Here is a 72,089-nt window from a genome sequence, read left to right as displayed (position 1 = left end):
GAGAAAGGAAATAAGGAAGGGCTCCAGTCTCCATAACTCCGCCCATGAGATCTTGCGCTTGAGCAGATCACATTTTGTCCAGGCACCCTGGGACCCTTGTTCCACTGCCTTTGACATCTGCTTCTCTTCCTCACGGATCCGTACTTCTGCCTGTACCATGTCTCGCCTGTTCCTTATGCTTGCATTTCCCCACTGCTGGAAGTGAACTGAGCCGAGGCCTTGCCGCCCGACGCAGGGGTTGCCGATGATATCTTGCAGCTTCGAAGAACACACTGCCTCCTCCACAGCTGTGTTGGCTGCCCACTTGCGCCCAGATCTGGTTGTGACGCCTGCTTAGAATGTGATTAGGAGTGACTGTGAATGGGACTCGAGATCTCGTTTGCAATCGAGAATTAGGATCAGAAGTCTGAGCGGGATTCAGGACTGGGAGCATGATGGGGAGATATGATTGTGACCTGGAGTTGGGATGGTGATCAGAAATATAATTGGGGATTAGGATCGAGAGCTTGGGCTAATAGTGTGAATGATGGATAGTCGAGATATGTGTATTGCCAGCTACTTATATTTGCTTTTGAATACAAATCCCAAAGACATTATCAGAATCCTTGGAGTGCTGGGACAAGGTCTATGCAACAGAAACAAGATTTGATACTCTAAATCAGGATCCCTCCCAGCAAAGCAACAATAAAGCATTGATGTTTTTGGAGTGACAACTAACTGTGAATTATTGCTGAAATCTATTTTATCACTTAGCTATCAAAAAGCAAATGTTACTTCCAAAATGGCATCAGCATATATCCTGGCTTGGATAAAACACAACCATCAATACTCAGTGAAATGCAAGCACAGCATTAAACAGGACAACAAATATTGCAGCTGCTAGTTTATCTGTTACTGTCCAACCTTGTTTCTGGTTGTGCTGCAGAAATCAGTCTGTTGGGATCCCGCTCCTAGGCCTGTTTCTCTGATAGATTATGGAATTATGTATTTGCAGTGGGACTCAGATTCCATACCTGAACACGCGCATATGAGTAACACGTTAACCAAGCTACAGGTACTAACACAGGGTCTCTGTCATTGACACAATGTTTCCATTCCTCTTTCACACTCGTCAATGATGGGGAGCAAAGAGCTCTGAAGGTCTGGCCTGTGACTAAAAGAATCAATAGAATAAGAAGACAGCTGCATCACTCAGCACAGTGCTCCATTCACTGAGGCTGCAGCTCAAATGCTCTTGTTACACGCAAAGCCAGAATCGGATCATACAATTCCAGAAAGCCCTGTCATTTCCCACATGTAGAACACTGCTTTTATTTCAACTATTATGAAATATTATCTTTGGAGTCAAGGCAAATAGCTGCAAAATATAAGATGTAATATGGTTTTTCCTGGGTTGTGACAATAAATGTTCCATTTTTACGCATTCAAGGAATGTTAAGATCACATTTCCTTTTGTGTGGGGGGCTTTAAATGGTTCAATGGCTTGCACATCACATGGGGAAGTACAGGGACATGAACACCATACACTGCTTTATCTGGATTTACAATCCACTATTCTGACAATTGTTAATACACAGCTTTATTTTGCAACTGTAGAATTCCTTACCACTCTTCTCTTTCTATGACATAAATGTTGTAGTCTCTGCCATTCTTTATGATAACCAACTGGACTGTGTCTGGGCCACTTTGTGGCTTAAATCTTTAAGCAATAGAGCTGTGATAGAATCAGAATCGAGTTTATTATCACTGGTATATGTCGTGAAATTTGTTAACTTAGCAGCAGCAGTTCAATGCGAAACATAATATAGAAGGAAAAAGAAGTAAATCAATTACAGTATATGTATATTGAATAGATTAAAAATCATGCAAAAACTGGAAATTATATATATTAAAAAGTGAGTTCGTGTTCATGGGTTCAATGTCCATTTAGGAATCAGATGGCGGAGGAGAAGAAGCTGTTCCTGAATTGCTGAGTGTGTGCCTTCAGGCTTCTGTACCTCCTACCTGATGGTAACAGTGAGAAAAGGGCATGCCCTGGGTGCTGGATGTCCTTCATAATGGACACTGCCTTTCTGAGACACTGCTCCCTGAAGATATCCTGGGTACTTTGTCGGCTAGTACCCAAGATGGAGCTGACTAAATTTACAACCTTCTGCAGCTTCTTTCGGTCCTGTGCAGTAGCCCTTCCCCCACCCAACCCCTCCATACCAGACAGTGATGCAGCCTGTCAGAATTCTTTCCATGGTACAACTATAGAATTTTTTGAGTGTATTTGTTGACATACCAAATATATTCAGACTCCTAATGAAGTATAGCCACTGTCTTGCCTTCTTTATAACTGCATCAATATATTGGGACCAGGTTAGATCCTCAGAGATCTTGACACCCAGGAAATGAAACTGCTCACTCTCTCCACTTCTGATCCCTCTATGAAGATTGGTATGTGTTCCTTCATCTTACCCTTCCTGAAGTCCACAATCAGCTCTTTTGTTTTACTGACATTGAGTGCCAGGCTGTTGCTGCGACACCACTCCACTAGTTGGCATATCTCACTCCTGTACGCTCTCTCATCACCTTTTGAGATTCTACCAACAATGGATGTATCACCAGCAAATTTATAGATAGTGTTTGAGCTATGCCATCTATAAATTTGCTGAAGATAAAACCAGAATATTTAATCGTATCCATTGAGAGTTCTGTTGTTACACGAGTTGTCCCTGGACGGCCCGAATATGTTTTATTTCTACATTTTATGAAATATTACCTTCTTACATCAGTGTCTGGTATGGGGGTGCTGCTGCACAGTACTGAAAAAAACTACAGAAAGTTGTAAAATTAGTCAGCTCCATCTTGGGTTATAGCTCCCGTAGTATTCAACACATCTTCAAGTAGCAGTGCTTCAGGAAAGCAGCGTCCATTATTAATGACCCCCATCACCCAGGACATACCCTCTTCTTATTTTTAAAGTCAGGAAGGAGGTACAGAAGCCTAAGGTATAGAAGGAGCTACAGAATCACTGAATCACAGGCGCACGTTCAGTGATTCAGGAACAGCTTCTTCCTCTCTGCCATCCAATTCCTAAATGGACATTGAACCCATGAATACTACCTCACTTTTTTAATATTATCTCTGTTTTGCACTATTTTAATCTAACTATTTAATCTATTTATATATACTTACTTATATTTTTTCTTTCTATATTATCATATATTGCATTGAACTGCTGCTGCTAAGTTAACAAATTCACGACACATGCCGATGAAAATAAACTGATTCTGTTTCGGATTCTGAAATACTCAGAGGATAATCTTGAAGCAATTGTACCTATTTTTCATTTACCAGCATAAAGCTTTCATAGAGCCATTACAACACAGGAATAGGCCTTTCAGCCCATCTATCTGCACTGACCTGCACCAGGAACAGAGCCCTCCATGCCCTCCATACCCCTCTCATCGATGTATCTATCTAAATTTGTCTTAAGCATTGAAATCAACACCGCATCCACCACTTGTGCTGGCAGTTCATTCCATGCTCTTGCCATCCTCTTAGTGAAGAAGTTCCCCCTCATGTTTCCCTTAAACATTTCAACTTCCACCTTTAACCCATGACCTCTGGTTCTAATCTCACTCAACCTTAGTGGAAAAAGCCTGTTGTATTTATCCTATCAATACCCCTCATAATTTTATATACCTCTATCAAATCTTCCCTCAATCTTTGGCATTCTAGAGAATAAAATCCTAACCTACTCAACCTTTCCCTATAACTAATGTCCTCAAGTCCCAGAAACATACTTGTAAATTTTCTCTGCACTCCTTAGACTCCTCCAGTGTCTCATTTGTTCCTGCCTGTCTATACCTGCTATACACCTCTTTCTTGTTCTTAACAAGGCATCAGTATCTCTTGAAAACAAAGGTTCCCTAAACTTGTTATCATTACCTTTTATTCTGACAGGAACATACAAACTCTGTACTCTCAACATTTCACTTTTGAAGGTCTCCCACGTACCAAGTACCTTTGCCAGAGAACAACCTGTCCGAATTCACACTTGTCAGATCCTTTTTGATGACATCAAAATTAGCCTTTCCCCAATTTAGAAACACAACCCGAAGAACGGACCTATCCTTTTCCATAATTGCCTTGAAACTAATGGCATTAAAATTGCTAGATGCAAAATGTTCCCCACAAACTTCTGTCATCTGCTCTGTCTCATTCCGTAAGAGGAGATCTAATATTGCAGTCTCTCTAGTTGGGACTTGTATGCATTGATTAAGGAAACTTTTCTGAACACATATGACTAATCTTTCCTATGTAGTCTTCTTATAGTATGGGAATCCCAGTCAATATGTGGAAAGTTAAAATCACCTGCTATCACAACCTTATGTTTCTCGCAACAGTCTGCAATCTCTCTACAAATTTGTTCCTCTAAATCCTTTTGGGTTGTCTATAATATAATATCATTAACATCGCCATACCTTTCTTATTCTTCTTTTCTGCCATAAAGCTTCACTAGATGGGCTTTCCAGTCTGTCCTGATTGAGCAATGCCCCAAAGTAATGCCACCTTCCTCCTTTAATCCCGCCTGCTGTATCACGTCTAAAACGATGGAACGCTGGAACTTTGAGATGCCAGTCTTGCCCCTCGTGCATTCAAGTCTCACTAATGGGTACAATGTCATAATTTCATGTGCAGATCCATGCCTGAATCTCATCTGTCTTTGCTACAATACTCTTCGCATTGAAATATATGCAGCTCAGGACATTACTCCGACTATGCTCAATTTTTTGATTCATCTTCATCTTCCATCATTTTATATGCTCTGTAATATATGTATATGCTCTGTATATATATATATATATGTATATGCATTTTCAGATGTGGATTTTATTTTCACCTTCCAACACAGAGATTTTCACTTTCTTGTCTTGCTCCTTTTTCTACTTGGTTTTGTAATCTTTCAATCATTCATTGTCAGTATCTCTTAAGGAATCCAAAATTTTGATCCCTTTTTCTGTATAAATCGTTATTTCCACAAATATTTCTTGACCTCTTTGCACATCCATCCTTTGTTGCTTCTATTCCAGATTTTCAATATCTGTAGTATTTTGCTTTGGTTCAATTGAACACATTTCAGCCTCAGAATTTATCGTAGAGACATTGTGCAAACGTTTATACAAAAAGACTTCACACTGGAGCATTTCAATTTAACATTGTACATGCATAATTCTAAAATGATAGAATTTAAATTTTATTGAAATTTATAGAACTAGTTTTAAATTCCCATCTGCAATTTGATATTCAAATTCATATCAATGAATCATAGTGTAGGTCGCTGAATGCTCTTCCATTATTGTAACCACTATGAAGAAGGAAGCCCTTAACTCCGAGTGGAGTCATCGGGACGCCGTCATGATGGCGTTTTTTTTTAGCAGGCTTTCTTATTTTTACGAGGCCGAGTTGCCAGCTCGACGCTCAGCCCAGCACGGATGGAAAGCATGCAAGGGAGCCGCTGGATTCGAACTTGGGAGCCTTCGCTCCGAAGTCCGGCACTGAAGCCACTACGCTACCAGTCAGTAATTTTATAACCACTATGCCACCACACAGCTACCAGATTTATCGCCTCTTCTTAAAACAAATGGATATTTCACTCATAAATGAGCTGATGATTACTGCATCAAGTAGTGCAATCCTTTTATCTCCAAAATAATCTGTTTATGCAAAGTTACAGGTACATCCTCTATCAATGCTATATTCTAATTAATTACTCCAAAACAGTCTTTCCCATTCCCATCAATTTATAGATTACATGACAATATAATAAGCCAAATCATACTTATCTTTACCTTAGTGCATTCTTTATGCTAATGCTCCCACATCGTGATGACAAGACACCAAACACTCGAGATGAATCTACCTCCTTTTCCATCTCTGAATCCATTATTGAGCCTTGGGATAATTCCTTTGCAGCCTGAGCTGAGGGGCAGTAGGCACTGCTTAGCTGGTCTCTCAGTTTGTGTACTGACACAGCCTCATTCCTTTGAATGGGATCTTCAATCTTGAGTAAACTGATAACTGGTTAAATATTCCATTTCCATTATTTCTCTTTGTGCTTACATTAGTAAATTTACAATAGTTGAGTGTGCATTTAACTAAATTCACTTTTTCAGTTTTAATTTTAATTTATTTAAATGGGTTTAATTAATGAAGATGTGTTTCAATTGTTTGAAAGGGGCTTTGTCAACCCAAGCTGTGAGGGTTTTCAGGGTGGTCTAGGGGGTGGGCTCTTTGGTGGTGCTACCAGAAGAAGCCTTGTCACTTCTCACAGACTCAGCTGTAGCAGTGAAGCCTTGAGGCCAATGGGAGGCACCGGTGATGTGTGAACATAGGGGCATACTGAAGACATAGGCCACTTGTATACCCTACTGTAGGTAATCACTTTGGATCCATTATTACACAGCTACCAGTTTAACATACGGCTTTCTCCTTTTATTATTTAAAGCTCTCTCCAATATAAATTATTACCATTATACCATTAACTCTAGTCCTTTTGGGGATCCTTCGTAGGTAATCTTCCTAACTGTAATTTCATTAAACTTTGCTTTAGGGAAACACAATCCTGCTTGACTTTTCTTATCAGTCTTGTACACCTTCTGTCCGCAAGCCCTACCATAATGAATGCTATTTTTCCCCTTGTAAAACTGCTTATAGAATTTTATATATGATCGCATAATAAGAAGAGCATTAATTATTATTCTGTTAACTAGGCAATATGATAAAGCGACTTCTACCAAAATAACTGGGTATTGCCTCCACATCTTTATCGCAGTCAGTACCTATTTGAAATGTATTATTAGCAGAAATAGATAGAGAAACAATATGAAACATTTGAAGTCAGTTTTGGGAAATAAGAATTCTGTGCCAGAGATTTAGATTGATTCCCAGTCATAATTCACTTCAAGTTAAGTTCTTAATTTTTAATTTGACTGTATGAGAAAAGTAAGAACATATTCCTAAAGGCTATGTATTTTATAATTAATAATGCCCATTATGAGAGGAAGAAGAACACCTTGGTTTATCTCTTGTACCCAAATATGAATGATTAAGGAACTGAGCTTGTAGCAGCTTGCTCCACACAACCCTCTTCATGGAGACCAGCTTTATAAATCAACCGAGAAAATATCAAAATAAGGACATTGAAATTCTACTGCTGTGCCATTAAACTTCTTCATCAAGAGCTAAGCTTATGCTGTCTCATTGAATCAAGGGTACACAAAGACTGAGATGAGCAAGTAAATATGATCAGGCGTATTAGTGCCCGTGCCCACTAGGTGGAGCAACCTTGCTCAGTGACCCTCTAAATGAATCTGAATCCTGATTGCCAGGCCAGAAAATAGAAAAAAAATTGATAGAAGGCTCTGGGAAATTTTATCCACAACATAGGTGTAAAACTGTTGACTGATTGGAATTGAAGATACAAAACCAATAAAGATTACATGTGAATAAGATTATCATAGTGTCATAAATGCACGCAGTCAAGCAGTCTCTGCAGATAATTCCATTTTTTAAGCAGATAAATCTAAAGCTTAGGAAAAACACCTTTCAACCCATTATGCTATTGGCCGGGTCCTCACTGAAAATTCATCTGATTTGCTTACATCTCTATCCCTTCATGATGCCAAGCCTGACATTTTGAATTAGGTAGGTTTATATTTGAAAAATGACAAAGGGGTCATTCTGTAGTGAGTTATATAATGTGTTCTTGGGTTCTGCAGTACATGGACATGTCTTTATCTATAATTTACCATTTCCTCTAGATAAGATTATTGGATTGTATATGAGATTTAGCCAAGACCATCCTGGAGCATACAGCTTCCACTGAAAATATTCACAGAGTATAAGTTAGTGTGGAAAATATTAATTAGATAATTTATAACATCTGATACATTTCTGTATTTTAAATGCTCAGAATAGTGAGTTATTCCCATCTGTGTGGAGAAAATTGAAATAATGAAAGGATGATCAAATTAATCATTTTGTGAAAAAGAAATCTCAACCTACCTGGATGAGACATTGATATTTTCACCAATAGTGCAACTCTCAGGCAAATGCAGAACTCCACGAAGACTGCCAGTCAATGAGGATGTGGTTTTGCTCCAAAAATTAGTCAAGTAATGCAGTGAGCTCAGAAAAAGGCAATTCAAGATCTTCCAAATCAAGTGTTTAGCACATGATGGGAGCCAGGACAGACAAAATACTCCCTCTGGGATGAATATGAACCACTTTCTTTTTGCAAGGTCAGATGACCTCAGCTCAGCTATTCCCTTCACTAAGGTATAGTCATTGTGGAGAAGCACCTTCAGTAAGAACATAGCTTAATATATCAGAAAGCAGACAAAACCTCAAACACTTTATCACTCTGAGGAAAGATGCCTTCCTGAGGCAAACAGCTGTGTTAAAATAACCTTCTTGAGATGATTCGTTGATGTCTTCCTGTATGTACTGTAGGCCTATGAATAGACAATTTGAATTTTTTGTAAGGAATTTGATTTGAGATTGATAAGTAAGAGATTTTTTCTGATTGCTTTAATAATTTTGAAGTCTTCGAAGCAGAAATAATGATGTTTTTCTCTCTTGGAGACATGCTATCCACAGCAAAGTGGATCATACTATGATTTTGAATGATATTGAAGTTTCAGGTGAGGAAGAACCAGAAATAAGAAAGTAATATTCCTAAAAGCTGGATGAGCAGCTTCAATCCTTGAGTTCATTAAGAAAACAATATAGGTAGGAAAAGGGATGAGGTCCTGAAAGGAGAATATAGGGAGCTAGGAAGGGAGTTGAGAAAAAGGACCGCAAAGGTAGTAATCTCGAGATTACTGCCTGTGCCACGTGACAGTGAGAGTAGGAATGCGATGAGGTGGAGGATAAATGCGTGGCTGAGGGATTGGAGCGGGGGGCAGGGATTCAAGTTTTTGGATCATTGGGACCTCTTTTGGCGCAGGCGTGACCTGTACAAAAAGGACGGGTTACACTTGAATCCTAGGGGGACCAATATCCTGGCAGGGAGATTAGCGGGGGCTACTGAGGTGACTTTAAACTAGAATGATTGGGGGGTGGGAATCAAATTAAAGAGGGTAGGCGTGAGGAGGTTAGTTCACAACAGGGGGGTGGGAACCAGTGCAGAGAGACAGAGGGGTGTAAAGTGAGGGTAGAAGCAAAAAGTACTAAGGAGAAAAGTAAAAGTGGCAGGCCGACAAATCCAGGGCAAGCATTAAAAAGGGCCACTTTTCAACATAATTGTATAAGGGCTAAGAGTGTTGTAAAAGAGCGCCTGAAGGCTTTGTGTGTCAATGCAAGGAGCATTCGTAATAAGGTGGATGAATTGAAAGTGCAGATTGTTATTAATGATTATGATATAGTTGGGATCACAGAGACATGGCTCCAGGGTGACCAGGGATGGGCGCTCAACATTCAGGGATATTCAATATTCAGGAGGGATAGACATGAAGGAAGGGGAGGTGGGGTGGCGTTGCTGGTTAAAAAAGAGATTAACGCAATAGAAAGGAAGGACATAAGCCGGGAAGATGTGGAAACAATATGGGTAGAGCTGCGTAACACTAAGGGGCAGAAGACGCTGGTGGGAGTTGTGTACAGGCCACCTAACAGTAGTAGTGAGGTCGGAGATGGTATTAAACAGGAAATTAGAAATGTATGCAATAAAGGAACAGCAGTTATAATGGGTGACTTCAATCTACATGTAGATTGGGTGAACCAAATTGGTAAAGGTGCTGAGGAAGAGGATTTCTTGGAATGTATGCGGGATAGTTTTTTGAACCAACATGTCGAGGAACCAACTAGAGAGCAGGCTATTCTGGACTGGGTTTTGAGCAATAAGGAAGGGTTAATTAGCGATCTTGTCGTGAGAGGCCTCTTGGGTAAGAGTGACCATAATATGGTGGAATTCTTCATTAAGATGGAGAGTGACGTAGTTAATTCAGAAACAAAGGTTCTGAACTTAAAGAGGGGTAACTTTGAAGGTATGAGACGTGAATTAGCTAAGATAGACTGGCAAATGACACTTAAAGGATTGACGGTGGATATGCAATGGCAAGCATTTAAAGGGTGCATGGATGAACTACAACAATTGTTCATCCCAGTTTGGCAAAAGAATAAATCAAGGAAGGTAGTGCACCCGTGGTTGACAAGAGAAATTAGGGATAGTATCAATTCCAAAGAAGAAGCATACAAATTAGCCAGAGAAAGTGGCTCACCTGAGGACTGGGAGAAATTCAGAGATCAGCAGAGGAGGACAAAGGGCTTAATTAGGAAGGGGAGAAAAGATTATGAGAGAAAACTGGCAGGGAACATAAAAACGGACTGTAAAAGCTTTTATAGATATGTAAAAAGGAAAAGACTGGTAAAGACAAATGTAGGTCCCCTGTAGACAGAAACAGGTGAATTGATTATGGGGAGCAAGGACATGGCAGACCAATTGAATAATTACTTTGGTTCTGTCTTCACTAAGGAGGACATAAATAATCTTCCAGAAATAGTAGGGGACAGAGGGTCCAGTGAGATGGAGGAACTGAGCAAAATACATGTTAGTAGGGAAGTGGTGTTAGGTAAATTGAAGGGATTGAAGACAGATAAATCCCCAGGGCCAGATGGTCTGCATCCTAGAGTGCTTAAGGAAGTAGCCCAAGAAATAGTGGATGCATTAGTGATAATTTTTCAAAACTCGTTAGATTCTGGACCAGTTCCTGAGGATTGGAGGGTGGCTAATGTAACCCCACTTTTTAAAAAAGGAGGGAGAGAGAAACCGGGGAGCTATAGACCGGTTAGCCTAACGTCGGTGGTGGGGAAACTGCTGGAGTCAGTTATCAAGGATGTGATAACAGCACATTTGGAAAGTGGTGAAATCATCGGACAAAGTCAGCATGGATTTGTGAAAGGAAAATCATGTCTGACGAATCTCATAGAATTTTTTGAGGATGTAACTAGTAGAGTGGATAGGGGAGAACCAGTGGATGTGGTATATTTGGATTTTCAAAAGGCTTTTGACAAGGTCCCACAAAGGAGATTAGTGTGCAAACTTAAAGCACATGGTATTGGGGGTAAGGTATTGGTGTGGGTGGAGAATTGGTTAGCAGACAGGAAGCAAAGAGTGGGAATAAACGAGACCTTTTCAGAATGGCAGGTGGTGACTAGTGGGGTACCGCAAGGCTCAGTGCTGGGACCCCAGTTGTTTACAATATATATTAATGACTTGGATGAGGGAATTAAATGCAGCATCTCCAAGTTTGCGGATGACACGAAGCTGGGTGGCAGTGTTAGCTGTGAGGAGGATGCTAAGAGGATGCAGGGTGACTTGGATAGGTTGGGTGAGTGGGCAAATTCATGGCAGATGCAATTTAATGTGGATAAATGTGAAGTTATCCACTTTGGTGGCAAAAATAGGAAAACAGATTATTATCTGAATGGTGGCCGATTAGGAAAAGGGGAGGTGCAATGAGACCTGGGTGTCATTATACACCAGTCATTGAAAGTGGGCATGCAGGTACAGCAGGCGGTGAAAAAGGCGAATGGTATGCTGGCATTTATAGCGAGAGGATTCGAGTACAGGAGCAGGGAGGTACTACTGCAGTTGTACAAGGCCTTGGTGAGACCACACCTGGAGTATTGTGTGCAGTTTTGGTCCCCTAATCTGAGGAAAGACATCCTTGCCATAGAGAGAGTACAAAGAAGGTTCACCAGATTGATTCCTGGGATGGCAGGACTTTCATATGAAGAAAGACTGGATGAACTGGGCTTGTACTCGTTGGAATTTAGAAGATTGAGGGGGGATCTGATTGAAACGTATAAAATCCTAAAGGGATTGGACAGGCTAGATGCAGAAAGATTGTTCCCGATGTTGGGGAAGTCCAGAATGAGGGGCCACAGTTTGAGGATAGAGGGGAAGCCTTTTAGGACCGAGATGAGGAAAAATTTCTTCACACAGAGAGTGGTGAATCTGTGGAATTCTCTGCCACAGGAAACAGTTGAGGCCAGTTCATTGGCTATATTTAAGAGGGAGTTAGATATGGCCCTTGTGGCTACGGGGGTCAGGGGGTATGAGGGAAGACTGGGGCGGGGTTCTGAGTTGGATGATCAGCCATGATCATAATAAATGGCGGTGCAGGCTCAAAGGGCCGAATGGCCTACTCCTGCACCTATTTTCTATGTTTCTATGTTTAATATTAGGATATAAGACTGATAGGATATTTGAAATTAAAAGGGCATACCTCCCTATGGCCTACAACTCCTTCATGGCCTCTCTATCAGGTAACAGAGAAACAAAACCTTGCCATAGATAAATACTTTTGTACAAATCTCTTTAATTCAGTTTTCATTTTTAAAAATCAGTTTCCACATAATCTTAAAGTTCATTATAATAGTCAGCTTATGTTATGTTTGTACAGATAATTAACATGTGCAATAATTATACTAATAAGCTGATTTGTTTGCTAATGCCTGTAGCTAAGGTTGGTTTGGGGGAACTTTGGATTGATCTTTGATTTTGGATTTACAAGTAGGAAAGAGGGAACTGGTCTGGTTGCTCTATTCCAAGGTGCAGGTTATGAACTCATTGACACTCTTTTGCAAGTCTGGGTTTGCTGTTGTATAAAAGAACAGTGCATTTGTGGGGCTACCGTTCTCCTTACAAAATAAAAATGGGCAGACATTTTTTGATTTTATTCTGGGATTTTAAAGGCAATTTTATTTTGAGATGCTGGTGACAGACACACAGGAACACTTCATGTGTGGAGAACAGGGTTTGAGGGTTTGAGGTTTAAACAGTCAAGCAAAACCAGCCACTCCTTCATCTCAGCACTTTCCTGATGGTTGGGTTGTGATAATATTACTCTTGTCAGATCACTTTGTTTTAGCTGATATGGATACAGTTTTATTCATATTAAATGATTGTAGATACTGAATATTGTACTTATTTGCTCACGGAAATGCAGTCTTTATTCTCCCTCCAAACCTGCCCCAAATGAAAGGCAGTTTAGAGCCAATCACATTTACAGTCAGGAGTGACATATGGGCCAGGTTGTTTAAGGATGGCAGAGTTCCTCCCCTCGAGGGATTGAATGAAACAAACACATTTTGTTTTGTACAGCAATCCACAAGTTTCTTGGCTACCATAACATAACTATAACTAAAATTAGCTTTTTCCTAAAGAAAATCAGGATTTATTTGCTTTCCTGAAAGCTTATTCCTCAGTGGCTGTGGTGTGATTTGAGCTCATGTCTGGACAAATGGTCCAGAACTCTGTTGCCAGTCTGTTTAACTCAACCACTATGTTACCACAAGCTGTGACTTATATTACATAAGTCACCCAGTATGGTTTACAGTCAAAAGCAAATCTGGCCAGCAAAGTCTGAATGCCTTCAGACAAATGTGTGCATGTCATGAGACTGCTCTTAGGGAATATCTGTTAGTGCAAATTTATCACCCCCAGCTGCGTATTGTACCTAGATGACACACACACACCAGTGCACTGCATAAAACACTGGGGAATCTATCGGTGATGCTAGGGGAATAATTTACGAGTTAGGGAGTGGGGAAATAATCACATTTTCTGTGATTGTATCTTCACTATATCTGGCAGTGAATCAGCTCCTGAAATTTCCAACCCTGCCTCAGGCAAGTTGTGAGGAGGCTGTGGTGACAAGCACTGTATTTTCACACCAATCAGCTCCAGGCTGAATCGCAATATGCAACCATTAGACAACATCTGCCTTATCCTGCTCAGCACTAACGATGGCAGGTGATGATCCCTTCTTTTGCAAGGAACTTTTTATTAATAACATGAAGCTAGAAGAGGAGAGGAAGACAATATGAAAATGGCTTTTGAGTGCAGATGGGGAGAACACAGCTACATAATATAAAACATTTTAATTGCGACCACAGTTTATTTTATGACAAACCATTTGGATTTTCAGCAGAGTTGAAAGATGTCCTTGTTATATGCTACTTTTATTTCATTTAGTTCCACAGCTTTGCCAACTGTTCAATGCAGCCATTATAGTACAGTCCTCACTCATTTTCCACATTGCTCAAATAAGTTCACTATGATTGCGGCTCAGTGGTACCACAAGGGCATCCTCTCACTCAATGTCAGCAAGACCAAAGAGCTGATTATTGACTTTAGGAGGGGGAAACCAGAGGTTATAAGCCAGTCCTCATCAGGATATCGGAAGTGGAGAGGGCCGGCAACTTTAAATTCCTCAGTGTTATCATTTCAGGGGACCTGACCTGGGCTCGGCACGTAAGTGCAACAAAGGAGAAAGCACAGCAGTGCCACCGTTTCCTTAGCAGTTTGTGAAGATATGTTATGACATCTAAAACTTTGATAAACTTCTATAGATGTGTGGTGGGGAGTATATTGACTGGCTGCATCACAACCTGGTACGGAAACACCAATGCCCTTGAATGGAATATCCTACAAAGAGTGTTGGATGTGGTGCAGTCCATCATGCGTAAAGCCTTCACCACTGTTGACCACATCTACATCACAGGAAAGCGGCGTCAATCAGCTGAGACTCTCACCATATAGGCAATGTTTTTTCCTTACTACTGCCATCACAAAGAAGGCACAGAAACCTCAGGACTCAAACACCAAGTTCAGGAACAATTATTACCTCTCAACTATCGGGCTCTTCAATCAGAGGGGAAACTTCACGCAACTTCACTTACCCCATTACCGAACTGTTCCCACAACCTATGCACTCACTTTCAAGCACTCTTCGCCTTATGTTCACAATATTTATTGCTTATTTGTTTATTATTATTATTTCTTTTTTTCTTTTGTATTTGCACAGTTTGCTCTCTTTTACACGTCGGTTTCGTGTTCATCCTCCGTGGTTAGTTTTTCATTATTTCGATTATTGTTCTTGGATTTACTGAGTATGCCTGCAAGAATACAAATCACAGGGTTACCTATAGTGACGTATATGTATATAGATGATAAATGTACTTGGTACTTGTATTTTTGTACTTTAAACAACCTAAACCTCAGTGACATTGAGTTACACAGCACAGGATCAGGCCCTTCAGTCCATTGAGTTCATGCTGGCACCCAATCATGTAAAACAGTAATAATAAATCTGATTCTGATTCTGAAAAGGAATTGATGATTATGGGAATCAGATAGGAGGTAATAACAAAGTTCAGAATCAGAATCAGGTTTATTATCATGGCATGCATAGTGAAATTTGTTAACTTAGCAGCAGAAGTTCAATGCAATAAATAATATAGAAGAAAAAAAACAAAATAGTAATAATAATAACTAAATAAGTAAATCAATTACAGTATATGTATATTTAATAGATTAAAAATTGTGCAGAAATTATATATATTTAAAAAGTGAGGTAGTGTTCAAGGGTTCAATGTCCATTTAGGAATCAAATGGCACAGGGGATGAAGCTGTTCTTGAACTGCTGAGTGTATGCCTTCAGGCTTCTGTACCTCCTACCTGATGGTAACTGTGAGAAAAGGACATGCCCTGGTTGCTAGAGTTCCTTAATAATGGATGCTGCCTTTCTGAGACACCGCTCCTTAAAGATGTCCTGTGTACTTTGAAGGCTAGTACCCAAGATGGAGCCGTCTACATTTACAACCCTCTGCAGCTTCTTTTGGTCCTGTGCAGTAGCCTCCTCCAACCCCCTCAATCAGACAATGATGTAGCCTGTCAGAATGCTCTCCACAGTACATCTATAGAAGTTTTTGAATGTATTTGGTAATATTCCTAATCTCTTCAGACTCCTAATGAAGTATAGCCACTGTCTTGCCTTCTTTATAACTGCATCGATATGTTGAGGCCAGGTTAAATCCTCAGAGATCTTGAGACCCAGGAACTTGAAGCAGTTCACTCTCTCCACTTCTGATCTCTCTGTGAGGATTGGTTTGTGTGCCTTTGTCTTACTCTTCCCGAAGTCCACAATCAACTCTTTGATCTTACTGACGTTGAGTGCCAGGCTGTTGCTGCGACACTACTCCACTAGTTGGCATATCCCTCTCCTGTATGCCCTCTGCTCACCATCTGAAATTCTACCAACATTAGTTGTATCATCAGCAAATTTATAGATGGTATTTGATCTATGCCTAGCCACACAGTCACGGGTATTTAGAGAGTGGAGCAGTGGGCTAAGCACACATCCCTGAGGTGCACCAGTGTTGATTGTCAGCGAGGAGGAGATTTTATCACCAATCCGCTCAGATTGTGGTCTTCCAGTTAGGAAGTAGAGGATCCAATTGCAGAGGGAGGTACAGAGGCCCAGGTTCTGCAACTTCTCAATCAGGATTGTGGGAATGATGGTATTAAATGACGAGCTATAGTCGATGAACAGCATCCTGACATAGGTATTTGTGTTGTCCAGGTGGTCTAAAGCTGTATGAGGAGCCACTGAGATTGCGTCTGCCGTTGACCTATTGTGGTGATAGGCAAACTACAGTGGGTCCAGGACCTTGCTGAGGCAGGAGTTCAGTCTAGTCATGACCAACCTCTCAAAGCATTTCATCACTGTAGATGTGAGTGCTACCGGGCGATAGTCATTAAGGCAGCTCACATTATTCTTCTTAGGCACTGGTATAATTGTTGCCTTTTTGAAGCAAGTGGGAGCTTCTGCCTGTAGCAGTGAGAGGTTGAAAATGTCCTTGAATACTCCCACCAGTTGGTTGGCACAGGTTTTCAGAGCCTTATCAGTTACTCCATCGGGACCTTCCACCTTGCAAGGGCTCACTCTTTTAAAGACAGCCTAAAATCGGCCTCTGAGACAGAGGTCACAGGGTCATCATGTGCAGCAGGAATCTTCACAGCTGTAGCTATATTCTCCCTTTCAAAGCGGGTGCAGAAGGCATTGAGTTCTTCTGGTAGTGAAGCATCATTGCCATTCATGCCATTGGGTTTCACCTTGTAGGAAGTAATGACTTGCAAACCCTGCCAGAGTTGTCGTACAGCCGATGTCACCTCCAACCACATTCAAAATTGTCTCTTCACCCTTGTAATAGCCCTCTGCAAATCATACCTGGTTTTCGGGTACAGGCCTAGTTCGCCAGATATGTCTGCCACAGATCCAGCCTTCAGCAGACAACGTACCTCCTGGTTCATCCACGGCTTTCCAATCAGTTACTGTGTCAGTGATTGACAGAAATGGCTCAAAAATATGTTGCAAGTGTTTAATTATAGGAAATGTTTAATTAAATTATCCAGAGGTGAATGAATGTATTTCTCCAATATACCAGGACAGTGGATGCATTTTGCTAAAATCTATTGCAGACTTCCGAGGTAAATGCTGTAACTTAGTTTTTAAACAGTTCAAGATTCAAAAAACGTTATTGTCATTCTAACCGTACATCAGCTCTGCAGGGCAGAATGAGACAGCGTTTCCCAGGAGCAGTGAAATCATAACATAACAAACGCAACACTAAATAATAAACATAACAATAAGTAGTAAAACACAACAGCCACATGTCAGTTAAACTCAAGTTATAAGTGTCCAGTGCAAGTTAAAAGTGTCAAAAGCAGAGTCAGGTAGAGCAGCTATTTAGCAGTCTGACTGCCTGTGGGAGGAAGCTGTTTAGTAGCCTTGTGGTTTTAGTTTTGATGCTTCTGTAACGTTTGCCTGATGGTAGAAGAACAAACAGTTCATGGAGAGGATGTGAGGGGTCTTTAATGTTGTACCGTGTCTTCTGGAGGCATCGACTCTGAAAGAGGTCTTGGACAGAAGGTAGGGAGACCCCAATAACCTTCTCTGCTCCCCTAACCACCATCTGCAAGGCTTTTTTGTCGACAGCACTGCAGCTGGAGTACCAGGTTGTGATGCAAAAGGTCAGCACACTCTCAACCACACCTCTGTAGAATGTAGTTAAGATGTTAGTGGGGAGTGATGCTTGTTTAGGCTTCCTCAGAAAGTGCAATCTCTGCTGGGCCCGTTTCACAATCCCAGTGGTGTTCCTGGACCAGGTGAGATTGTCCGAGATCTGCTCCCCAAGGAACTTGATGTTTTCCACTCTCTCCACTATGGAGCCGCTGATGCTGAGGGGTGTGTGGTCAGGCTGAGACCGTCTGAAATCGACGATCATCTCCTTGAGCTCATCCAGTTAATAAAGTCAAGCTGTACTGTGGGACATTTGCCCTATTTTGCTATGTTACAAGTTTTTCCTCACTAACACCATAAAACCACAAATGAGAAAGCTGATGGTTTATGGTTTGGCAAAAAGGGTTCTGCTCAGTGTGTGTTGGAATAGTCAGGAGTAGATATAACAAAAACCATTGATAAAGATCATTGTATTTTTTACATTTATCTGTAGTCTGCCACTTTTCTTTCTGTTATCTCACCTTCTCTCATTTCCATATTATTTTGTATCATTATCTCATTCATTTCATCTTTCCTCATATCAAGCAACAATGTTCCTTTCTGCTTCCCTTTTCCTTCACCCCCTTTCTTTACTCTGCACTCACATAAACTTGTTATATCCATTACTGTTACAAATTTTGATAGCAATTATTAAGCAGTATATTTATTTTGATCTCCAATTTTACTGCCTCCTCTGTTACAATATTTCAGAACTTTCTATTTATATTTCAGATTTTTAGCAACAACTTTATTTTGCTTTACTCTTTCAATTCTTATCCATTCAATGGCAGAGAGGAATATGCATTGCCTCCACTTCCTGTTCCCCAACATTACCTCAGGTGACTCCAAGCATCAATCCTTGGCTAATTTAATGTCTCATTGAAACATTAACTTTAGCACATAATCCAAAGCCACTATGTGAGTTTCCACTCATGCTCCATAAGCAACCTGTTCTCCTTCATCACATCTTATTCGATTCAAATACTAAACTGGCAGGTTGCTTACCTGGCCTCTGGAGCAGTCATTTTCCTCAGGTAAACTTTGGGAAGATTCTATATCCCTAGCCATACAATTTGTTCCTCTTTCACCAACCAACTTCTTCTCCTAACGGGTGTCCGAAATGGAATAAACTTTGACTTCCTAAGTTGTACTAAGAATAGAATCAGTGGGACACCACTGCAAATGTTGGATTAGGGTCAGGTTGGGTGTCAAATCAATCTTACATCCTTGGGTTTAAGTGGGACAGGACAACTCTCTATAATTAAAAACATCAAGGCTGATTACCATGGGATGCAGTATCCCATGTTTAGCCAAAATTGCCAAATGCATAATTAATCTCAACTTCTTTAGAGTCAGTGAGTCATAAATACAGCAGAGAAACAAGACCATCACATCCTCATTGACCATCCACAACTCATTTACACTAAGCCTGCACATTAGAAACATAGAAAACCTACAGCACAGTACAGGCCCTTCGGCCCACGATGCTGTGCCAAACATGTACTTATTTTAGAAATTACCTAGGGTTACCCATAGCCCTCTATTTTTCTAGGCTCCATGTCCCTATCCAGGAGTCTCTTAAAAGACCCTATCATATCCACCTCCATCACTGTCACCGGCAGCCCATTCCACACACTCACCACCCTCTGCGTAAAAAACTTACCCCTGACATCTCCTCTGTACCTACTTCCAAGCACCTTAAAAATGCGCTGTCTCGGGTTAGCCATTTCAACCCTGGGGAAAAGCCTCTGACTATCCACATGATCAATGCCTTTCATCATCTTATACACCATTATCAGGTCACCTCTCATCCTCCATTGCTCCAAGGAGAAAAAGCCAAATTCACTCAACCAATTCTCATAAGGCATGCTCCCCAGTCCAGCTAACATCTGTGTAAATCTCCTCTGCACCCTTTCAATAGTTTCCACATCCTTCCTGTAGCGAGATGACCAGAACTGAGCACAGTACTCCAAGTGGGGTCTGACCAGGGTCCTATATAGCTGCAACATTACCTCTCAGCTCTTGAACTCAATCCCACAGTTGATGAAGGCCAATACATTGTATGCCTTGTTAACCACACAATCAACCTGCATAGCAGCTTTGAGTGTCCTGTGGACTCAGATCCGAAGATCCCTCTGATCCTTCACACTGCCAAAAGTCTTACTATTAATACTGTATTCTGCCATCATATTTGACCTACCAAAATGAACCACCTCACACTTCTCTGGGTTGAACTCCATCTGCCACTTCTCAGCCCAGTTTTGCATCCTATCAATGTCCCGCTGTAAACTCTGACAGCCCTCCACACTATCCACAACACCCCAACCTTTGTGTCATCAGCAAATTTACTAACCCTTCCCTCCACTTCCTCATCCAGGTCATTTATAAAAATCACAAAGAGAAGGGATCCCAGAACAGATCTCTGAGGCACACCACTGGTCACCGACCTCCATGCAGAATATGACCCATCTACAACCACTCTTTAATCTCATTTTCATCAATTTCTTCCGGATTCTACCACTCATCACACACTAAGGACAATTTACAGTGGCATAATAAGCTACTACCCTTTGTAGTGCCCAGAGGAGGTGCACACAGTTCAAGGCAGCACATGTAAATTCCATACAGGTCAATCCAGAAAGCCAGGATTGGTCTCTGGAGGTACGAGGCAGCATAGATTCCTGAATGGACCTCTTGTACAACAACATGGATTCTTGACCTCACAATCTAGCTTGTTATGATCTTACACTTTTTGGTGTACCTGCACTGTACTTTACACTTTATTCTGCATTGTTATTCTTTTGTCTTATCTATCTCAATGCACTGTGTAATGAATTGATCTGTATGAACAGTATGTGGGATAAGCTTTTCACTGCATCTTGGTAGACGTAACAATAATAAACCAATTCAAGTACTAGCTCTGTTGTCATGCTGCCCAGATCCTTAAAAGGATACTTTACAGCCAATTTGCTTAGCTGCATGCAATATGAGGAAATATCTTAGAGCACTAGAAGTAGCAAGGCTACATGATCAGACAAAATTCTACCTGTAGCCAGCTCTCCAGAACTAGCCAAGTTATTCCCCTATTCTTGTAGCACTGGTAACTACCCAACCATGTGGAATAGTTGCCTAGGTATGGCCCGTTCAAAAAAGCCAGGCAAATCCAATCCAGCTAATTAGTACCCAGTCAGTCTATTCACAATGACTGGCAAAGTGGCGGGGGATAGATATTGCCGACAGCTGTATCACTTACTCACCAATAACTTGCTCAGTATGTTCATTCTGGGCTTCACAGAACCAGTTAACTTCAGACATCAGCACAGCCCAAATCCAACATGGACCAAAGAGCTGATTTCCAGAAGTGAGGTGAGTTTGACCATTCTTGATATGAAGAGAACATTTTCATTGAATGTGGTATCAATGGTCATTTGGTGCCAATGGATAGAGACCTACTTGACACAGATCATATTTCTGAATAAATAGTGGACCTATAAATGCTGCTTCTTCCTCTCTTTTTGAACTACCTATTTCATTTAACTTATATATTACTTACTGTAATTTATAGTTTTTTATTATATATTCCATTGTACTGTAGCTGCAAAACAACAAATTTCACAAAATATGCCAGTGATATTAAACCTGATTCTGGTTCAGATGAAAGTGTTTTGTAGTTGTTGGATCTATTCCACCAAGTAGCACAAGGGATAGCATGCAAACTGAACCACCATCAATCACAGTTTCCCCTCGAAGTACCATAACATCCTGACTGTGAATTATATTGTGTTCTTTCATCACTACTGGTTCTAAAAGTTTTAAAAATCTCGACTCAACAGCACTATGGGAGGACGTCCACTAGAAGGACCATGGTGATTTTAGAAGACAACTCAGCACCACTTTCTCTAGGGCACTTGTGGGTGGACTATAAATGCCAGCCTTGCCAGCAATCCCCAGATCCCAGAAAATAAATAAATGAAAAATAAACCGGAAAAGTGCAGGTTGCACAAGAAGCAATCCCTAATTCTCAATGGCTATCTTCACAGTGGAGCCCAGCTACCAGACCTGAGCCCAATGAGACTTCACTCTATCTACTGGAGTTGGGTCATGTATCAAAAAAAAATTGAGCTCAGCTTGCTTATATTGGCTGTGTTTGGGATCAGATTTGATTGCGGTTTGAACCTTTTGCTGGAAAATGTTCCAACCTCATTTCTGTGCAATTCCAAAGACCACCTATTTCCTCCTGTAACATTCCTTGACTGTGCTTTGGCCTCACGTTGTCTACTGCTGTGTCCCTCACCAAAGCTTTTGTTCCACCTACACCTAACAATTCCAATGCACTCCCAGACAGACTCTCTTTGCTAAAATATTATCTGAACTATCGACCTTAGTCAAACTGTGGTCACTGTGACACTAATGAGCAATAATTTGTGAAGACACAAAGTCATAGCAATCGGCATTTGCTCTGTGATGCAGCCTGTACTTATTGATTGGATGAGGCTTGACAGTTCAGAAATTATGTCACTCAATGTGACCAGGAAATCTGAAATTGGTTTTAGCGAAAAAGCAACCACTCTTCTGGTATTATCGAGTATGATTGTTGGAAATGCATTCATTTGACTCAGGTTGATTTAATTACACACTTTTTGTGCATTACCCATGATTCCTATAATTAAAACATTGTGACATATCTTTTGAGTCATTCTTTGGAGAATGTAATCAAAAACTATTGTCTTGCAATACAAGTCAAAGCTGTAATTACAGAGCACTTGCTGTTAATTTCACATTTCAATCATTTCACTGGGGTGCATTGAAGCCACTTTCCCAAAGCAGGAAGCATGTTTGGAATAAGTAACGTCTAAATAAAAACCTCTGTCTCTCAGATTTCATCTTGCATTGTGACAGCACTCTGATTTTTGAGATAATTCAACATCCTAGTGTCCTGATTTTAAAGGTGGTGTGAAATAAATTGGACAGTTCTTACACCTCGAACAGGCAGCAAGTGAAAGTCAGATGACACAGAAGGAATCAGAATCAGGTTTAATATCACTGGCATATATTGTGAAATATGCAGCAGTGGTACAATGCAATACATAATAAAAAAAAATTACAGTAAGAAAAAATATATAATTAAAATAGTGCAAAATGGCCCACGAAAAGGAAAAAAAATCATGAGGCAGTGTAAATGAGTTCATTGTCCATTCAGAAATCAGATGGCAGTGGGGAAGAAGCTGTTCCAAAAACAGTTCATCCATTCATCCATGGGATGAATGTATTAATTTGTTTATTCAGTAAGTGAAACACAGTTCCCTACTCAGCAGAATATATTGAGGATAAGCTAGGTCAAAGATATAGGAACTAAATACAGCAAAAAGGCAATAATGTTGCAGCTGTATAAGCTATATAAGACCTTGGTCAGACCTCACTGGAGTATTGTGTTCAGTTCTGGTCACCTCACTAAAGGAAGGATGTGGATGCTATAGATGGAGTGCAGAGGAAATTTATGAGATATTGCCTGGATTGGGGAGCATGCCTTATGAAAATATGTTGAGTGAACTTGGCCTTTTCTCCTTGGAACAATGGAGGATGAGAGTTGACCTGACAGAGGTGTACAAGATGACAAGAGGCTTTGATTGTGTGGATAGCCAGAGGCTTTTTCCCAGGGCTGAAATGGCTAACACAAAGGTTGGAGGGGGGGATAGTTTTAAGGTGCTTGGAAGCAGGTACAGAGGATGTCAGAGGTAAGTTTTTCACACAGAGAGTGGTGGGTGTGTAGAATGCATTACCAGTGATGGTGGTGGAGGCGGATATAATAGGGCCTTTTAGGAGACTCTTCGATAGGTACATGGAACTTAGAAGCAATGTGCTAGGCTAATTCTAGGCAGTTTCTAGAGTAGGTTACATTGTAGGCCGAAGGGCCTGTAATGTAGATTCCTATGTTCTATGTCCTAAAAGCCTAGAAAGCATAAGGCAAAATAATTAAAGAAAGAAGGGGTGGAAAGATGTGAATGGAAGCTACTGGCAAGTAAAATATACATTAATATCCTTTCATAAAGTGCAAAAGGATAACTAAAAGTTGGGGTAAAAAAAAGACTATGTGTCATGGTGGAATGTGGAATGAGGTTCTGAAGACTTTGCAGCTATCTTCCCAAAACCAGCGCAGGGGTTGAGAGGTAACATCAATGTTATTGTGAAAGCAGGTGGCTAGGAAAGGTTACGTGGGTAGGTTGATATGAGTAAATTCAGAATATCAGAGGGAGTTTAGCATGTATGAAAAGAGATCCGTTTTCAGGTTTGGATTAAATATATCACTAGTTGTTGAAAGAATCAAGGAAAATATTATAGATGATCGAAAAGTCATCTTTCAGTCATCCCTGTCTATAGGTGTGATGCCAGAGCATTGAGGGCCTGCCAACATTGCACTGTTATTTAACCGGATGAAGAGATAACAAAGTAATTACAGCCTAATTAGTTTAACTTCGGGTATGGGAAAAATATTAAAATCTATTCGAAGGGAGACCATGTACCATAATTTAGAAAGAAATAAATTAAGTCTGAGCAACGTGGATTTATTAAAGGGTGGCATGTTGGAATAACTTGATTGAATTCTCTGAGGAGGTAACAAGGAAAGTTGACAGGGTAATATGTTAATGTAGTCTACATGTAATTGAAAGACTGTCAGTAAGATCCCATGTGACAGACTACTTTAAACAAATAAAAGCCCAATAGGAGAGTGACAAATTGGTTTAGTAGCAGGAAGGAAAAGATCATGGTTGTTGAGTAATTTTGACCATCATTAATATGACCAATTTCCAATGAATTTCTTCAGAATTCAATGGCCACTGCCTAACTTATTTAAAAAAAAGATATATTAATGACTTATACCTAAATGTCGGTGGCCAAGAATGGAGATGAGTTTATCAAGGACAGGACAGGGATCAGTGCACACTAGAAAGAACATTTCAGACAGCATCTCAGCTATGAATCTGTCCTTGATTTGAATGCTTTTGACTCCTGCCTATAGACTCACTGCAGTCTCACCAACAAGATCAGAAAGGCAAGGTGCCAATTATTAAATAGAAGTGGATATTGTTATTCACATTCAAAAACTTGGTGGTGAAAAGCTGAAGTCTCAAATCCACAACATTATCATGCATTTCTGAAAAAAGGAGTGTATCGCAGGCAACTTCAGAGATAACATAATGGTAGTCATCTTTAAGGATGGGGATCAAATCAACTGTGGTCCTCCCTGCTAGGGTCAGTTTCAACTGTTCCTGCTGATGACTGTAAAGGTGCTTCCTGAATCCCATACATCCAGAGGTACAGTTGAATAAAAACTCCAAAATAAACCCAGGCAACAGAGATTCAAAGATTCAAAGTACATTTATTATCAAAGTATATGTACAGTACCAAACCCTGAGATTTGTCTTCTCCACAGACAGCCACGAAACAAAGAAAACCATGGAACCCGTTCAAAAAAAAAATCAAATCCTCCCATTTGCAAAAAAAAAACAGGTCACATAACTGGCAGCAAACAAAAAAAGAGTGAAAAACACAGAAGGTAAAACACAAAATCAAAATAGTTCAGCTATATTCGGTTCAACTCAGTGTTCGTTATCTGCAGGTCACCCTGACTCAAACTCGGCCAAAATAGCAACAAATGGAGGAGCGACCAGAAAGCAGAAACAGATCATAACGTGAACTATAGTGTCCAATCCACAAGTTGCATTGATTAAACCTTACCCAAAACCCAGGACTCCAGCACAATCCCCTGGCATCGAGTGAGAGGGAGTGAGAGACCATTCAAATGCATGGACCTTCCTACGGGAGCAGGAAGCAAGAGGGTGAAAGAGAGATTGTCACATGCAGGTATCTTCCTCTGGCAGCAGTAAGCAAGAGGCTGGTAGGTGGTGCCTGATACCTGCTTGCCTCAATGATTTCAATCTTTCTCGGTGGCTTAATCAGCAAGATCAGTGAGAAACAGAGTCAGTCATGGCTCACGCCCCATTTCCAGGCTTCTTGACCTCAAGGCTGCACACTTCGCTCAAAGCTTCACAAAACACCCTTGGAAACAGCAAAGCACCAGATCGCTCGATCAGTCCAAAGACACACTGTCAAAATGTAGATCACAGGCTCCAACAGTAGCAAGACCACATTTGATAGAAAAAGAAGTATAAAAGAAGTGAATGAAGTAGCTTCTTGAACCACCTGGAATATGTCGCTCCTGGTTGCTTGTTTGCTGGCGTCATCTTCTTCCATTATATGTTACATAGAAACATAGAAAACCTACAGCACAGTACAGGCCCTTTGGCCCACAAAGCTGTGCTGAACATGTCCCTACTTTAGAAGTTACTAGGTTTACCCATAGCCCTCTATTTTTCTAAGCTCCATGTACCTATCTAAAAAGGCCCTATCGTATCTGCCTCCACCACCGTTGCTGGCAGCCCTTTCCACACACTCACCACTCTTTGCGTAAAAAACTTACCCCTAACATCTCCTCTGTACCTGCTCCACAGCACCTTAAATCTGTGTCCTCTTGTGGCAACCATTTCAGCCCTGGGAAAAAGCCTTTGACTACCCACACGATCAATGCCTCTCATCTTCTTACACACCTCTATCAGGCCACCTCTCATCCTCTGTCGCTCCAAGGAGAAAAGGCCGAATTCACTCAATCTGTTTTCAAAAGGTATGCTCCCTAATCCAGGCAACATCCTTATAAAAGTTGTCTTCCTTGATCTTACTAAAGCTTTTTACTTCATCAGCCGGGAGAAACTTTGGAGCACCTTCTCAAATGTGGACAGTCTACAAAAGTTCATCACCATTTTATGTCTGCTAAATGATGGTAAACATGCCACCCTCATCAGTGGCTCTCCTGTATTTTTAATCTTGGTGAAAAAGTCGACGAGCATCATCACCCCAACATTTTTCATCATGAAAATTCAATTCTACACCTCATTTTCAACTAGCCTCCTGATGGAGTGGAGTTAGTCTGCAAGGTCAATAGGAAACTATTCAATCTACATCACTTCCACTTTAGGAACAAAGGTACTTTAATCCTGTTGGTCATCTGCACACTGAATGTTGATCATGCTTGTGCTTCTGCACATTTGGAGGCTGAGTTCTAAGCTATTGTTGACTCATTGACTGAAGTATATGGGAAGAAGGGCCTTCTTCTATATCTCTGAGACAGATGTCCTCTTTCAATCTGTCCCCAGTAGACAATATGGCCCTCCAACACTAATATTTCATGGTGCACCCTGGAAAACTCTTGAGAACTTCCCACATGGCAAGAACCTCCTTGCGATGAAGGTAGACATTGAAATGAAATTCACCACTACCTTCAAAGTGGCAGTTCAGTCTGGCTTTCTAAGGAGAAGCCATTTGGAAGATCAAGGTCTCAAAATGGATACCAAACTCAATGTTTGCTGGGCAGCAGTGATATCCTTATCCCCCATCCCTGTCATAGTTTTCCATTTACTTCGACAGCCTGAACTGCATATACTAAGGATCTCAAGATACTGAAAGGACACCGTCAGCAGTGTCTTTAGAAAATCCTCCAATTCCATTGGATGGACATGTGAATGAACAGGAACATCCTTTCTCACACGAGTAACCCTTTCACTGAGGCCCTATTTACTTTCAGTTGGTTTCATTGGGCAGAACACATCGTTCATTTGTCCAACACAGAGCTCTGAAACAAAGACTCCATTCTGAGTTCTGTCACATGAAGGGATTACCAGTGGAAAGAGAAAGGATTTAAGGACAAACTCAAAGTCTCCTTAAAGGAAAGAAACCACCTCACTCATCTCTGAGAGTCCCTCCCCCATGATCACTCAAAGTGGCGAAGGGTCTTCCAGGTAGTGTTGAGAATGGCAAGCACACAGAAATCCAGTGCAATTGTAGGAAAATTGCACTGACATATAAACTAATCACTCACCCCTCCTGCCTGCCTCAATTATAGAAGACTCTGTGGTTCCCTCATTGGCTTTATCAGTCACCTCAGAACCCACAGTACTAGAACTGAACCACATGTGCAATACTTTGCTTTAAGAAGTAAGAAGCTGTTTACGTAGAGATTTAATTGAGGTGTACGAAATTATCAGGGAGTAAGATTAAAAATAAATGGTTGCATGAAGTGGAATTCAGTAAAATAATTGTTTACCCAGAGGTTGTAAAGGTTGAAAACTTAACACTTGAAAATAATTCCTATTATCACATTTGGAAATGTATACTACAAGGACTGTGGCTTGCAGGGTTGTGATCTGGTGCTGGATAGAAAGCTCTTTTTGACCAGCACAGACAGGATTATCTAAATATCCTCCTGTATTGAAAATTTTCTTATAATTTCTTGAAAAGCTTTACCTTTAATGTTGCCATTCTATTTGGGAATACGAGGCCCAGAAAACTGAAAGCTATATTAATGACTTTAAAATAGAAATCTTACTTTCTGAAAGGTTGTCAACCTGAAGCGTTAACTCTGGAGGATGGCCAACCTGCTGTGTATTTTCCAGCATTTTCCAGCGTTGTTTCTTATTTTCTGATGCCTTTTTTTCAAGAGTTCCTGTCGATTCTTTGTTTCTGATTGTTTTGGCAATAAAGCACCATCGATATTGGAGGAGCCACAGGAACAATTTCATAGGATGCTGCTATTGTTCATTCAAGGTTTCAGAGACAGTAATAGCTATGTAGAGGGAGCTGCTGGAGATAATCAATGTCAGTCGACTAATCTACTGGACAAGGGCCAAGAAGATAGAATCTAACTTGTCTTCCCGTTACATTTCATAAATCCACAGAAAATGCCCCAGATTACCTTCCCCTGAACAGAACTGTTCTGATTAAGGGTGGATAATCTCTGGATCTCCAAGAACAGTCCACAACCTAAGGTTTCCATAAATCAGAAAAGCTGTCGATTGAAACTGCAATAATTGTAGTAGTAAGGCAATTATCTACAGATTAGTACAAACCTCAGGTAATTTTAGATCATAGGTACAGTTCTGTGCAAAAATATTAGGCACATATATATAACTAGGGTGCCTAAGAATTATACACAGTACTGTATTTGTCAATATGGAGTGGAGAACGAGTTCGTAAATCTAATGGGAGTATAGGATGTTGGGAATGGTGGAGGTGGGGCATTGTGGGAGGGGTATGAGACAGGTGGCAGAGAAGGTGTGCCAGGGATGGGGAGGGTGGCACAGGTGCAGACACACCCAGCCTTGAGAAACCAGGCAAAATGTCTTCCTAGTGCTTCCCACTCCCTCCCATCTCCCTTCCCTGTTTCCCAACCATGATGCCCCTCCCCCAGCCATCTTCCCACTCTCAATCCACAGTAGAGACCCAAACCAAAATTAGGTTTATCTTCACTCACATGTGTCATGAAATTTGTTTTTTTTTGCAGTAGTACAGTGCAAAACATTACATTACTACTATGTGCCTAAAGGTTGATTTATACTTGTGCGTACAGGCTACGCCTTAGGCCTGATTTATACTTTTGCGTAGCCCTACGCCGTAGCGAGCATGCATAGTTGTGTCTGCGTCGCTCTGCAATTCACCGCCAAAACACTAGTTGGTGGTAGGGTTTCTATGCCACTGTGTTGAGTTTCTTTGTGAGAGATATGGATGAGGAAATGCATTTCAAATATTTTCGGATGTCGGCAGGTAGATTTGACGATTTGGTTTATCGTCTCCCACCAGTTATTTCGTATCAGTGCACAAACATGGCAGAATAAAGCAACTGGAAATGCATATGAGGAAATGCGATGCTACCAAACTGACCAATCACAGTTGTTACGGTCTGCGTTGCCACAATGCGTCAGTTACATTTTTGGGGAGGTGCACGTTACCCTACGATGGCGTAGGGTACGCGGTATCTACGGCGTACATTTGACACACAAGTATAAATTCGCCTTAAGATTTTGCACAGTCAGAACCAACGATTAATAAGGATCTGTGTGGTACTGATTCAAAGCATGTTGCTGAATCACAAAGTGCCAACCCAAAGAATTTCAATCTGAACTTGGAATGAAAAGCGACTCGGCAGCTGCAGCCAAATAGTAATAATGAATGGAATAGTTTTGGTATGGGACAGTGCCTGCTTCATTCCATAAGTCTCCCAGCCAGAGATTGCAAAGCATTGTTTACAAATATAGGAGATCACCTAAAATAATGTAACTAATTTCATGAGTTGTTATGCAGGCAACTGTCTTTTTTTTGTTGGAAGTATATCTTTCTGAGGGATCTGTCAACAACAAATGAATTGGCTGAAAAGTAACAGCTGGATTGTTAAGTAGATAAAGAAATTATATTGCATCAACATTCAAAATAAAAACAAGATGGAGCGAAGATTTTACTGAGATCCTATAGATCTGTTGTCAGGTAACTCGGCTCCTCCCAAATGCAGCCTCACTTTCTGTAGGACTGTCACAAGGCACTTCTGCTGCAAAGATGGATTCCATGTGAAATGCAACAAACAGCACAAACTTCCGCAGTTCCTCTCAGGCTGGGAAATCCACTTGCTGAACCCATGCCAGGTTAAATCCAATGCAAGTACAGTGGAAAGCAATGAGAGAACTCAGTTGAGTATAAAATCATGAGGGTCATATCAGGGTGGATGAACTCAGTCTTTTTCCGAGGGTTGGGGATTGAAGAACTGGAGCACATAGGTGAGAAAAGAAAGATTTAGTAGGAACTTGAGAGGAATTGTTTTACTTTACACAGTGGGTTGTACCTATATGAAATGAACTGCCAGAGGAAGTGCTTAATAGAAAAATAGAAACATAGAAAACCTACAGCAAAATACAGGCCCTTCAGCCCACGATGATGTGCCAAAAATGTACTTACTTTAGAAATTACCAAGGTTACCATAGCCCTCTATTTTTCTAAGCTCCATGTACCTATCCAGGAGTTTCTTAAAAGACCCTATCGCATCCGCCTCACCACCGTTGCCAGCAGCCCATTCCACGCACTCACCACTCTCTGCATAAAAAACTTACCCCTGACATCTCCTCTGTACCTACTTCCAAGCACCTTAAAACAATGTCCTCTCATGTTAGTCATTTCAGCCCTGGGGAAAAAGCCTCTGACTATCCACACGATCAATGCTTTTCATCATCTTATCCACCTTTATCAGGTCACCTCTCATCTTCAGTAGCTCCAAGGAGAAAAAGCCAAGTTCGCTCAACCAGTTCTCATTAGGCATGCCCCCCAATCCAGGCAACATCCTTATAAATCTCCTCTGCACCCTTTCTATGGTTTCTACATCCTTCCTGTAGTGAGATGACCAGAACTGAGCACAGTACTCCAGGTGGGGTCTGACCAGGGTCCTATATAACTGTAACATTACTTCTTGGCTCTTGAACTCCATCCCATGGTTGATGAAGGCAAGTACATTGTATGCCTTCTTAACCACAGAGTCAACCTGTGCAGCAGCTTTGAGTGTCCTATGGATTCAGATCCCAAGATCCCTCTGATCCTCCACAGTGCCAAAAGTCTTAACATTAATACTACATTCTGCCAAATATTTGACCTACCAAAATGAACCACCTCACACTTTCTTGAGTTGAACTCCATCTGCCACTTCTCAGCCCAGTTTTGCATCCTATCGATGGGTCGCTGTAACCTCTGACAGCCCTCCACACTATCCACAACACCCTCAACCTTTGTGTCATCAGCAAATTTACGAACCCATCCCTTCACTTCCTCATCCAGGTCATTTATAAAAATCACGAAGCGAAGGGGTCCCAGAACAGATCCCTGAGACACACCACTGGTCACTGACTTCCATGTAGAATATGACCCGTCTACAACCACTCTTTATCTTCTGTGTGCAAGCCAGTTCTGGATCCACAAAGCAAGGTCCCCTTGGATCCCATGCCTCCTTACTTTCTCAATAAGCCTTGCATGGGGTACCTTATCAAATGTCTTGCTGAAATTCATATACACTACATCTACTGCTCTGCCTTCATCAATGTGTTTGGTCAGATCCTCAAAAAATTAAGTCAGGCTTGTAAGGCACAACCTACCTTTGACCAAGCCATACTGACTACTCCTAATCATATTATGCTTCTCCAAATGCTCATAAATCCTGCCTCTCAGGATCTTCTCCATCAACTTATTCCATCTTCTCCATCACTGAAGTAAGACTCACTGGTCTATAATTTCTTGGGCTATCTCTACTCCCTTTTATGAATAAGGGAACAACATCTTCAACCCTCCAGTCCTCCGGAACCTCTCCCATCCCCATTGATAATGCAAAGCTCATTGCCAGAGGCTCAGCAATCTCCTCCCTTACTTCCCACAGTAGCCTGGGGTATATCTCATCTGGTCCCAGTGACTTATCCAAATTGATGCTTTCCAAAAGCTCCAGCACATCCTCTTTCTTAATATCTATATGTTCAAGCTTTTCAGTACAAGCTAGATACATTTGCAACTTTTAAAATGTTGTTGGGCAGGTGCATTCTGCAGTTCTGTAAGTGCAGCCACCAAATTCCCTGGGAGAGTCCGTGGCCACACTGATGATGCAGGAGATGGCCACCGGTGAAAGGTGGCATTCAGGACTACGGTAACAGGAAATCTTGTCTTGTCAGTGATTCCAAGGCAGCATAATACCTGTCCCATTTTGTTCCCAATGAAGCAGCATTCATTGACAAAGCAAAAAATTAAAGGAATTTGACATAAATTTCAGCTGTTTACTAAAGTTGCCTCCTGCTAAAAACCTGGTTTGGCATATGCAGGTTTCTAAGACTGAACTAAGTAGGTTGTAATGTTAGATTGATATCCTGCAGGGAAATTGATTATCTTTGTAGTCATTAAAAGATTTCACAGTGATTTTTCATTTTGGAAGATAGCTATCCATCTCTCTCCGGAAATGGAATGGGGCATGCCGTAGCTGTGAAAGGGCAAATTGAACACTTTAAGGGAAGAACTAAATGTGATTTCATTTACCTATTCCATTCATTTTCTATCCTCTTAAATGTTTTATTTTCTGCATCCCTGTAACATCTGGGAGTAACAGGTTTTACCTTGTAATTGCTGATGTAGCCTTGCCTCTTTTTAACATCTGTCTTGTACAGCATGTGTAGTTCAATTAATCAGCTCATGATATTATGAAATGTGCCAAGCAAGTGAAAACCAGCCATGAGGGGATTAGAGGAAAGGTAAAACTCTTATCCAGAATAAACCTGAACAATATGACTGAAGAGTAATGATACTACTGTATAAAAAGCCCACACACAGAGTTTTAGAGTTTGGGACTCCATTCTGCCCAATTGGCTGAAGATGAGCTGCACCTAAAGTTTAGGGTTAGAAAACACACATTGCTGGCAAGACAATATTGCTAGCTCCACTAGCATGAAACATGAGAAGTTCATGGAGGCAATGTACAGGGTAGGAAGCAGGTGGTTGACTGTGACCCCACTGAAGTCAAAGTACTGGTCTTACAATCAAGCTGCTCCAAGAACAAATCATAACCATAACATATTCTGCAGGAAACCCAGAGCAAAACAAACAAAATGCAGGTCAGGCAGCAATAATGGAAGTAAATAATAAGTTGACGTTCCATGCCAAGACCCTTTCAAAACCTGAAGAAGGGTCTTTATATGTCAACGTTTAGTCATTTCCATTGATGCTGCCTGACCTGTTGAGTTCCTCCAGAATTTTCTGTGTATTGCTCTAAGAACAATATCACTGTCCAGCCGTTTCAAACCGTGGACCAAGAAGATAGAGGGAAAAAAGAATCTCAGACTTCTTAAAGAATGACTTTATTCAATCTGGTACAACAAATGAAAGACAATCTGCAGGTGCTGGAAATCCAAAGCAAAACACACAAAATACTGAAGGAATTCAGCAGGCCAGGCAACATCTGTGGAAAAGAGTAAACAGTCAACATTTTGGGCTGAGGTCCCTCATCAGGACACCACCAGAACAGTTCTGACGAAGGATCTCTGGCTGAAGTATCAAATGTTTACTCTTTTCCATAGATGCAGCTGGCATGCTGAGATTCTCTAGTATTTTTGTGTGTGTTGCTTATACAATCTAGTATTGACTGGACCTCAGAATAATTCTGTAATAAGCTGTAAACATACACTCAGTGGCCACCCAGTGGTTGGAATTTCTGGAAGCAATTCAGATGGCACAGAATATATACTCCCCAACATGGAAAAAGTATTCGAAAGGAAAGATGACCCAACCATGGCTAACAAGAGAAATCAAATCTAACATAAAAGCTGAAGAGAGGGCATGTAATAGAGCAAAAATTAGTTAGAGAAAATCTTGCAACTAAAAAGTCATTAAGAAAGTAAGCTAGCTAATAATATTAAAGAGGATACCAGAAGTTTCTTTAAACACATATTGTGTAAAAGAAAGGCAAGAGTGGATATCAGACTGCTGGAAACAATGCTGGAGAGTAGTAATGGGCGACAAGGAAATGATGGATCAACTGAATAAGTATTTTGCATCAGTCTTCACTGTGGAAGACATTAACAGTATATTAGAATTTCCAGGTATCCGGGTCATGAAGTGTGTGAAGTTACCATTGATAGAGAAAAGGTTCTTGGGAAACTGAATGATCTAAAGGTAGATAAGTCACCTAGATCGGATGATGTACACATCAGGGTTCTAAAAGACGTGGCTGAAGAGATTATGGAGGCATTAGGAATGATCTTTCAAGAGTCATTAGATTCTGGAATGGTTCCGAAAGACTGAAAAATTGCAAATATCAATCCACTCTTCAAGAAGGGAGAGAGGCTGAAGAAAGGAAACTATAAGCCAGTTAGTCCGACCTCAGTGGTTGGGAAGATATTAGAGTTTATTATTAAGGATGAAGTCTCAGGTTACTTAGAGGCGCACCCCCGGAAGAAGACAAATATGCAGCATTCAAAGCGCTGCTCTGGCCTCTCACGGCATGAGCGAGGTGCCCGCTTGCTGCACCTGGACGGTTTGGGAGACAGGCCGCTGTCAGCATCACTGAACGAGATGCTGGCCCTGGCTGAAGGACACAAGCCCTGCTTCATTTTTGAGCAGGCGTTCCTAGAGCAACTGCCCAAGGACATACATCTGCTGCTGGCCAACGCAGATTTCAGTGACCCCCCCCCCCAGAAGGTGGCGGGGTGGGCAGATGTGCTGTGGAAAGCCAAGAGGAAGAGCAGGGTGTCCGTCGGACAGATTACCAAGCCACTTGCCCAACAGCAGGCCAGACCAGGCCTGGCAATGGAGCCCACACAACCCAGAGGCAGGAGTGAGGAGGCCAATGAACAGTAGTGTTTCTACCACCAGCGGTGGGGCACAGAAGCCCGCCGTTGTCGCCCGCCCTGCAAGTTCCCGGGAAACGCCAGGGCCAGCCGCCACTAATGGCTATGGCGGCTGGCCACCAGGACAGACTCTTGTACGTCTGGGACGAACAGTCAGGACGCTGCTTCTTGGTCAATACCAGAGCGGGAATCAGCGTCTTACCCCCAACGGGTTATGACACCTGTAACAGAGAGCCAAGACACACCCTGAGGGCCGCAAACAGCAGCACGATACGGACCTACGGCAGCCTCACAGTGCGGCTACAGTTCGGCGCCAGCCAGTTCACGTGGGACTTCACACTGGCCACCGTGGCCCAACCACTCCTGGGGGTGGACTTCTTGCGAGCTCACAGCCTGCTGGTCAACTTACAAGGGAAAAGACTGGTCCATGCCAAGACTTTCCAGATGTTCTCCCTGGGTGAAGACAAGTTGCCGGCTCCACACCTGGACTCCATCACGCTGTCTGACAACGAATTCACCAGCATCCTGGCGGACTTCCCATCGGTTCTGGTATTGCAGTTCCCGGCAGCCATGCCCAGACACGGAGTGCAGCACCACATTCTGACCGAGGGACCACCCCTCTACGCCTGCGCACGAAGGCTCCCACCCGGACAGGCTCCGCCTGACGAAGGAAGAGTTCAAGAGGATGGAGGAATTGGGGATCGTACGGCAGTCCGACAGCCCATGGGCCTCCCCCCTGCACATGGTGCCCAAAGCAGCCGGGGGCTGGAGACCATGCGGCAACTAGCACAGAAAGAACGAGGCTACAACTCCAGACTGCTACCCCGTGCCGCACATACAGGACTTTGCTGCAAACCTGCATGGGGCATCTTTTCCAAAGTAGACCTCGTCCGGAGGTACCATCAAATCCCGGTACACCCTGAAGACATTCCCCAAAACAGCACTCATCACCCCGTTCAGCCTGTTCGAATTCCTCGGAATGCCATTCGGCCGAAGAATGCCGCACAAACGTTCCAGCAGCTAATGGATGCGGTGGGACGCGACCTGGACTTTGCATTCATCTATTTGGACGACATCCTCATAGCAAGCAGTAGTCATCAGGAGCATCTGTCCCACCTCCGCCAGCTCTACTCCTGCCTGAGTGATTTTGGCTGGCCTCATGTTCAACCCAGCCAAATGCCAGTTCGGACTCGACACCATCGACTTCCTGGGCCACAGGATTACCAAAGACAGGGCAACACCTCTGCCTACCAAGGTAGACACGATCTGCCACTTCGCCCGGCCCAACACAGTCAAAGGCCTGCAGGAGTTCGTTGGTATGGTGAACTTCTACCACCGCTTCCTCCCCTCAGTAGCCCGTATCATGCGCCCTTTGTTCACCCTGATGTCGGGTAAAGGCAAGAACATTACTTGGGACAAGGAGGCCACGGCCACTTTCGTTAAAGCCAAGGAAGCCTTGGCAGACGCGGTGATACTGGTGCACCTTAGAACGGATGTGCTAACCGCCCTCACAGTGGACGCATCCAACACAGCAGTCGGTGGAGTGCTGGAGCAACTCATTGAGGGTCGCTTGCAACCCCTGGCATTTTTCAGCAGGCACCTACGGCCACCCGAACTCAAGTACAGTGCCTTCGACCAGGAGCTGTTGGCACTATATCTGCCTAAACTGATAGCTTCAAATCAGATGCTGAAAGATTTTGAATACCCAAGGATTTTACAGCTTCACTCACCTCAACTCTGAATTAACTTCACAAACCACAGACTCACTTTCAAGGACTCTACAACTTTTTTAATTGCACAATTTGTCTTCGTTTGTACATTGGTTGTTTGTCAGTCTTTATGTATAGTTTTCCAAAAACATCTATTGTATTCCTTTAATTTCTTGTAAATGCCTGCAAGGAAATGAACCTTAAGGAAGTAAATGGTGATAATGTAGCGATGTGCTACACACAGAGCTGGAAATAACGACACGCAGTCTGTAAGTTGCACTCAAGACTAGTTTATTCAAATTTCGTGACACTGGCTTTTACGCAGTTCCATTCTCGCCCTCTCTGGGCGGAAATGTCGTCAGAGGTGCATTACAAAAGTCTCTTCCCGCGCGCGGGCTTTCTTCCCTTGCTGGTGAAGAAGAAGGCCCAGCGCCATTTTGGGGCTAGACTCTCTGCTGACACGTGCACCATTTTGTGAGCCGGTTCACCTGCGTAGAAAGTGGGTCGCCACATAACCCCCCCCCCCCCCGCCTCAGAACCAGTGATACACCCCCCAATGTCCACAGTCTGGATCAGTCTCCGTTTGGGTGGTCTGCCCCTGCACCGCGGTGCCTGAACCTCGACCGGCTGTGCCAAGTCCACATGGGCCGGTTTGAGTCGGTCCACCATGAAAACCGCCTCTTCCCCCCAATGTCCAGAACGTACGTGGACCCGTTGTTCCTAATCACCTTGAATGGCCCCTCGTAAGGCCGCTGTAGCGGTGCCCGGTGTGCGCCCCTTCGTACAAATACAAACTTACAGTTCTGCAGGTCTTTGGGTATGCAGGTCGGGATCTGTCCATGCTGTGAAGTCGGTACGGGGGCCGAGTCCCATCAACAGTTCGGTCGAAGGAGTTTGTACTGCCCAGCCCGTCTGGCAGCAAGCACAACCGTGCGTGGGCAGTTCAATGCAGCTTTCTTCAGGTGCTGTTCCTGTATGCCTGCTTCAGTGGGAATTCCAACACGGAAAATATGAAAAAATTACAATGTTTGAATTGAATTCTGTGATGGACAACAGTGAGTATTCCTTCATCACACATGATGAAGGTTGTAACTAATGGGGAGCTATAAGGATCAGTGATTAGGCCTCAGCTCCTAACTTCAGTAACTTGGATGAAAGGACTGAGTGCAATGCATAAATTCATCACACTGGCAATGCTCATCGGGGAGAAAATAACCTTTGAAGAGGCTGCCCAAAGAAATGGGCAATAAAGTGGCAATTATAGTATAATGTCAGAAATGTACGCGTTTAATTTGCAGGAAGGAAAGATAAACATTTTTTAGCTGGGAGATAAGAAACTAGTATTCAGAATGACTTGGTGCCCTGACCATATCACAGTCAGGAAAGAAAATAGTATGCTCACCATTATTACAAAGGAACTGAAGTATATGAATGAATCAGCAATTACAAAAACCTCACGAGAGACCATGCTAGGCGACTGTACACTTCTGATTTTCTTTTCTGACGCAGATATTCTTGCTCCAGAGATTGTGCTAAATTAATTTCTGAGTGCTAGTTTGTCTGCTGAGCAGACACTGAGTGGAGAGGGCCTTCCGGAGAAATTAATTCAATAGCGGAAGACAGCATTGAAATATATGCAACTTTTAGTGAGCAAGATGAGATAGATTTTGAAACTGTTTCCTTGACACTTGAAGCCAAAGAACTAGGAAACATGATCCCAGAACAATTAGTTGACTATTTTGGACTAAGACATGAAAAAAAAATTAGAAATTCTTTGCTCCAGCCAGCTTTCAATGCTCAATCATTTAGCAAATTCTATATTTTTGAGTCAGAAAGAGATTTTGGGCATTAAGGAAATTAAGGATTCGGGTGCAAAGATGAAGCAGTTTAGCTGTGATCGTATTGACTGGAGTAGGCTGAGAGCACTGACAATTAAGCTTATGATTCCTTGTTCTGGCACTTTTATTGCACATTTCATGAAAAGAATGGTTCCAGAAAGCGGATGGCAGGTGGGAGCAGAGCAAACCTTGAGAACTTCTTCAGCTAATTCTCAATCACACACACGCACAGTCATACACACACACACACACACACACACACACACACACACACACACACACACACACACACAACACACACACATGCACACACATACACACACACACACACACACACACACGCACACACACATGCACACACATACACACGCACATACACACACACACACACACACACACACACACACACACACATACACACACACAGAGCACTGACTGATCAAAATGTAATTTGGAAATTACTTCTAAGACACTTCCTTGAAGAAGTCCGCCCTTGAGCGGAAAAATGGGCAGTTAGAAATGTGACATGTTTTCATAAAGCCACATAGAGAAAATTGCTGCAAAGATTGAATAGGAACATTCAACATTTGACACTTACAGCAGACATTAGCGTTTCATTTTCACTCAGTAGTTGAACTTGCAATCATTAGGATGGTCAAAGTGAGGAAATAACAGGATGATTCATCACTCAAAGGAATTCAGAGAATGCAGTATTAGAAGAGAACAATGAAATAATTAGCCTAGGAAATGGCAGAGCCTTGTTTCTGAGTACTCACATGGTAACCTTATTGAATCATATTATAGAGGTGAGATGATAGTGAATGCCCTTCATGTCAAAGACAAGAAGGAACCTTACAAAACTGAACACCATATGAATGAGGCAGACAAGACCATAAGACCATAAGACAAAGGAGCAGAAGTAGGCCATTCAGCCCATCGAGTCTGCTCCGCCATTTTATCATGAGCTGATCCATTTTATCCTATTTAGTCCCACTGCCCCGCCTTCTCACCATAACCTTTGATGCCCTGGCTACTCAGATACCTATCAATCTCTGCCTTAAAGACACCCAATGACTTGGCCTCCACTGCTGCCCGTGGCAACAAATTCCATAGATTCACCACCCTCTGACTAAAAAATTTTTTTCGCATTTCTGTTCTGAAAGGGCACCCTTCAATCTTGAAGTCATGCCCTCTCGTACTAGACTCCCCCATCATGGGAAACAACTTTGCCACATCCACTCTGTCCATTGCTTTTAACATTCGAAATGTTTCTATGAGTTCTCCCCTCATTCTTCTAAACTCCAAGGAATACAGTCCAAGAGCAGACAAACGTTCCTCATATGTTAACCCTCTCATTCCCGGAATCATTCTAGTGAATCTTCTCTGTACCCTCTCCAACGTCAGCACATCCTTTCTTAAATAAGGAGACCAAAACTGCCCACAGTACTCCAAGTGAGGTCTCACCAGCATCTTATAGAGCCTCAACATCACATCCCTGCTCCTATACTCTATTCCTCTAGAAATGAATGCCAACATTGCATTCGCCTTCTTCACTATCGACTCAGCCTGGAGATTAACTTTAAGGGAATCCTGTACGAGGACTCCCAAAGGAAAATTATTATGGTTCTGGAGTCATCATCACAAATAAGAAAACGGCAACACACACAAAATGCTGGAGGAACTCAGCAGGCCAAGCAGCATCTATGAAAATGAATAATCAGTCGATGCTTCGGGCCGAGACCCTTCATCAGGACTGGAGAAAAAAGATGAGAAGTCAGAGTAAGTAAATGATCACAAATCTAGGTCACAGATCTAGATATGTGGTGAACATCATGGTTTGTGGAAAACTGAGATCCACTGTCATGGGAAAATCTGAAAATCTGAATTAATAGCAGAATGTGCCAGGAATACTCAATAGTCAGGCAGAATTTGGAAATAGAGAGAGTGACATTTAATATTTCAGATTGATGGCCATTTATTATAATCAATGAAAATTCATCAGCCTGAAGTCACCAGACAGGCACCCATCACGATGGTTATCAAGCTGAAACATTAACTCTGTTTCTCCCTCTACAGATGCTACTTGACCTGCTGAATATTTCTAACATTTTCTGTCCTGATGTAAAAATTCATTAAGTGGCATATGTGGCATCTGAGCTAACTTAGATAAGGAATATAATTTTCAGTAAATTAATTTCTTCTATTATCCAATGATCATTCAAAGGCTATTTCACCATAATGAGATGCGTGACAATTTGTTTTTAGTTCTTCTCAACAATTCCCTTGTTTATATTTGAAGAAACTTATCTTATACACAATGACATTTTTTATTTGATTTTTTTACACCTAAGTCTTCTGTTAAAAAAATGTAAGACAATATTTGCTCTGGGACTTTGTCTTCATTAGAAGTTTGATTGAATGCCAAAACTCATATCACTCTACATCACTGCAATTATCAGAAAAAAGGAAAGAGATTTCTTTTATTTTATTACAGTTTGGTCTGGATTCAAATTTAGATCCCAAAAGAAAAAGACAGCGGCTATACTCCTTTGCCAGTAATTTAAAAGCCTGGATTTGGGATTCTGTAAACTGATTCCTTGCCATGTCTCCCACTTGCTTCAGTGGTTTCAGTTCAGTAGTTTGTTTCCACAAATTAAGAGTAATTGTTTACATCTGCCATCCATTTGCAAACGTGAATAGATAAGAAAAACTGGGATTAACAAACCTGCTTGATGTTCACACAAACCTTTATTCCCCACATTAGCAACCAGAGTGTAATTTAGAAATTAAATATGAGGTGCAATATTCTTATCAGCAGGTGTCTGGCACATATGAAACCCATCATCGCATTAAAAATTCTCCCAAGCCCAACTTCTGACTGTACGGCACAGGTGGGGTTTCGATTTCTGAGACGTCATGTACAGTTTGTGGAGGTGGAAGCTGAATGGGTAAGTTACTTAGGTAATAATTTGGAAGCCTGGATCTGAAGCATCCCATCATGGTTGCACCAGTAAGAAAGTTAGGTTACTTTCACCACTATCTTCTCAATATGGACTGCAGATGTTCAAGATAGAAGTTCACCACCATCTTGATGTGTTGAAGGATAAGCATGAACTGCAAGCATTTCCAAACATTTCATACATTGGACAACAATTTTTTTTGAAGGTATTGCTTCCTCAGAAATTTTGTGTGACCAGAATAGCGTGCTTGAAGCTGAATAATAATATAAATTCATGCTACTTGCATTATCTCAGAATCTGAAGAAACAAGAAATTAACTTTTATTGAATATAACATGTTTAATTGCATAATGGTGCTGACGCTTTGCAATAGTTCAACCGAGCTAAAAATGTTTTGTTGATTATTTTCTTTTGCAATCAGTGTTTGACATTTCTCGCTTAAGTGACCAACAATAATCATTGATTATAATCTGCTATCATAGGCATGAGACAAATCAAGACTGGGCATTTTATTCTGGCTCCCCGGATGGCAAGTATGAAGAGTTCTTAGCATACCGCATGATGAGCAGTAGAACTCTCCCTGAACTGTGTAAGTGCCACGTCACATCCGGTGTCCTGGAGAATGCAATGGATGCACATGGACTCCTCTTTGCATAGCTTGGACACCCAAAGCTTCAGAGATAGTGTTTGTCTGCATGCAGCTCTTTCCTAATAGTTCTTGTCCTTAACTCAGCACATATTCTCATACTGTAAATGGACATCCTTAGCCAGTTTGTGACATGCCATTCGTTGTACTATACTGGATACCTAAACCTAGTATGATACATTTAAATTATTCATCACAGTCTAAGAAAGAATCTATTGTTATGGCTTTAGGCAAAAAGATATTCATGTTCCTGCCCCCAGTAGAGGAATTTAGAGTTGGAGGGGAAAGATCCATTTGTCATGGTCATACTTCATTGATCCAGAGGGAAATTGGTTTTTGTTACAGTTGCACCAACCAAGAATTCAGTATAAATATAGCAATATAAAACCATAAATAATTAAATAGTAATATGTAAATTATGCCAGGAAGTAAGTCCAGAACCAGCCTATTGGCTCAGGGTGTCTGACCCTCCAAGGGAGGAGTTGTAAAGTTTGATGGCCACAGGCAGGAATGACTTCCTATGACGCTCTGTGCTGCATCTCGGAGGAATGAGTCTCTGGCTGAATGTACTCCTGTGCCCAACCAGTACATTATGTAGTGGATGGGAGACAGTGACCAAGATAGCATGCAACTTAGACAGCATCCTCTTTTCAGACACCACCGTCAGAGAGATCATCTACCGTTATGGTGGGTATCAACAAAGTAGAAGGAACAGGGATAGGGATTCTGCGGAGGGAATTTGTGCAACTAGGGACTAAATTAAAATCCAGAACCAAAAAGGCAATAATCTCCGGATTGTTACCTAGCCACGTGCAAATTGGCACAGGGTTAATAAGATCCAGAACTAAAATATGTGGCTCAGGGATTGGTGTGGAAGAAGTGGGTTTGAATTTGTGGGACTTTGGCAACAATACTGGGGAAGGAAGGATCTGTTACAATGAGACAAGCTATTACCTTTCGAAGGCAAGGACATGTTCAGCACAGCTTTGTGGGCCGAAGGGCCCGTATGGTGCTGTAGGTTTTCTATGTTTCTAAGCTGCACCTGAACGATGCTGGAACCAGGGTCCTGGAGAACCATATAACTAGGACAATGGCTAGGACTTTAAACTAAATAGTAGAAGTATGGTTTCAACTCAGAAAAATATTGATTAAGTAAAAGGTAAGGAGAGTGCAGGATTGGTTATGGAAGTCTTTAGAACATAGAATAAGGCAGAAGGTTCAGAAAGGTTTGAGAATTGAACTTCAAGCAAGATGGAGACAAAATTGAAAAGAAGGGTGATGAATGCACGACTGATGGTCTGATATTTTAATGAATGCTGTATACAAAATAAGGTAGATGATCTTGCAGCACAGTTAGAAATCGCAGGTATGATGTTGTGGGCATCACAGAGTCATTGTTGAAAGAGGGTCACAGCTGGGAGCCTAACCTGGAAGGACACACCTTGTATCAAAGGGACAGGCAGTTCAACAGAGAGGTGGGGTGGCTTTGTTGGTATAAAGAGTGATATAGGATCACAAGGTACAGAATCCTTGCAGGTAGAGTTAAGACACTGCAAGGGTAAAAAGATCTTGATGGGAGACTCAGGACAGTAGCCAGGATATAAAGTACAAATTACAATGGGAGATAGAAAAGGCAGGTAAAAAGGGTATTGTTATCATGGTCATGGAGGATTTCAATATATAGATAGACTTGGAAAATCAGGTTGGTGCTGGATACCAAGAGAAGGAATATGTTGAATGCCTACAAGATGCCACTTTAGAGAAGCTTCTGGTCAGGCACCCTAGGGAAAAGGCAATTCTGGATTCTAGATGTTGTGTAACAAACCAGATTTGATTAGAGCTTAAGGTAAAAGAACTGGTAGGAGACAGTGATCAAAATTTGCTGGAATTCACCCTGCAGTTTGAGAAGGAGAAGGTAAAATCATATGTATTAGTATTATAGTGGAGTAAAGGGAATTACAGAGACATGAGAGCAGAGCTGGCCAAAGTTGATTAGAAGGGGGCACAAGCAGGGATGAAAAAAGAACAGCGATGGGTGAAGCTTCTAGGGGCAATTTGGAAGGCACAAGATAGATATATCCCTGTCACGTACCCCGTGACGGGTTAAAGAACCAGCAGAAATGGAAAACACCTTTGGAGTCTGGTATTGCTATTAACTAATGGTATTTATTAGTAACTACGCAATACAGTAATATACAATCAGATAAATCAAACAGGTTAGCAAAGATTATATATATAAGTGTGGAAATATAAAAACCAAACTTCTTCAAGCCTAGGGGTAAATGGATACAGTCTTAAGGTGATGAGCAAGGTTCAGTTCAGTTCATGGTATTGAGTAGTGATGGAGAGAGAGAGGTGTTGTTGTTTGAATAAGCCGATCCCTCAGAATCGATCCTCAGTCCCACACTCGTGGGCACTTGAATAGAATAGTGGTAACTTCACCACACCTTAGTGCATCTGCGCGTCCTGAGAAACAAGCCATTATGTTGGTTTAAATACTGTTGTGCTGAACATCAGCTGTCAATCAAGTAGCTCCCCCCTTCTTTCTCTGTAGGAACTTAGAAGCTGCCAGTGTCCTTGCAGAAATTCCAAACAAACTGTTAGCAGTCTTTTGCGAGCAGTCTTTGCCTCTTCTCTCTCTCTCTCTCTCTCTCTCTCTCTCTCTCTCTCTCTCTCTCTCTCTCTCTCTCTCTTTAAAGGCACAGTCCATAAGGGATAATTCAGGATTCAGTCACATCCCAAAGACGAAGAAGTATTCTAATGGGAGGATGAGTCAACCTTGGATGATAAGGAAAGTCAAGACAGGATAAAAGGAAAAGAGAGGGCATAAAATATTGCAAAAAAAAAGTGAGAAGCTGGAGAATTGGGAAGTTTTTAAAGCCAAAAGAAAACAACCAATAAAAATTAAGAAGGATATAAAAGATGAAATATGAAGGTAAACCAGCCAATAATGTAAAAAAGCATTTCAAAAATATTTTAAGGTCTATAAAGAGTAAAAGGGAGGCAAGAGTGGACATCACATTGCTGGAAAATGATGCTGGAGAGGTAGCAATGGAGTCAAGGAAGTAACAGATGAACTGCATAAATATTTTGTGACACCAGCAACATGCCAAAAATTTGAGAGCCAGGGAACAGAAGTGAGTGTAATTGCTATTCATAAGGAGAAGTTGCTTGCGAAGCTGAAAAATCTGAGAATATAAGTCACCTGGGCCACATGGACTACACCCAGAATTCTGAAAGAGATAGCTTAAGAGATTGTGGAGGCATTCATAGTAATCTTTCAAGATCTACTAGATATTGGAATGATTTTGGAGGACTGGAAAATTGCAAATGCCACTCAACTCTTTAAGAAGAGAAAAAGACAAAAGACAGGAAATTATAAGACAGTTAGCCTGACTTCAGAGGTTAGCAAGATGTTAGAATCCATTATTAAGGATGAGGTTTCAGGGTACTTAGAGGCACAAACTAAAATAGGCTAAAATCAGCATGGTTTCCTTAAGGAGAAATCTTGCATCTTGCCTAACAAATCTGTTAGAATTCTTCTGAGGAAATAACAGGCAGGATAGACAAAGGGCAAGATGTAAATTTACAAAGGGTAAATGTTGTTTGTTAGGATTCTCAGAAGGCCCTTGACAATGTGCTGCATATGAGGCTGCAAAACAAGATAAGAGCTCATAGTATTACAGGAAAGATACTAGCATGGACATGAGATAAACTGACTTCCAGAAAGCAAAGAGTGGGAATAAAGGGAGCCTTGTTTGTTGGCTGCCTGTAACCAGTACTGTTCTGCAGGAGTCAGAGACATACCATGGATAGCCTTCATCAATCCCATTTGCTGGATTTCTCTACTTACAATGTTACATACTTCATGGATATCTTGTGATTGTCTTATGAGGATGATGTAATGGTCCTGCAGAGGTCACATGATGTAATTTTCCCGCCGATGTGAGGTCACGTGATGACCTGTTCTCACCAGGTATATAAGTGTAGACCACTGGTGACGCAGTTAGTTTTCGGTTAAATCGTCAGTCAGATACTCTGCTACACTGCTTATTAATCTCATGACACAGTATAGTTTTAAAATGGAGTTTTACTTTCTATTGCAAGGTACAGAAGTGTTGGCCTGGCAGTTTCACCAATAGCTGCCAGATTTGTTGATGTACCTGAAGGAGTCGTTTGGCGGTTTTGGAGAGAATCGACCATTACAGAATTCGTTCAAAAAAGAGTGATCTGCATGAGATAACCTCTGCTAAAAGCAGCAGAAAAGGTTGTGCAGTATCTAGTCTATTCTACAGAGAAAAAGGTCAGTGCCTTTAAACCGTTTTAGTTCCGTCGTCATGAATCCTGCGGACAAGGCAGAATGCAGCTGGGATTGACAGTAATGTCATGTCTTCGAGGAAACCTTTGCTTCAGGAAAGTCTCTCCTAATTGACTGTATAAATATATTGGACTTTCAAATTTACCATTCGAAGAACTGTGTTTGAATTTACCACTTTAAGACTGTTTTGGCATTTACTGCTTTAAGAACTAGTACTGAATGGCAGTTTGTTAAATGGCTGCATAGCAGTTTACTTCCGTTTGAGATTTTTCGTTTGTTTATTTTTTTTAATATTGAGCGGAGGTTAATAAATATTTATTTGTTTATAGAACCTGACTCAGTTCTATATTCATTGTTGCCGGTCACGAGACAACAAGTATAGGTGTTACATCTTTCTGGTCTGCCATAGTAAAATCAACATTTGAGTTCACCATTTTCAGAGCTCATCTCTCAGAAGGCTTCTACATGTTCTAGTTGTACATTGACAGCACATGATTCATTGAATCAACTTGGGACTGATGGCTTGCTGTGCAAAGGCATCAAACATTTCATTTGAGTCATGCTGAAATGATGCAAGTCGATCTTGCATAAATGGCTTAGCACCGGTACATCTTATGGGCAATGCACTGCGTCAATTTGCCCCTGTCTCTGCACATTTCAACCCACCCATTTCATGGACATACAATATTTGCACCTGACTTAAATTGTGTACTGTTTGTATAAATAGTTCAACCAGTCAAATAGAGCAATTCACAAAGAAGTACATGAAACCCTAATGTTACTCTGACTACCTGTTAAACATGGGTTGGAAAGTTTACTGATAACTGAGCAACATTCAAACCTGAATTCCTGTTATTACAAAAATAAATGCTTTGGATAAAGTACTGACCTGGGATACATTCTCCTACTTTGGTAAATAATAATCCCTATAGGTTATTTTAATAATTCCTTGCTAACTACCAATTACCATGTTTGATTTCAAACATGAAGCACTAACTTTTAATTTTCTTTCTTGCTACTAATGGCTCACTGCCAATTTACTCAAGCACCACCTCCAGCTGGAGAAATATTTTAATAATCATTGTTAAATCTTCATTCTAGAGTCATTGTGCAAATGGTTACAGAATATTGATATGCATCAAATTGAATAAATTAATTGTAGGAAGAGTATAGGAAGAGGCCATTTGAGTTTTTATGTTGGTACTGGCTTTTGTTGAAGTAGACAGGCTTAATTTCACTCCATGTCCATAACTTTGTAACACTCATAACTTGTAACACTTTGTAACACTCAGATAATTATACAATTTCCTTCTGAAATTACTAATAGAAACAATGTCCATTACTCTTTCACGTACAGTGTTTCAGATCTGGATGGCTCTTAAAATAAAAAAATAATATTTCGCTCATCTTCTCTCTAAGAATCCATTTGGCAGAGAAAGTAGGTTTCCTTATCTACTAGATCCAAATGTCTCTTTGAAATCTTGTAATAAGTAATCTCTTAACATCTGGCCCAAGGAGGACTTTTACAACCTTTCCTAGCTAATATCCATGCACCCAGTTACTGTACTGATGAACCTCCACTTTACCTTTTCTAAGGCCTTCATATTTTCCCTTTAGAGGTTCTGCTCAGAATTAGCCAAAATATTCCAGCTGAGGATTGGACAGTGGTTTATAAATTTATAGCACAATCTCTTTGCTTTTACACACACACATGTGAATTCAGAGCAGATGTAAGACACCTGGTCTTTCAAACGTGCTCTACCATTCATTAAGATTGTAGCTGATCTGATTGTAATCTGTATTCCATAGTAGCCTTTTATTTCTTTGCTTATCAATTATCTATCCACTTCTATCTAAAAAAAAATTCATAGTCTGCTTACACTGCCCTTTGAGGAAGAGAGTTTCAAAGACCCAAAAGCTTCAGAGAGAACAAATTTTGCCTCATCCCTTTCTTGGCAGAGGTAATCCCTTATTTTTGTACAGTGACTCATCATTTTAGGTTATCCTAGAAGAGCAAATGTCATCTCCACATTCACCCACTGTATCAAGACCTTTAGGATCTTATATAATTCAATTGTCCTCCTTTCTAGACATCAGTAGATTCAAACCTGGTCTGTTGAAGCTTATTTTTTTATAAGGCAGTTCATTCTTCCTAGGTATGAAAGATAAAAGAAACTGCCAATCCTGGAGTCTAAAGCAAAAATAATCAAAGTGTTGGAAGAACTTGGCAGATCAACCAGCATCTATGGAGATACAGAGGTGGTCAATGCTTTAGGTTGCATGATGGGGAATGATGCAGGATATCTTATTGTTTTTGCTTCAGATATGAGGATAGAAGATTTTAAGTAAAATAGTTCCCATACAAAAACATCCTTACTTGAATCAGGAGACTGCCTTCCTGGCAAATCCATTTTTGAATGAGAAAGCCTTTTCAGCTTTGTAACACTATGAACTGTGATTATACACACATTTAATCACATCTTTCATAGAAATATGTCCTTCTCATATCCTTAACAAGAAGTGACTTTTAGTTACTTATACCCCATTCTATGCAATGAAGATATACTTAAATTTGCATGGTTGGAATTGTCTGTGGTGATGCCCTGGCAGTCACTCAAATGAAAGTGTTGTAATTCTATACATAATACTCCTGATGTGGTCTCACCAATTCCCTGCATAACTAAAACAGAACCTTCTTTTTTAAGGTATTTGTATAGATTTAAACAACAACCATCTGTTAGCCTTCCTAATTGCTTGCATTTTGTGAATTATGCACCAGGTAGTGACACCACTCTACATCTCATTGGTAAGTATACAATCTACTGTCTATGATATTCCATGTTTGCATTTCAAAATTCCCATCTGCATTTTAACCATGGATCAACTTCCTTTATTAACATGAAGAATAGGAATCGGGGGACTGGAGAAAGCGCACAAAGGAGTGTTCAGTACAGGTAACCATGCAAAGGGTTTACATGACACTTCTGCTCAAATGAGAATCTTGCTATTTAATTTGCTGACAAGTAGGACATAGTATATAAAACAGAAATGAGGCATCAAATCATATTAACCTATATCCATGTGTTTCTCTCTCAAATTCTTTGGTTTCCCTCTTCAGCAGTTAGAGTTTCTTCCCCACAACCAGTAAAGACTGGGAGGTGTTGCAACACATTATTCTCTTATGTTATCGGGGTAGGAGTGGGGAAGTGGGATGCCTTCTCTTTTAAATGTGAGAATTACCTTTGACACTGCAAGACACAAGAAAAAAGAGCCAAATCACATAACATGTGATGATGAGGAAACCAGAGCCTTTAAAATTGACAATAATATTGTCACAGCCTCCACAAAGCAGCTTTAGTTTGATGATACTCAACGGAAAGTGTGAAGTGAGAAATATAGATCATGTAGGGCATTCTTCAGGGTAATGTCCAAACCTCACTACTTGATAAGCAACCATTGTTCCCTCTAAGCTGTGTGGGTGCATGGCCGCAGAGTAACTGAAATGCTCCCACGCACGTAGCCTTTGTTGCCACGCAGCTGGAATTTTCTTTTATCTAATATTTTATTAAAGTGCCATGCAGTTTGCAAGCTGTGTAAAAATCTCCTGCTGAGAGCAATGGTTGGTCCGTGCAGCTGTAAAAGAATTTTAGAGGGAATGTCCATTTTAATGACAAACTTAAGAATGATTTGCTTTTATTCTTTATTTTGAATCCTGGGCATTGCTGACAAGCCCAAAATTTAATGTTAATTCATGTTTGGCTTTGAGAAGATGGTGAAGAGCAGACATCTGTTGTGTCTGTGCACAACTACATATCAATTAAATAAAAACACACAGGTGGGAGATGGTTTTAAATGGTGCACTCACGTTGCAGCGAGAGAGAGAGAGAGAGCACATTGTGCACTTGCAGACAACAGTGCATGCGCAGAGAACAAATCAATGCATAGTGCAAAGGGGGGGATACCATTGCTGTAAAAGAAATAGATGCATACATTACACTTCCTCCCCCTTTAGATTAATTCAACATAAATCAGTATATGTACAAAAAATTCAATTCCTCTATCATAAACTCATATTCCTAATAAACATGCCTTCACAATAACAATCCATAACTAACTTCACAGTTCTAAAGGTTCAGTCTTTTGGGTATCGCTCTGTTTCTTTCAGAATGGCACATCTGGGCCTGTGGAGTGGTATCAGGTTTGGTAGCTGTATTGTCTAAGACAACATTCTTGGTTTTCTGTGTCATGTTGCTGTCAGTGACATCATCTCTGAGAGGTAAGTCCGGTGAATGTAATGTGTCTATCAAGTGTGTTCTTCAGTTGCGCGTCCAGTATCTGGTCCACATGACGTCTCCATGTCTGATCTCCAATATCCACTGTGTACATCAGTGGTTTGGTTCCTGTAACTATCCTACCAGGTGTTCCCTTGTCTTCTCTGTAATCACACACTAGGACTTCTTGCCCAATCTCGAAGCTCCTTGCTGCTTCATTGGCAACTGGCTGAACTGTTTATTCTGTACTTTTGGCTGGAGGTCTGGTTTCAGGAGGCCTATTCGAGACCTCAGATTCCTGCTCATGAACAGCATTGAAGGTGTTTGAATTATCATTGCAAGAACAGAGTTCTGGTACACAAAAAGGAAGTTGTCCATCTTGTGCTGTAGAGGAATGTGCTCCTTGTCCTCCTGTCACTTTAATGGAGTTCTTGAAGGTTTGGATAAACCTTTCAGCTAACCTATTCATTGGTGGACGGTAAGGTGCTGACTTGAAATGTCTGATGCCATTTTTCTTCGTGGACAGTTGGAATCCTTCTGATGTGTATTGTGGTCCATTGCCACTCCCAATTTGTTTGTATAAGCCGTTTCTAGCAAAGAGAGTCTTCAGGGTGGAGGCAATCTTTGCTGAGGTGGTTGACTTCATTGTTATAACCTCTGGCTGCTTCAGATTAGCATCCACAGCCATCAGGAACATGGATTCCATGAATGGCTCAGCAAAGTCAATATGTACTCTTTGCCATGGTGACAAAGGCCACTCACATGGGTGCAATGAACTTCTGAATTGTGAACTTTTTGGTATCTTGAACAGCTTTTGGCGAGTCTCCCATCTGTTTATCGATTCCCTTCTCAAACACCTTCTGGTTAGCATTAAGCAGCTGTGACAGCCTCTGGTTACTGTTACAATTTGGACTGCCGTTGGCTGTTGATGCCATACTGAGATCTTTGACTGAGTGACAGTCTAGTTGGATTTTTCTCAACCATTTAAGTCCAAAAATTGCTGGCCCTTCACTTTTCAATACATAAAACTCCAACTGTTGAGCTTGGCCTCTATACGTCACATTTATTTTCAGTTTGACTTTGGGAAACACTTTTTTGCCAGTGTATGTCTTTAGCATTACTGAGGTCTTCTCTAATGGTATCTTAGAAAACAGTCTGCTGTAGTCAGCCTCCGGAATTATGAACAAAACTGACCCTGTATCCAGCTCCATTTTCAGTTTTACATCAGACACATCAATTGTGATCCAGATGACTTTGTAATCTGCTTCAGTTATACTATGCAGTTCTAGTCATGACAGTTAACCTTTGTCAGACTCTTTGTTGTCTGGTTCTGCTTTACATTCAGAAACTTTATGCATTTGCTTAGTTTTGTGTTTGAGACTTTTCACTCGGTTGTGCTTTTTGTCTGCCTTGCACATTCTCTCTATGTGACCTTGTCTGTGACACTTTCTGCACACTTTTTCCTTGAACCAACAGTCATTTGCCACATCTATAACATTTTTGGCTTTCTGCACCATTCAGAAAAATTTTGTGCATTTCACATTCTAACTTCCTTTTCTGTAGTTCTGCTACATCCATTGCTGCAGTCTGTAATAATATAGCAATGGTCAATGTCCATTCCAAGATTAAATCTCTTTCCAATAATAGCTTCTTTTGAGTGCGTTGACTATGCATGCCACATACAAATTTGTCCCTTAATGCATCAGAAAGTCCATCTCTAAAGTCACAGTACTGGAAAAATTTGTGCAGTTCTGCAATGTATTCAGAAAGGCTTTCATCTTTTGGTTGGTTTCTTCAGTAAAATCTAAATCTTTCAGCTTTTGCCAGCGGTTTAGGGCTCAAGTGATTTGTAAAATTGTAACAATTTCATTGAACGTCTTGCTTGCTGGCTTTACAGGGTTACTAAGTTCCATCAGAGACTGTACATTCTTGGGCCCATTAAGCTAAGAAGTGCAGGGACTTTCTTTTACTCCTCCATGTTTTTAGTGTTACAATACAGTTCCACCCTCAGTTCCACCCTCTTGATATACAACTCTCAGCATTCATCAGTGCTATCAAATTCATCGACTTCCCCGACTGAAGCCGTCGTCACATTAGTTTCACTTTTAATTTAGCATGTCTTTCACAGTTATTCATGCGTCCTTTGGCTTGCTTGTGCTGTTTGACTCTCACTGTTTCTACCTGTAACTGTCCGTGCAGTTCGTAATATTCTGTGACATTCAGGTTTGTACTCATCGCCAACTTGTTGTATCTGTGCACAACTACATATCAATTAAATAAAAGCATGCATGCGGGAGATGCCTTTAATATTGCAGCAAGAGACAGAGAGAGAACAATGCACATGTGCAGACAAAAGATCATTAGGTAGTGCAAAGGGAGGGGATCATTGCTCTAAGAGAAATAGATCCATACATTGCAACATCCAAACTGATGAGTTCACAAGGGATAAATTCTGGACGTCTAACACATCTGAAAACAACACTGGGAGTCAAACAGGGAAGAGAAGGATTCTGAAATGCTACAGCCTTTCTGCTGAAATTACTCCTGTAGATCTGCTGGGTAGGGAGTTCCATAGCTTAGACCCAATGATGATGAATGACGGGGAATATGCTTCAAATTCAGAATTGTATGTGACCTGGAGGAGACCTTGCAGTTGTTGGTGTGCCCCTGTATCTGAAGCTCTTGACATGGATCAGATAGCAATGGGTGCCATGGTAGCATAGCAGTCAGGGAGATGCTATTACAGCTCGGGTGTACCGGGGTTTGGAGTTCAATTTTGGCGCCTCTCTAAGGAGTTTGTATGTCCTCCCCTGGAACAGCATGGGATTCCTCCAGGTGCTCTGGATTTTTTCCATAGTCCAAAGACATATCATTTAGTAGGTTCATTGGTCATTGTAAATTGTCCTTTGACTAGGCTAGTGTTAAACAGGTGGCTGCTTGGCGGTCATCGTGACAGCTCATTGGGTTGGGAGGGTCTGTTCCACGTATCTCTAAACAAATAATACAGTGTTGGCTGGGCCATTCAGCCCATGGACTTGATGCTAATTTAAACTAAATGTCTTCCATCAGTGTATCATGCATATCCCTTTATTCCCTCCCTATTCAAGTGTGTATTTAAAAGGCTCTCAAACCCCACCAAACTGCCCGATTCCACTACTATGACTGGTAGCCCATTCCAGGTACCAGCTATTATCTGTTTAAAACAAATTGTTACTCAAATCACCTTTAAATCTTCCCCCTCTAACCATAAAAGCGTGTCCTCTGGTGTTTGACATTTTACCCTGGGGTAAAGATTCTGACTGTCTACCCTATCAATGTTCCTCATAATGTTTTAATAGAAATCTTGCTCAGGTCTCTCCGACACTGAAGAAAAAACAACCCAAGTTTGCTCAACCTTTCCTCGTGGCTCCTACCCTCTAATCCAGACAGCATCCTAGTAAGCTTCTCTGCATCCTCTCCAAAGTCTCACATGTTTCCTACAGTGGGGCAACCAGAATTGCACACAATGCTCCTTGTTTTGTCTGTTTTCATTATTTTTATGCTTGTCACTCTTACCAATGAAGGCAAGCATGGCATATGCCTTCTTTACCACCTTTTCCAATTGTGTGGCCACTTTCACTGAATTATGGATTTGGACCCAAGTTCCTCAATGCTATTGAGGGGTCTTTCTCCTTTCATTTAACCTTCTAAGTACAGCACCTTACACTTGCTCAGATCACACTGCAGCTGGCACTTCTCTTCCAGGAACTGCAACAGTTTTATATTCTGTTATGTTCTGTCAGGACCTGGGAACTTATTCACATCAATATTTTTCAGAAGGACCATCACTACTTCCTCTTCAATCTTAAAATGTCTCTGCACATTAGTATTTCCTACTCTGCCTTTACTATTCTTCAAAGCTTTTTCCTTGGTCAATACCAACGTAAAATTTTCACTTAGTACATCATTCACTTCCTCTGACTCCAGGCACAACTTTCCTGCTTCATTCTTGAGTGGACATGCCCTCTCTTTAGGTATCCTCTTTTTCCTAATATAAGGATTCAATAGGTACATTTAATGTCGAGAAATATATACAACATACATTCTGAAATTCTTTTTCTTCACAAGCATCTACAAAAACAGAGGAGTGCCCAAAAGAATGAATGACAGTTAAATGTTAGAACCCCAAAGCCACCCCCTGCTCCCCCCACTCATGCACAAGCAGAGACAAGGTAATAAATCCCACCTCCCCCACCAGCAAAAAAATGCATTGACACAAAATACCAAGGAATTTTTCTTGATCCTGGTCACAAAAGACATTTAAATGGCCCCTTTTGGCCTTCCTAATTGCCTGCTTCAGCACTTACCTACTATCTTTATATTCTACAAGAGCCCAGTCTGATTTTAGCTTGCTGGTTACCTTTCTTTTCCTTACTTCTTACTGGAACATGCCAACCCTGAACTCTGATCAGCTGTTTTCTGAACAACTTCCACAAGTCCGATTTGGACTTGTCTGACAGCAGCTGCTCCCAATCAATATGTTGTCTTATCTTGTCATTTTCCATTCCCCCCCCCCCCCATTTGACACATTCTTGCAAGGTATGATTTTATACTTTCTCATAACATAATGAGTTGTGGTCACTATTCCAAAAAAAAAATCACCACTATCAGGTCTGTCAACTGGCCTGACTTGTTTTCCAAAACCAGATCCAATATGTTTTCTCCTCTAGTTGGACTCTCCACAAACTGTTCAAGAATGAAGAAATCCTGCCCAATCTGAATCTCTTGCATTAAAGAAGTTCCAGTCAATATGGGCAAGTTAAATTTCCCCACTACGACAAACCTGAGGTTTCTGCACTTTTCTATAATCTGTCTACTTATATGTTCCTCTTCTTCTCAATGGCTACTGGGAGGCCTAATCCTATCAGGTAATTGCACCTTTCTTATTTTGGAGTTCCAACCAAATTACCTCTCTGGATGAGTTCCCCAGTTTGAGTGCTTCTGTGACATTCTCCCTTATGATTAGTGAAACCCCTCCACCACTTTGGCCCTTGCTCTGTCACATCTAGAGCAACAAAACCCAGGGACACTGAGCTGCCTTTACTCATCCTCATGCAACCAGGTCTCTGTAATGACAACAACATGCATTGATTCAGTCTCTAATTTCTTCTACCTTACCCATAAGACTCCCAGTGTTGAAATAAACATATTTCTGCTCATGAGAGCCACTTGGTTTACTAGACTGCTCCTTGATGCCCTTCCTTTCAGTCCTACTTGTCATACCATCTTCCTTGTTTTCAATCCTACCACCTATTGACCCACGGCTGTGGATTCTGCTCTCTTGCCACGCTAGATTAAGCCATTGTGGTGTTGAAATTTATGAGTGATGTTGAACCTGTGACTCCTCTGATCAAGTGGAGATGGTCCAACAGGCTCTTGACTTCTGCCTTGTATTTGGTAGAAACCCATTTTGGAGTCACTCAGAGATGAATGATATCCATGCATCTGGGAGATCTCTTCTCTCTAATTATGGCACCTTGAATTGTTTAAGTGATTCTTCTGAAGAATCACCCGTGACAGTGCAGCATGCGCTGAGCACTACATGCTTGAGCCAGATTCAATTGCATACTTACATTTTAATTGAGTGGTGAAAAATGTAAGCTAAAGAAAATCTGAAGGGACAAGGCCTCACAGCATTGCAAGTGCAGTTCTTCATCAGATGAGAAAAACACACAGCAAAAGTTAATAAGACACTACCCGACCTCCAACATTTCCACTGACAATATTTCACATTTTAAAATGCTGCTGGAAAATCCCATTCTTCAAAAATTGCTGACCTTGGTATGTTAAGTTAATGCCTAATTAAAGTTAAATAAACATTGAATTTTCATCAAATGCATTGCATTGATTAGAAACAAATGCACCAAATGTAGATAGGTTTGAACAAAGTATCCAGCATACCAGGCATAAAGCACAGACACCCAAGAATAACCCATGAATAGACACTGCAAGGAGCCTATATTCTTGATACAATGCCAGGAGCCTCACACATACAAATATGAAGTTATCCCTGACTGCTCTCTTTATTGTGACAAGGAAGAAAAATAATATCACTACGTTTTGGCAGCTGTTTGGGAGGGATTTGAAATTAATATCAGACCAATATTTGAAATAATAATAATGGGAGTGATTGAGCTCTCATCTTATTTTTGTAAATGATTTGAAATCACTGGATCATGAAATAAATGTCATAATTCCTCACCTTTTCTTCCTTGGATGGTTCAAAATTTAAATCTAAGAGCTCTAAGAATAACAAATACCAGGCTCTGGTGTAAAGTGAAAAGGCAAGTTGTGATTTCCACACCAAGTAAATTTAGCATTCACCATAACACAAAAATTTGATCATTTATCTTCTTATTTTGTAAGAATAGACTTGCTTGTGCTGCTATTTTCTAAACCATATTGCATGAAATATAACTTCTATTGCCATTTATAGAGCATCTTTAACTTAGCACATAAATATAGAATAATGGCTACCTGGGAGTTCTAATTTGATAAGTCATAGTATTCTAGTCATAGAATAAATCAAAATGGCAAAGGTCAAACAATTCATAAAAGTTTACCTACGCTCTGTGACTTATCTTTATTGCTGTAAACTCCCTTTTAATTTATGTAATATAATAATAGGTAACAAATGGATAACAAAAATAAGGCTGTGATAGAATCAAAGAATTCTGATAATATCAGACACAGCAAGGTTGAAGCCTGACGAAGGGTTCCAGCCCAAAACGTCGACTCATCGTTTCCACTGATGCTGCCTGACCTGCTAAGTTCATCCAGTGTACTGTAAGTGTTACTTTGATCCCAGCATCTACAGATTATTTTGTGTTTAAGAGTGAAGCCTGACCTGTTCATCTGGTCACCAAAATATTGTGATGTAAGTTTCCCGTTGCTCCTGATAATTGAATTTTGTGGTAGATGGACAATCCAGCCACCGGTGAACAAATCAACATGCTTCCTTTTTAATGGCTTCACCCACCTCTGAATGGCTGCCAGACACACAGAATTCCATCATTTCTTTAACCTCCCGAGGAAGTTGAGGCACCAGTGCACTGTGCTGGTCATGGCTAGTATGTGGAACAGGATAGGCTACTGTTCATGTTCACTCTTAGGAACTCAAAGCTTTCAACCTTAAAGAGAAATTTTCGGTCATGGGTAGTTCCATACTGGAGTGTCTTCCATTGTCAAGTCAATATGAGGAAACTGAGGACAGAATCATCCATCTCGTCCTTGTATCTCACATCTCCAGTGTTTACAGTATTTCTTTCTTCTGGTACCTTCAGGTTTCATTTGTCTCCACATAATTAAACCTCTCCTGGCTGAGTGGTGCCATAACAACAACCCCTTACTCAATGTCAGCAAGACCAAGCAGTTGATAATTGATTTCAGGACAAGGAAACCAAAGGCCCATGAGCCTGTTCCCATTGGAGGATCAGAGGTGGAGAGGGTCGGCAACTTTAAATTCCTCAGTGTTATTACTTTAGCGACCTTTCCTGGACCCAGCACGTAAGTGCAATTACGAAGAAACCTCAGCAACACCTCTATTTCAATAGCAATTTGCAAAGACTCGGCATGACATCTAAAACTTTGACAAACTTCTATAGATATCTAGTGGAGAGTTTATTGACTGGTATGGAAACACCAATACCCTTGAATGGAAAATCCTACAAAAAATAATGGATAGGCCCCTGTCTATCACAGGTAAAGCCCTTCCCACCATTGATCACACCTACACCAAATACTATCACAGGAAAGAAGCATCCATCAACGGGGATCTCACTACCCAGGACATGTTCTCTTCTCCCTGCTGCCATCAGGAAGAATACACAAGAGCCTCAGGACTCACACCAGCAGGTTCAGGAACAGTTATTACACCTCATCCTTCAAGCTCTTGAATCATATGGGATAACTTCACTCAACTTCACTTGCCCCATTATTGAAATATTCCCGCAACCTGTGGACTCACTTTCAAAGACTCTTCATCTCCTGTTCTTGATATTTATTGCTTCCTTATTTATCATTATTATTTCTTTTCTCATTTGCATAGTTTGCTGTCTTTTACACACTGGTTGAATGCCCAAGTTGGTGCAGTTTATCACTGATTCTATTATGGATATTATTCTATTATGGATTTATTAAGTATGCCTGCAAGAAAATGAATCTCAGGGTTGTATATAGTGACATATATATATATACCTTAATAATAAGTTTACTTTGAACTTTGACCGAACTGCGTGAGTTTCCCCTGAATTCTCTGGGTCCTCTCACATGTATTATGGTTGGTGAGATGTGGGCATCCTATGATGGCATTAGAAGCATCACCACACTTGCAGGCTACCCCCAGCACATCCTTCGACTGTGAAGGTTGTTGTTACAAATGAAACATTTTACTATTTCACTGTTTTGATGTACTTGTGCCAATTAAAGCTAACCTTTAATCTTTATCTTTATTATACATGGTATTGAAATCTCAGGTGGGAAAACAAAAGGGGTGGCTCTGTTAGTAAAAAATGAAATCGAATCCTTAGAAAGAGGTGACTTGGGATTGCAAGATGTAGAATCCTTGTGAGTAGAGTTAAGAAACTGCAAGGGTAAAAAGACCTTGATGGGAGTGATATACAGGCCTTCGAACATTAGCAAAGATGTGGGCTACAGATACAACAGGACATAGAAAAGGCATGTCAAAAGGACAATGTTACGATAGTCTTGGGGGGACGTCAATATGGAAGTAGATTGGGAAATTTAGTTTGATGCTGGATCCCAAGTGAGGCTTTGCCTGTGAGATAGCTTTTAGAGCTGCTTGTGGTTGAGCCCACTAAGAGATCAACTATTCTGGATTGGGTGACGGGTAATGAACTGTTCTATATGTCATTTGCTTTCCCATTCTTCTGATCTGCCTAAATCCTTCTGCAACCTCTCTGCTTCCTCAATGCTACCTGCCCCTCCACCTATCTTCGTATCGTCCTCAAGTTTGGTCACAAAGCAATCAATTCCATCATCCAAATCAGAAGCGATCCCAACACTGATCCTTGCAGATTATCTCTAGTCACTGGCAGCTAATCAGAAAAGGCTCCCTTTATTCCCACTCTTTGTCTTCCACCAATCACCCACTGCTTTATCCATGCTAGAATCTTTCCTGTAATACCATGGGGTCATGGTTTGTCAAACAGCCTCATGCATTTTGGTAGAAGAAATAAAAGCATAGACTATTTTCTAATGGAGACAATATTAAAAAATCAGAGGTGCAAAGGTACTTGGGAATCCTCATGCAGGGTACCCTAAAGGTTAACTTGCAGGTTGAATCAGTGGTGTTACGTACCCCGTAACTGGGTTGCCAAACCAGCAGAAATGGATCACTCAGTTGGAGTCTGGAGTACTAGAACTAAGAAAGTTTTATTAAAGAAACAAGCAACACAGTAATCGAAAGGATAATAAATGCAACAATTCAACAATGATAACCACACATGTGCACAGAATTAAGATAACAGCATCAATCAAGCTCTATCGTTGTCTAGGGGTAAATGACCAATTTCAAAATGACTCAAAGTTCAGTCCAGTTTGTAGTTCAGTTCGCAGTAATCGTTGCCATGGCGATGGACAAGGTGGGGGAAGAGAGACATAGAATAGGAACAACTCATCATTCAGCACAGCTTCACTCACAGACCAGCGAGATGGCTCACAAACAGCATTTGGGCGGGTCCTTGGTGATGTCACCTGAGGTCACCGACTGTGACCCCTCCTCCAGATGCGGTCGATCCTCTGCAGTGAACCCGACACCCAGGCAAGGGCGGACACACACCGGGTTCCCGCTGATCGTACCTTTCCACCCTTGTCGTTGTCTGGCACTTCTCACCCACTCGTGAGAAGCGCACCGCTTCCAGGGTCTCGTTACCTCGGGTGGCGTGTGTGTCTGTCTTAGCGAACCTGTCCCTTTTTATCCCCCTGCTGGGGTATCGCCTGTCCATCACTTCAAACAGTTCAGGGTTCAAAGGGGGGAGCCGCTCCAGACAGCTCTCCCTCCCACATCCCTTCATTACACATCTCCAGACGCTGCTCCATTGTTCCTTATCTCTCCTTCCCCTGAGGGCAGGTGGCAGACCAACTGCTGATGCCACTGATGCTAGCCCAGGCCAGCAAACATCTTAATTTTATGTGTATTCTCGTAACAGTGGTGATAAAGCCAAATGCAATATTGACATTCATTTCAAGGGGACTAGAATATAAAAACAAGGGTGTAATGCTAAGGCTTTATAAGCAATTGGTGAGGCCTCACTTGGAGTACTGTGAGCAGTTTAGGGCTCCTTATCTAAGAGAGGATATGCTGACATTCAAGAGGGTTCAAAGGACATTTACAAAAATGAAAGGCTTATCATATGATGAGAATTTGATGGCTCTGAGCCTGTACTTGCTGGAATTTAGAAGAATGAGGGGGGATCTCAATAAAAGTTATTGTCTGTTGAAATGTTGAGACAGAGTGGCTGTGGAAGGTGTGTTTCTTATAGTGTGGGAGTCTAGGACTCGAGGGTACAACTTCAGAATAGAGGGGTGCCCATTTAGAACAGAGATTAAGAAGAATTTCTTTAGTCAGAAGGTGGTAAATCTGTGGAATTCATTGCCACAGATAGTTGTGGAGGCCAGATCACTGGGTGTACTTAAAGCAGAGGTTGATAGGTTCTTGATTAGTTAGGGTATGAAAGACTACGGGGAGAAGGCAGGAGAATGGGATTGAGTGAGAAGTGGATCAGCCATAATGAAATTGTAGCTTGCATTGCGGGATAGGCAGGAATGAGGATGGGGCACCTCATTATTCATGCTATTTTCCAATCCTTCAAATAACCAAAACTGGTGAAAATGGAACAAAATCTAAGAGACAACAAGCTGCTGTTACAATACTAGCAGCTTTAGGGTCACACTAAGAAAGAAGTGCTGAGCCATTGTAACCTAGGAATCACTCACAGCTGAGATCCGAATGAACATTGACTTCTCAAACTTCCGCTAATGTCCCACCTCCCCCTCGTACCCCATCCGTTATTTACTTATATACACACATTCTTTTTCTTTTTCTCTCTCTCCTTTTTCTCCCTCTGTCCCTCTCACTATACCCCTTGCCCATCCTCTGGGTTTTCCCTCCTCCCCCTTTTCTTTCTCCCTAGGCCTCCTGTCCCATGATCCTCTCATATCCCCTTTTACCAATCACCTGTCCAGCTCTTGGCTCCATCCCTCCCTCTCCTGTCTTCTCCGATCATTTTGGATCTCCTCCTCCCCCTCCAACTTTCAAATCTCTTACTAGCTCTTCCTTCAGTTAGTCCTGACGAAGGGTCTCGGCCTGAAATGTTGACTGTACCTCTTCCTAGAGATGCTGCCTGGCCTGCTGTGTTCACCAGCAACTTTGATGTGTGTTGCTTGAATTTCCAGCATCTGCAGATTTCCTCGTGTTTAAGATCTCTATGTCTTTGGATTCTTAAGGGAATAAAGGAAGTGGAGATCGATGGATAACCATAGTCAGTGAATGGCAGAACAGGTTTGGGGGATTTTATGGTTTATTGCTGCTGCTGTTTATTTTGTTCTTTTGTTCTTATCTTGTCTCTTTCACCTACAATGATAATACCTAAAAAGGACGCAAGATTAAATAGAAAAGGCACGCAAAATGCTAGAGAAATGCAACAAGTCAGGCAGCATCCACGGAAATCAATAAACAGTCGGCGTTTTGGGCTTGACCCTTCTTTATGTCTAGAAAAGAAGGAGGACAGCATCATAATTCAAAGGTGGTTGGAGGGGAAGGAGGATACTAGAAGGTGATGGGTGAAACCAGGTGGGTGGGAAAGATAAAGACCTGGAGAGGAAGGAATCTGAGAGGAGAGGAAAGTGGACCATAGGAGAAAGGAAATGAGGAGCGGACTCAGGGGGCGACAATAGGCAGGTGAGAAGAGGTAAGAGGACAGAGTGGGGAACAGAAGAAGAGAAGAAGGGAGAGAATTTTTTTACTGGAAGGAGATATATAGAAGGATAAGAAACAACACCACATCAGACACTGTTAGGCAAATAAATCACTGGAATTAGATTTGGACTTCTTTAGTTCTGGATTACTTTTATGCAATAGAGAATAAAAGAAAATATGACAAGGTTGTGAAATGTCACAGAAGTAATAAATTTTGACAAATCTTTAATATAATACACCCACATGAGTCCCCGAAACTCCAGATGAGCCTGTAATTAACAAACTTCTACAGAAGTATTGTTGAAAGTATCCTGACTGATTGAACCATGAGGCAATTTGAATGTACAGGGACATGAGAAGCAGAGGAGTGTGGTCGACCCATGGACACATCCATTCTCACTACCTGCAGTATCTACAGGACGTATTGCCTCAAGAAGGCAACATCTATCATCAAAGGTCCCCACCATCCAGGCAGTGTTATTTTTCATAGCTACTATTGGGCAGGAGGTACGGAAACCTGAAGTTCCACAGCACCAGGTTCAAGGGCAACTTCTTTTCTTCTGTGACAGGGTCCTAGATTACCCCTATGAACTGTGCTCGATTACCCCTATGAACTGTGCTTTTGAAAAGAGAGAGAGAGTTATTTAACACCGACATGTTGTTTTGAAAAGAGAGCGAGAAAGAGAGAGAGAGAGAGAGAGAGAGAGAGAGAGAGAGAGAGAGACGAAGACTAACTTTTGGACTGTCACTTTAAGGCATGAGGAGGGACTGGGAATAACTTTTGGATTTCTGCTGAGTTGGAGACGGAGAGCACTGAGCAGCTTGTAAGTCGCTATGGTGATCAAAGGCGGCATTATTTGATGGACAATCGATGTTATAGTTTCTCTGGAGTGTGTTTTTACTTCCCAAGAACATTTGCCTGCTAGTACACTCTTACACAGACAGAGATGGGAGGAGTTATTTGAGAGACAGTTGGTTCTCAGTACGGTGAGATAAATAGGAGGTGAGATGATAGACTTCAGGCACATGTTTTTGGATGCTGAATGAGCTTTGTTGTGCCCACAGAAAAAGTGAGTTTTTGGAGGATCGATCAGGTGGATCGATCAGTGGCTCTTGCAGTGAGGAAAAGGAGTGACTGTTGGAGAGTTGTCCATGTGTCCAACCCTTGCCTGGGTTGATGGCTCCACCACAGAAGAACCGGTCCCCTTTGTTGAAGTCACAGTCGGTGACTTTTAAAGGATTTTGGAGGACAACAAGAAGATTGATGGCATCAGCTCATCTGAAGACTCAAATCTCCCTCTCTCCCTCTCTCTCTTTCCATCACTACTCAACTCAATACCACGAACTGAACTGAACTTTACTCATTGTCGTAAGACTATCTATTTACCCCTCGACTTGAAGAAGCTTGGTTTTCATATATATTCCACACTTACTTATATATAATCATTGCTAACCTGTTTGATTTATCTACATTTATATTACTCTATTGCGTAGTTACTAATAAATATTATTAGTTAATAGCAATACTGTACTCCAAAGTGTTTTCCATTTCTGCTGGTTCTTTAACCCGTCACGGGGTATGTGACACTTCAACCATTCTGTTCTTGAAACAACCTGCTAAACTATAACCAACCTACAAAACAGTCTAGCAACAGTATGACTACTCTGATCAATTTGCAATAGAATGGACTTGTTTTTATTCTAATTGTGTCTTTTTTCTTGTAAGATAAAGTGTGAATAACTTATACAACAGGAATTCTGCAGATGCTGGAAATTCAAGCAACGCACATCAAAGTTGCTGGTGAATGCAGCAGGCCAGGCAGCATCTCTAGGAAGAGGTACAGTCAACGTTTCAGGCCGAGACCCTTCGTCATGTCCTGATGAAGGGTCTCGGCCTGAAATGTCGACTGTACCTCTCCCTACGAATAACTTATGTTTAATTTATGTTTTTCTTGTAAATGCATCTTATATGGTGCTTTGAGGTGCCTGCATTGCTGCTGTAAGTAACGTTTAAAATGCATGCATGAACTTGTGCATATAGCAATAATCTTGACTTTGATAACATTATTTTTCATTGCTGTTGTGAAGAAACCTACGTTCTCCTAAACTAGTTGTAAGTATGCTGAGTCTGCAGATCAGTATCCAATTATAACCACGTTCTCTGATTCTCTAAACTAATTAATTAGAAATTATTGTGGAAGATAATTATTAAGAAATAAGGGTTTTAGGTGGCATTATGCCCATCAATGGCAAGGGGCCCTCACCAGCTGAAGACCTTTATTCATCATCTCCTCTTGCTCAATGTGGTCCAGGAATTTCTTTGCATTTCAAGGTATACATTAAGAAGTGATGAGTGGGAGTAAACTGCACCTCATTTGTGCAAGACCCCATCAAACCTCTCTAACAAGTTTCTACTGCAAACTGGTGCTGCTGGCAATAGAATAGGCTTTGCAGGTGCAAACTGGTACAAATGCTGGCCGAATAGATGATGGATCATGGGACGAGTGATTGAGTGAGGCTCAGTAGATGAAGGAAAGAGGGTTGATGCTTGGTAAGTGGTAGGGAAGGTGGAAGGCTGCAATTTGAAATGGAGGTAAAGGGAAAACAATCAGGGCCTTGATGCTTATTTTGAGGCACTTGGATACATAGTATTCAAGTTCTGTGTAGAATAAAGTGTTGAGAAGGGGCAGTGTGTATTAGGAGTAGACAATAAGATAAAAACCTTCAATGTCCACCATCCAGAAAAAGCATGTAATTGTCTACATTGTCCAAAACTTATTGTCCACAGACCAATTAAGGCCATCGACTTTAAAGAGCTAAAACTATACAAACCATCTGCCTGGCCCAAACCAGTTGCAGGCCACACATTTGCAATTAAACTTTGTACAAATGATGTACTTACATGCACAGGAAACCTGGGCCATGACCCAAATCTGATTGCACTGGAGTGATGGTGCAATGTTATTCAGTAAACACCATAACTCAGAATCAGGTTTATTATCACTGGCATGTGACGTGAAATTTGTTAACTTAGCAGCAGCAGTTCAATGCAATACATAATCTAGCAGAGAGAAAAAATAATAATAATAATAAATAAAATAATAAAAAAATAAATAAACAAGTATATCAATTACATATATTGAAAAGATTTTTTTAAAACGTGCAAAAAAAAGAAATACTGTATATTAAAAAAAATTAGGTAGTGTTCAAAGATTTAATGTCCATTTAGGAATTGAATGGCAGAGGGGAAGAAGCTGTTCCTGAATTGCTGAGTGTGTGCATTTAGGCTTCTGCACCAACTTCAGGCTTTTGTACTTCCTGCCTGATGGTAACAGTGAGAAAAGGGCATGCCCTGGGTGTTGGAGGTCCTAAATAATGGACGCTGCCTTTCTGAGACACCGCTCTCTAAAGATGTCCTGGGTACTTTGTAGGCTAGCACCCAAGATGGAGCTGACTAGATTTACAACCTTCTGCAGCTTCTTTCGGTCCTGTGCAGTAGCCCCTCCATACCAGACAGTGATGCAGCCTGTCAGAATGCTCTGCACGGTACAACTATAGAATTTTTGAGTGTATTTGTTGACATGCCAAATCTCTTCAAACCTCTAATAAAGTATAGCTGCTCTCTTGCCTTCTTTATAACTACATTGATATGTTGGGACCAGGTTAGATCCTCAGAGATCTTGACTCCCAGGGGCTTGAAGCTGCTCACTCTCTCCACTTCTGATCCCTCTATGAGGAACTGCATGGGAATATAATGAAATGTCAAAAGCGAGTTTTCAGAAAAGGGAGTAAATGTTATTAACACAATGGGAGCTCTTTGAGAGATTTTTCAGGTACAGACTAAGTAGATTTTCTGAAAAGGGGAGGGTAGGGGAACTAAAGCCACATCTTCTTGGATGACAAAGCAGATAGAAAATGGTGCCCATCATTCAGTTCCTTGTACAAGTCTTCTATTCAGCAAGATTATGTCTGCTCTCCTACATCATTGACACCTTCAGAATACTGAATACCCACTGAACATTGAAAGGCCTGCTTAGAGTGGATATAGACAGGATTGTTTCTAGTAATATGAAAATCTAGGAACAGAGGACACAGCCTCAAAATAAAATGATGCCAATTTAGTACAGAGAAGAAGAGAACTCTCTTTAGCCAGGAGGTGGTGAATCTGTGGAATTCATTGCCACAGATGTATGTGGAGGCTTGATCATTGGGTATATATTCCAAGCTGGGATCAGAACTTTATTGGCCAATGTAAGAATCAGATAATGTGTCCAGGAAGGAGAATGAAATTGAGAATCATCCATAATCTCATTGAATGGTGATGAAGCTAAAAGGATTGTGCAGCTTATTTCTTCTTCCATTTCTTAAAGTTTTTCAGGTCTTGGATTTAAAAATTGCACAATCATTAGCATTGTAAAATCTGCACATCAAAAGTACTGTTAAACTGCTATTGTAAGGGTACATATGCACTACTACATTGTGAAAAGCAATGGTACTTCTAAATTAACTGACAGGAATAATCAAATCACAAGTTTAAAGTGGCACTCATACAGCACAACAACATCTCTCTGTTGAACCATTCAATTAAATTACTGCTTTATAAGTGTATCCTCCATCTTTCATACATACATAATATGCTATCTTCTACTTTGCAACAAGATTTACCAATGTTCCTCAGATTGCCTGCCCAACTGTGGGTCATATCCAATCATAGGATTCCTGAGTTAATTGGAAATCATTGTTGATGAGGTGCTGTATTGAATTTCATTGTTATTTTCAAACAGACAACTCTTCGTTCTGGCCTACAGGAAGTGAATTAATGAGTCAGTATTACAAACATTCTGGAAAAATACCAGAAAAATCAGAAATAAATTGGAAGTACTTTACTGATGTCTTTTTAATTAGAATTCTCACTGAAGGTTGCATGAACACCATCACTGAGAATACAAGGGATATGGTTCATTCTATGTAATGCTTCAAGTTAATAGATTTTTGTACGCTATATTTGTATTGCAGTTTAAATTAAACATGGTCACATTTTCAAGATTGCTAAAAGTCATTTCCTGTACACAAGCGCGAAGGAGAACAAAATAATTGTTACTCCAGGTCTGATGCAATAAAAGAGACACAAAAGATAAAGAACATAATTATAATAAAATAATACAGTATATATAAATACATAAGATTGGTTATATACATACTGTAGAGTGATGTCCATAAAGTGATGCTAGGCTGCCCATAATGGGAAATAATCGAGTAGTGGTGGATTTAGTGGGTAGAGGTGTTGATTAGTCTTACGGCTTGTGGAAAGTAACTATTTTTGATGTGTTCTGTGTGGTGACGGTCAATATTGAAAGGGATAAAGGGCATAAAGGACTGAAAGTAAATATCAGAATAAAATACAGATGAAAAAATTGTATACTTTTGTTGTGAAATGAACAAACTCACTGCAGAGACACTGAGGCTAGTGGATATAAAAGTGTTTTATTCAACAAACATGAACAGCAGGCATCATATTGAGACCCTTTCAGACGAAGGGGACTGTTCAACCCAATATTACATGACATTTTATAAGCTAAAGATCAAAGGACAATTCTATATTTATAATGTATCTACAATGCTTCCATTGAATTAAATACAATTTTCACACCTCCAAGAATGTTAATCAGCATTGCCTGGTTTTCAATTAACTGAAGTCCACAGCTCCAGGAAACTAATATTCAGGGCTGCATTTTAAATTTAATCTGCAATCCATGTTCATTTGTAATGATTGGTTGCTGAAGTTAATATTTTGCTATATAACCTAACTCCATAATATTCCCTAACAACTTCAGCTTGGCATCACACAGGATAAAATGCATTTAGAATAACATTTAAGTCCTAAACAGCTGCTCCATATTAACATGTTGATTCCTGAAGGGCAGGGAGTAGCAGGGTCCATTTCCTGGAATCTGCCAATGTTTTTTGTGCCCAATACCCTTCTGTATTATTGCCAGTGAAAAAACATAGAACAGTGGAATGATATCATGTTCCACCATGTCTGCCTACATTTCTTTCATATTTTGATATAATTGTACTGCAGGACCCAATATCATTGAAAGTGTAGTTCACCATATTCCCAAAAGGTCATTTCTCTAACAATGCCAATTATAATGATCAGTAAGACGGAACATTTTTTCACAAAATGTCACCTGCAGTGATATGACTCCACAGGAAATTTTCAGCTGCTTCCTCTAGGACACTGTGATCTACAGGTATCATGCAACTTCCCAACTCTGGGGTTTTGGGCAGCAGATTAGAACCAGGCAGTGAATTGTTGACCTGCTATGCCTTTGTTAGTAATGCAATGGGTTCTTGAAGTCTTAGCTAACTAAGCTCATCATAAGTAATAATTACCATCAGACTCCAGGAGAACTCTTCCTTCCTGTTAAAAGACTTAATGGTCTCCTAGTACTCACAATCGACCTTGCTTCCTTCTGTTACTTGCATGATGTGTTTCTTTCTCTTTCTCTGTGCAGTGTAGTGGTTAGCATAAGACCATAAGGCCAGAAGACATAGGTAAATGCATTGTAATAACATAACAGTTATTACCGTGCCAGTGACCCAGGTTCAATTCCATTGCTGTCTTTCAGGCCAAAACCTCAACTGTACTTTTTTCCATCGATGCTGCCTGGCCCGCTGAGTTGCTCCAGCATTTGTGTGTGTTGCTCAGATTTCCAATGTCTGCAGATTTTCTCTTGTTTGCTGTCTGTAAGGAGTTTGACTGGTCGCCCTATGACCACATGGGATTCCTCTGGATGTTCTGCTTTCCTCGCACATTCTAGAAATGCACGGGTAAGTTGGTTAATTAATCAGATAGGTGTAACTGTGTGGTGTGAGCTCACAGGGCAGAAGTACCTGCTACCGTGCTGTATCGCTAAATAAAGACAAATTTTAAAAAGTAGTGGTCACTTGAGGGAGGCATCGGAGAGTGTGCTGCCTCAGAGAATGAAACCAGCTGGACAGAGGAAACTGAAGCAAAATGATAGTCAAGAAAAAACATCTTATAAAGTATTGAAGCAACGCACACGAAATACTGGAGGAACTCAACAGGCCGGGCAGCATCTATGGAAAAATGAAAACAATCGACATTTCAGGCTGAGACCCTTCACCAGTCCAGAAGAGGCATCTTGGCCTGAAACGTCAACTGTTTACTATTTTCCATCGATGCTGCCTGGCCTGCTGAGTTCCTCCAGCATTTTGCATGTGTTGCTTGGATTTGCAGCATCTGCAGATATTCTCTTATTTATAAAGCATTGAATTCACCATACAAACAACCACAAAGTTAATGGTGGAAACCAGAGAGAGAATGGTAAAGCAATTGTCAGAACTTAGAAGATTGACAGTGTAATATTAAAGTGGGACTTTTTCTCCTCTTGTCACTATATGTATAATGAAATCGTTTGAATGCAATTTTGTATCGTTATTTGGTTTTCTGTTCTTTTCTAATAAGAAAATAGAAATCTTGATCTTTCTTTGGGTTAACTTGTGGAAGTGCAGATTACAAATATTCCTTTTCTTTGTGGTTAAGAAATTATCTTTCCTTCAATGGGTGCATGCCTGTTTCCAGCCTAGCTTGAGCCACTGTAGTTCATATCCTTGTAATGTCGCCTGTTTCATCAACACATTCCTTGTGACACTTGATGTCTCCCAGAGCAATAAAAAGTTTCACTACTCCAGCCTACAGATTTTTAATTTGCATGAAAATGTATCTCGTGATGTGCAACTTCACTTATAACAATGGAAATATAAGAGACTGCAGATGCTAGGACCTGGAGCAAATAACAAAACGATTTTAAGGTCTTGATCGGAAACATCAAACAGCCCCTTTCTTCTCCAGTTGCTATTTGAGTTACTGTATTCTTCCAGCAGTTCGTTAGTTTATACAAAATTATACTTGCTGCACAGGGAATTAAAGTTTAAAATTTTTATATTCACTTGTGAATGATCCCTAATGTGCTCATGCTGTGCTGTTTCAGTTTACCAGCTAATCGAACGGTTGTTATTAAATTCCCAGTTACAACATCCTCCACAGTCCCCCTTCTCTGTAATGTAAACACACATTCAGACACACTTTTATCTACAAAATGCAAGCAATTGATTTTGTTTTGTGCAATTTTCCCCATTGTCATCAAGATTAACCCAAAAATCTTTCCATTATGAATGAAGGCACTGCTGAGAATGTCAAAGAGCTTCCGCTTTGTGACGTAATGTCCAGCTATTTGATTTTTGATTTCCTTAACTGGTGGTCATCTTTGTACATTGACCAGTTTATATTCAACTAATCGATACTAATCCAGCTCATGAGCATGTCTGTTTTATTCACAATTTACACATACAGGCTCCAGCTCGGTATTGCTTTTGCAAGCTTTCAGAAAAGCCTTCTGTGAGATGCATATCTGCACAAACAAAATATATTATCAATATTAATAATTCAAAGTGAGATTGGCAAATATGATGGAGCCTGTTATTGCTCATACTTCACTGATCTGGAAGGTGCTGATTTGAGAAAATTGAATTGCAGGAGCTTTAAGTTCCCATTTAAAAAAAGAAAAATACACTGAGTAAAGTATCACCTTGTGCCAATGTGTTTTCTCTCCTATGGCAAAGCTCTTTTTGGTTCCTTGTATATCAGACAAAGGGAAAAACGATATTCCCTTTTAGACAAGGGTCACTGCCTTGAACTAAATAGATATTCACAACAATGTGTTGTGGCATGGTTGGTTCTTCTAATTAGAGTAAGACATGAGAGTGATGATCGAGTAAATGTTACCCGGCACACAGATATTCTACTTCCCAGCATATATAAACCCATACTTGATTTCTGCTAAATCCCTGCAGAGTGCAGGTTGTAGCCCCTCTGATTCTCCAGGGCCTCTGGAGTGTACATAACATATTAGCAGCAACATAAATAATATATTAACACAACCCTGAAACCTGGATAACCTTAAAAGCGTTTAGATTTTTTTAACTTGCTGACTATCAAACTGTGCTTTTGCTGCTGAATGTTATTAACTGTGCTGGCATTGTGTGTCATGTATGCAGCAGGACTGAAAGAATATAATCAGATGAGAAACAACAGAAGGCCATTTGGCCCTTCATGTCTGCTGTAGCATCTAACTGGCTCACAGCCGATCTTTTATTTCACGGCCACTTTCCTGCGCTAATCCTGTGTCCCTTGATTCTCTTCATTTC

The 72,089-nt window shown here is 41.0% G+C and overlaps 1 long non-coding RNA gene across 1 annotated transcript; it reads right to left on the bottom strand.

Annotated features, from left to right (window-relative positions):
* Positions 1–12,436: 12,436 nt before the first annotated feature.
* Positions 12,437–68,166, bottom strand: LOC134347683 (uncharacterized). The gene is made up of 3 exons (XR_010018230.1): positions 68,057–68,166; positions 65,758–65,916; positions 12,437–14,952 (listed from the first exon to the last, which is right to left on the bottom strand). It is a non-coding gene; the product is annotated as an uncharacterized LOC134347683 (long non-coding RNA).
* Between the last annotated feature and the right edge of the window lie 3,923 nt (positions 68,167–72,089).

Source organism: Mobula hypostoma, chromosome 6, assembly GCF_963921235.1.
Source record: "Mobula hypostoma chromosome 6, sMobHyp1.1, whole genome shotgun sequence".
NCBI lineage: Eukaryota > Metazoa > Chordata > Chondrichthyes > Myliobatiformes > Myliobatidae > Mobula > Mobula hypostoma.
The sequence above is the reverse complement of the archived record's forward strand: the minus strand, read 5'-3'. Positions and strand labels throughout refer to the sequence as shown.